At 41.7% G+C, this 72,089-nt stretch overlaps 3 protein-coding genes across 6 annotated transcripts in view; 1 reads left to right on the top strand and 2 right to left on the bottom strand.

The window, feature by feature from the left end:
- The first annotated feature begins 1,703 nt into the window (after positions 1-1,703).
- hapln1a (hyaluronan and proteoglycan link protein 1a) lies at positions 1,704-10,053 on the top strand. Its single transcript, XM_079161708.1, has 4 exons — positions 1,704-1,977; positions 6,564-6,899; positions 7,834-8,133; positions 8,286-10,053. The coding sequence occupies exons 1-4, from the start codon at positions 1,869-1,871 to the stop codon at positions 8,570-8,572; spliced, it is 1,032 nt and encodes a 343-aa protein (XP_079017834.1). The 5' UTR covers positions 1,704-1,868; the 3' UTR covers positions 8,573-10,053.
- A 3,079-nt stretch (positions 10,054-13,132) lies between these two features.
- Positions 13,133-59,981, bottom strand: vcana (versican a). Of its 2 annotated transcripts, XM_079161057.1 has the most exons (13): positions 59,881-59,981; positions 58,369-58,432; positions 56,519-56,902; positions 55,223-55,397; positions 54,949-55,076; positions 52,215-52,508; positions 20,211-20,324; positions 19,962-20,075; positions 18,322-18,480; positions 17,633-17,715; positions 15,459-15,603; positions 15,162-15,344; positions 13,133-15,060 (listed from the first exon to the last, which is right to left on the bottom strand). In XM_079161057.1, exons 2-13 carry the CDS (start codon positions 58,430-58,432, stop codon positions 14,903-14,905), a joined length of 2,001 nt encoding a protein of 666 aa, XP_079017183.1. In that variant the 5' UTR covers positions 59,881-59,981; the 3' UTR covers positions 13,133-14,902. The 2 variants fall into 2 exon arrangements, with proteins under 2 accessions (XP_079017183.1, XP_079017182.1); XM_079161056.1 differs by lacking the exons at positions 52,215-52,508; positions 54,949-55,076; positions 55,223-55,397; ... (1 more) ...; positions 58,369-58,432; positions 59,881-59,981 and adding an exon at positions 20,430-26,047.
- Positions 59,982-67,584: 7,603 nt separating this feature from the next.
- Positions 67,585-72,089, bottom strand: part of LOC306697215 (DNA repair protein XRCC4-like) — a 22,142-nt gene continuing 17,637 nt past the window's right edge. The window contains exons 7-8 of one of the 3 annotated variants that reach the window (XM_079160993.1): positions 70,396-70,528; positions 67,585-68,316 (exon numbers count right to left, since the gene is read on the bottom strand). In XM_079160993.1, coding sequence (XP_079017119.1) covers positions 70,404-70,528 — 125 coding nt within the window. In that variant the 3' untranslated portion in view covers positions 67,585-68,316; positions 70,396-70,403. Of the gene's footprint in view, positions 68,317-69,042; positions 69,246-70,395; positions 70,529-72,089 lie in introns of those variants that run through there. The other 2 variants (XM_079160994.1, XM_079160995.1) reach the window with 2 other exon arrangements.

Here is a 72,089-nt window from a genome sequence, read left to right as displayed (position 1 = left end):
GGAAAAGCAATGACTGATCGTTCCATCTATCTATCTTGTCCACCCAAATATTTACAGTTTCATTATATGGCTTTGATATCTGTTGATTGATTGGCGTCACAAGTTAAGCCAAATAACACTTTTTGTTGATTGTACTGCTTTCTTTTACACCTCCATCATGAATGCACACTGTACCCTGCAGCAATCTTGCTGTTAACACTAACATTGCTATAATTGCGGAACTACATTGGCTTTGATACTTTCAACGTATCTCACAGATGCTGCCATAGGTGGTTGCAGCACTTACAGTAAACTCATAGTGTGTGTCAGGAGTCTCTTTGCCCTCACACTGGGGCCATATATGTTTATATATGTTTATTTCACTCTGTGCACGTCTTACGTAACAGTTCCTTAGACCTCCAGAGGATTGGAGGCAGGGGCAGAGAGGATGTGCCATGGGTAAGCTGGAACTTTAGAATATACAATGGAGGCCCACCATGTACTCTGTTGACTTCTCTGCAGGGTTTGAAAGATCGGCAGACGGGGCAGAGGAGAGACAGAGAGAAAGAAAACAGCTTGAGTTGTCCCAGCTGTAATAACGCCAGTGATGAAGAGGTCCAGAACAGCATCTGCACCATATCGCTACACTCCCAGCCTTGCCATCTTTCAAAGTTCGTCCGGACGGCTGAAAAAACGTTTAAGAGAGACCACACATTCTGCCTCTGCTCATGGCTGGTCACAAATGTATGTCCCTGCTCCCCTGAGCTGAGAGCTATACTCTGGTGTCTCTGCTCTGCTTCAGCATCGGAAGTGATGAGAGAAACATGCTCACACAATTTGTAGCATCTGCAGAAGTGTGTAATCGTGGGGAGGGTGAACATCAGCTGACTTGGTCGCTTACCTTCTTAGTTACAGATGTTTTTAACACCACGTTAAACACTGTCAAATATAAAATAATTATAATAACTGTGTCTACAGAATAAATAGTATAGGGAAAAGAAAGAAAGCAAAGAGGAGAGTAATAAATAAAAGAAGTGAAGGGGGAGAATGCAAAGAAATGTTATGACCCTTTTACATTTAATGGTCTTGCATCAAATGTACATATAAGAAGACAACGGTGTGTGTGTGTGTGTGTGTGAGGGAAGAGTTCAGGCCATTAAAGAGCTCACGGTTATGCTTGACAACATTTTTTAACTTATGAACGTAAACTTTGATTTGTGTAATCAAAGCCTGATAAAGAGACAATAAAACAGCCGTAATTAAATGAGGTGTAAGCCAGAATAATTCAGAGTTAATAGAGTGAAAACAAACCTATAGGCTGCAAGTCATTGGACAATGGATGTGATGAAAAATAATTTTTATATTTTAAGATTGTGTTTTATTCACTGTCTCTAATGAGAACAAATGCACATCTGATCTTTTTCAAGTGTTTTACCTCAGTAGTTTTATCTTTACTGTCTTGCATTCCTCATAGGAATCACTTTAGTTCTCCATCTATCTAAAACACGTTAATCTGGATAATCATCTGCAGGTTAATTGTCTGGAGTTTTGCTGTATACCTCATCCTCCCAAGGGAGCAGAGGGAGTTTTTCATAAACAATGTGGCTAACGGGAGCCAGTATAGAGCTGTGCATGGTGATGGGCTGAGGGGAGGGGGAGTGGTCTTAACCATGTAAGGCTACAATAAAAGGCACTTGTCTGGACCTCTGAGGAGCCCAAACTTTCCAGTAGCACCACAGGCGGCTGCTGCACAAAGACAGACAGGAAGAAGAACAGCCAGATGAATAAAAATTAAAATAGAAGAAAAGTTGTTCAAGCTACCTTTTGATTCGACTAAAATATTGAAAGCTTAGATAACTTCTGCAGTTTAAATTTTGTAACTACAATTTATGTGGAAAAAAGAGAAAATGACGAGTCTGCTGTGCATCACACTATTCTCCCTGACCCTGGCTGGCAGTGCATACAGTCAGTCGATGAGCTATCCCCCACCACCAACAGGTAAGATACAAATTCATGACAACAATTTTGATATTCAGGTGTGTAGGTGATTGTCTTTTCCTGTTACCATTTTTTTGTGAATGCATGTGTGTTGATGTGCAAGAATGTTACTGTGCATGAAGAAAGGATGAGCGGTGTAAGGGACCTGAGCAAAGAGGTACCACAGCTCAGGCTTGTGTAACAACGGGGTCTTTGTAGCAGTAGGTAACAGACGCGTCTCTGGGGTAACACACACACACACACACACAGTGTGACTCACCATTGACTCACTGACTTCCTGCATACAGACCACCACAGTATGAACTGGGTGTGAAAACTGTAAATCACCCTACCATTCACAAAGGCTCACCACCCATGCTACTGAATGAAAACCGCACCACTAATACTATTGGTTGTACTCTTAAATTGGGTCATAGGTGCCTCAGTGGCTGAAACTGGGCTAGTAGTGCTTGTCCCTTTATGGATGTAATTCTTAATAGAGTGCAAAAATAGTCAGGAATTTCCCACGGTAGAGTTTACACCTTTAGTCATTTTTCTGCCATGTTATCAGTTGTTTGTCTTCTTCTTTCTGTGGCAGACAGAAAACGAAAACCTACAGAAAGGCATTTTATCAGAGAGCCCTGCACACCATCATGATGCAGTTAAAATTCAAATTCACACCTGCCAACAGGATGACACACTGAAATGGTTGCTGCAACTGCAAGCTATGAAAAACCAGAATAGATCTACTGCTGAAAAAAAAAAAAAAAAGCTACAGCAGAAGGCTCTCATGTTAAATGAGTGATATTTAATATGCTTTCAGTAGCCCTGCTAGCTGACTCAGTAGATGTCAAATTATGGGTGGGTCAGCTCTCTCGCTCTTCCAAGACGCGAGGAAATGGCTTGTCTCTGGGGAGAATAGTTGCACTCTGCTGATGCTGTTTAAGTCAAACATTGGAATTGCTCCCACTAGCCAGTGACGTCACTGGTGTGTGTCTGCGTATGTGTCTGTACATTACATGTAAATGTTTATACATGACCTCACTGTCTGCATTACGCAAAAGCATTGGCCAGACTCAGGCTAGCTTAATCATCGAATCATACTTTTATTGGCCATATGAGGAAAGTATTCTGTCTGTTCACTGGGCGTTGTCCGTCCTTACACCTACTGACTCACTCTGGCACTGGGAGCTTTTGGAAATCCGCCACGGTAACAGGCAGCGTGACAGAAGAAAAGTTAAGATTAATGACTCGCAGCTAAACGTATAGAGCCCCATGCTGAACAGCAGCCAAATGACTCTCTCTTTCCCTGTGAGGTAATAGTCTGTTAAGCCTAATGCTCACTGTAGTTGTTGGTTACTGAGGCTTGGCCCCGTTGCTAGGGCTGGGTGGGAAAAAGAGCTCGAGTGGAAAATGGGGCTGGGGGCCGAGTCTAAAATGTGTTTAGGCTAGGAGGTGAGATGTTGATGGAGCCATGTTTTGTGCTTTTGCATTTGTGTTAATTCACAAATGACTCTGATGACAGTCTACTATACATGTGTGCTGAGGATGTGCGTTTACCCATGTGGGCGATTCACACCCACACACTGTCTTTGTGCGTGCATGACGGAGAGCAGCAAAAAACGTTATTGAAACTACTTTGTAGGAGTTGGCCTTCTGTGTTTGTCCCAGCTGTGCTTGTTAATTATTTCTCCATACTGACACTAGCAGGCCAGCAGCAGAGGAGGACAAGGTGTGGGGTACTGCAAAGCATCTCATATCTAGCTGCTCTGTCAGAGGGTGTGGCACATTGTGCCCCACTGAAATGAACATGCAGTGACTGCTCACTGATGATGTCCATCCCTTCGTAGAGGAGGGATTTGAACCCATTAAACATTTTGTTCATTCAATAATTTAAAGCGCAAATTGTGCTAAGGGCTTTAACAGCATAATTACACTGTTGTAGTTTCTGAATATATAAGTCACTGAGTAGCGTTGGACCGCTGTTGTTAATTTACAGTTTGCTGTTACGACAAAGCAGATGGTTCCAATCGCTTGCTATTACAACTTTTAACAGAGAGAGAGAGAAAGAGCGAGACATAGAGAGAGAGAGAGAGAACTGCTCGATCATAAACTGGCACTGTGTCTTGGCTGCAGCTGCGGGGCTTTTTTATTGTCATGCACATGTATTCATTTACTTCTTTGCTGTTTTATAATTCCCAGCTGTACTCCACAAAGATTTCAGATAGAAACAGTAACTGAATTATTTGTCAACCCATTTTATATTAAATGTGACAATTTGGCTCAATCTTTGACCTCAGAGAGACTTATATAAATAGGTTGTGGGTGAGCTGCACCAAAGAACAGAAAGGCTTCCCTCTTCTCCTGAAAGTCTATGTAAACACAACAGGCTGTTGCTTTATGAGTGTAGTGTACCCCACATGGTCGGGGCCACATTCTCCCGTGGGACATGTCTGCTGGTAACTGCAGGAGCAGGAAAGAGTGTGGGGTTACTTTGAACATGCCTGTCTCTCTGTCGGCTACTACTGTCTTGCAGCAACCCTCAGGGTTGCTCCAGTAAGAGTTATTTATTAATATTATTGTATTAGGTTAGTATGTATTCAATAATCCATACCAAGCTTTTCTGAGCATAATGTTGAACACTGGGACGTTCAATCAATCCCCTCCTTCCATCTCACATTCCAGGATTACAAACCACATCCAGTGGTTGGTTTTTGTTAAGACAGTCAAATGAAACCCTTTATTCCATCGACACTAATTTCCAAAGTAATATGAAGAAATTATGAATTTTTTAAAGCATAAACTTAAAAAAATGGACCTCACCTTGGCCAGGGCTTTTGATGATCAGTTTAGTCATTCTGCATCCCGCAAGTTTAAATCGCACTTCATGCAACCCATGCAGTGAATTTATGAGGCATGGTGATGCTGTGAGTCATTCCTCACTGACAGAACTGGCACACAGACTCTTGTCCAAACTGCTATAAACTCAGCTTTCAAAGATATTAGTAAGTATTAGCATTAGCATATAGGGTGTTTCCTAGGTAAAAAACCTGGCATCTTGTTAACCAGCAAGAGGCGAGTGAGGCTACTGGGTGTGGTGATTGGGTAATAGAATAAGTCTCTGGCACATGAAAAGGTTTGCATCCAAATTAATAAAATGAAAAAAAAATTGGAAGGGAGAGTGGCACGAGGTTGGACTGAAGGGTGGATTCGGTCTGTCACCGGTGCTTCTGCTAATTAAATCCTTCTGCAGGAGAGCTCAATACTAATGATCTGAGCACCACTGAACAAAGTCCAGACACGCGTCTACTGTGTGGATAGAATGGAGGATTGGGGTAGTTTAGGCATGGGGTGGATTAGAAGTCATTTCAGTGGCTTGATCAATGCCACTGGCTTCTATTGTTTCCTGTATTGCCCATGTGGGAAACATTTTCCCCTATTGAGGAGCCAGTGATACAGTGTTCCAGTCAGGGCTCTAGTGTTGCTGCTCAAAATGAGGCGCCTCAACACAGATGCTGGCATCCTCAGTAAGAAAGGAGAGACAGACTGGTTTAGACACAGTTCATTCAGATTGAGTAAGTGGGAAGAAAATAAATCAGAAACAGAGCGTGGATTTTTTTATGTTTTTTACGTTCAGCACTGAACCAGGACTCTGTCAAAAAGAGCATAGTTAGATTAATAGTTATGCCTGCAGAATACTTAAAGCCAAAATGCCAGTTGATTTACTCAGTTAGGTAATTACCATATTATCTTACAAGTCCCATGCGTTGCAGAGTTTGACTCCATTTACAAGGTTGATTGTTCAAGGCTTTACCGGTGGTGGTGGGAGTCAGAGCAGGGGTTGTGTACATCCATCCATCTGGTGCTTATTATTGCCTGGCACAGGCGGCCCCTTGCTGGTTGGGGTCCTCTTAACTAAGCAAGCACTGTGAGGTCTGGACATGGAGGTCAGGGAGATTGTGGGAACCCATGGTGAGACACAAATGATCCGCCATTGTGAGTTAAAGGGTCGCCTAGTTTGGACAGGAGTGCAGAGAGGAAAAAAAAATAATGATGGCAGCTAGATTCTATGTCTAGATACCTTTAACTATGTTCTCTGCTGACCTTTCTTGTTAGTCACATGGTACCTGACATACTATAAACAACACATACGTATACAGATGGAGCGGATGAAAGATTGCTACAGATTAAGATTATATTTTGATGGTTAATGCTGAATGCTAAGTGTTAGGACTAACAAGAGCAGTAAGGAGACTGATTGGCTCCAGAGGCTGAAGATTGGCTGGTGTCCAATACTGTATCTAATAAACCAAACAGGATACACCCAAACGCTTTGATAATTTTGTGTGAGAGAGCTTACACGTGCCAGAAAATGCTGTGAAAAGGGGAATTATCCACTTTTTTTGTGTTTTCTCATACTGACTGTATCACTTTCATGCCAAGCAAGTCAAGGCAAACATTCCTGAATGCAATCTTTGGAATCACTGTGTAAAATATAGCTCTAACTTAAAATAAACATTACATAACAAATTCCAGTGTAAATGCAAGTATCATAAGATTAATCACCAAACCCTAATAAGGTTCTATCATTTTTTCTTCTTTTCCAGTTATGGTTTTGGCAGACCTAGGTACCAACGTCACCCTGCCCTGCCGGCTCCTTGCCAAAGATGCATTGGAAAATGGCATGCGAGTCAAATGGACCAAAGTGGCAGAAGATGAGTCACTGAATGAAGATGTGCTACTTTCAATGGGATTCCACAAGAAGACCTTCGGAAGCTTCGCAGACCGTGTATTTTTGACGGAGGCCGACAGTGAAGATGCCTCCATAACAATCACAGATGTCTCCACAGATGACTCCGGAAAATACCGCTGTGAGATCATCAACGGCATGGTAGACGTCATGGAAGAGGTTACCTTGGATGTGCAAGGTGGTCTCACTGATGGTAAATCCTGTTTTTTCTATTTAGACCCTTTAGCCTAGGGTTGGAACTTTAAAACAAAGTTAGTATACCAGCTGTTTATATTAGGAGCTCTATCACCAGTCATTTTGCATGTGTCTTTTTATTGTTAAAAATACATGTAGTTCAAGATTAATCATCTTTCTCAACATTGTTTCTTTCTAGTTATTGAAAACGTCCACATTTCCTTTTATTGTGGAAAAAGAAAAGATCAGACAGCTTGATCTGATTCATCCGAACTGCTGTAATGATTCAGCCATGATCACATCTGAATACTGTTCAACATCAGTAAACAGAAACACATTTTGCTTTTTTTCTCCAGTCCATATCCTATTACATTGACTGACTTTTCAGATTTTATAAATCACAAAATCATCTTCCTTTGAAAATATGTCACACAAAGAGTCTTCAAACTGCTTTTCATGCATGTTTGGGTTATTAATATATTCAAACATAGATCCCTGGAACCTTGCACGGTGACACACTAAATCACTGCAGTGGGTTAAAACTCCTCTGCAGAAAAGGGCGGCTCCCACCCATCTTTTGTTGCTAGTTTAACACGTGTGAAGAATCACAAAAACATTAACAATGTGATACAGCTGCTAGAATTTGCCCAATATTTTGGTAATCATGAAATACAAAAAACTTGGTATAAGGAAGGCACCATGATGCCAGAGAATTTCTCTTGATTTGGATTCACTTTTGAGTAATTATTTTACTACTTTTTGTTGGATCCATGGAGTTAGAGCAGTTTAGAGTAGTCTGCTTTAATGTTTAGTGCAGCAGATCAGCTTGCAAAAGATGATTGTTTCTTCCATGCAGAGAGGTAAACAAGCACAACATTAATGAGTTAGCAATGTCTGGCAGACTGATTGTTGACATATTGTCATACTCATTTTATCTCTTCTACCTCGCTCAGGTGTTGTCTTCCCATACTCCCCCAGCATTGGCCGCTACAACCTGAACTTCGCCAATGCTACACAGGCTTGTCTGGAACAGAATAGTTCCGTCGCCACCTTAGATCAACTCCATCAGGCCTGGAAGGGTGGCCTGGACTGGTGCAATGCTGGCTGGCTGAGTGATGGCACAGTGTATTATCCCGTCACCAGAGCCAGAGGGCCTTGTGGTGGCAACAAAGGGCCTGGCCTCATAAGCTATGGAAATCAAAACAAACAGAAGGGCCGCTTTGACGTTTTCTGCTTTGCTTCTGCACTCAAGGGTGGGTTACTTTTATTTGTATATCCATTTCCTTGATGCACTATTATTTTCATTTATTATTCTTGCAACAGAAAACACATGGCAATTCATGGTTTTGGTAGACCAACCTGTACAATTTTTCCTGACCATCTGTTTTGTGCTCTCTGCTGTCAGGACGTTTCTATTGGCTGGTCCAGCCCGACAGGCTGACCTTTGACGAGGCTGTGCAGGCATGCCTAGATGATGGGGCAGAGATTGCCAAGGTGGGCCACATGTACTCCGCCTGGAAGCTCGAGGGATTCGATCGCTGCGATGCTGGCTGGTTGGCTGACGGAAGTGTCCGCTACCCCATCTCCAGGCCCCGCAAGAACTGCAGCCCCACAGATTCTGCAGTGCGCTTTGCTGGATTCCCAGACAAGATGCAAAAGTCTTACGGCGTCTACTGCTTCCAAGATGAGTAGTGAGGCGGTAGGTAGGAGTAGGGAAGCCATAACTACCAAAGAGAAGCAACAACCACAACCAATAAAATCAACAATAAAGCAGACAAGCTTTGGATCTTAATTAGCATGAGCTCAATACCTTTCTGAAACTGTGATAACACTATTTTAACTGCTAAAGAAACAAATACTGTACATCTTACTTCCATATGCAATGAATGAAAAAATATTTTGTAGCCAATAAATTTTCTTTTTTTCTAACTTTAATTGTAGACAGACTGTCGGATAAAAGGCAATAGTGCTAATGTATGAGTGATGTGATAGACACAAGAACTTGATGGTTGTGAAACATGATCTAAGTTAGGTTTGTCCTCCACACAACGATTAGATGTGTGAAGATTAAGAGCATTCAACCTCATGTTCAGATAATATTTGCAACTTTAGGACCAGAGGGATGTGAAATGTTACCCATTTACCAAGTATCCCATCAGTGAAAGATCTTAGATTGATAAGAGTCATGAACATGACTACCATTGTTGAGCTGTGGCTATATACGTACATGTTATATTATGTATTCAACGGGTTCGCTCTCTAATCAGAGTTAAAGCTCTTTTTCAACCTGAGGAGTTGTGATCAAAATTACTGAATGTAAATGTCTCGATAGACTGTGACCGATTCTGCATTGATAGCTCCTGTTAGATCAACACTCAATTACACTTTCATATACAGTCTTAATGTATGTGGTATGTTTGTTTTAACAAAATGTTTATATTTTTTTAAAGACAAAAACTTTCTTTGTGAAGTGTAGTTTTTAGAAAATACAAAACGGCAAGATTTCCGCCAGACAATGCAGAATACGTATACATCTTCCCCTTTTGCCCTTAACACAACTTTTTAACAAAATATTCCCTGATTGTCTAAGAGTGGTAGCAATTCCCCATAGTAGCTACAATTACAACTAACAAATGCTGAAATCCACCTTGACTGAGAAGACACTTTCACAAATTCTCACTGAGGTTATGAGCTATTAAAAAGGCACATTTCCACTCAGACTCTACTGTTTTAAAGACCTGAGTAATACTGAAGATCACTCCTAAAGAACGGTTCATTGATATTCATGCTCTAGGAATTAGATCTGAATAAATGTTTGAGAATAAAGAATCAAAACCAACAAAACAAAAAAATGATAAAAGTGTCCAACAGACCACAGAGAGCATGTTTTGGACATCAGAGCTGGTAAACTGGTTTGCCAGATGATAGCACCCTTTTTAGGTTCTTGATATTTTATGTTTTACTTTTTCTGAACCTGGGCACTGACATATGGTACTTACTGTAGGTAACATGTGGTCATATGGTGATACATTGTTTGTAAAAGCAAAACTTAAAAATATCTCACACTTGCGCATATGTATACACACAAAGAGGTGACGGTATTTTTGTATCTTATCGGCATGTACCTTTTTCAACAAAGCAGTTTGAAATAAAGAATACGACTTTTAAATCAATTTGTGTAGCCATCCCTTTTTTCGACAATGAACATTTGTTTTCCACATGAACCCAATCAACATGCATTATGTGAAGATACAGAGGTTTGAGCAGAGATTTAAACAGTATTGTTAAAGCTGCCAAATTAGGGGCCATGTATCTGGCATGAACCCTTGTCGGGGCGAGGATTTAAGATTAGACTCTCCTCACATTTATTTATTCTTTGGCATTTTTGTATTCAGTGCCGGGCTGCCAGCACACAACTAAGTTAAACAAAAGGGAAGAGTTTCACAGTTCTTGTGCGAATGCATGGGAATGGGGTCAGATTTAAGTTGATACAGCAGTGAAATGTAAATGTGTGTGATAAAAAGTCCATTGAAGCAAGCTTTTTGTTCTGTGGATGCTGAGGCAGATTGTAACAGAAGAAACAGAGAGATTGTGCAGAATTGTTCACACTTTTTCAGCATAAAAAAAAGTCTAGTAATTATGTTTAGTTCTCAATTAAAATCTAAGGAGTAAACTATACTATTACACACTTGAGGTAAATGCACAAAGCATTTGTTTCTGCACATTCGTGGCACAAAGTGAGCTTTTATTTGTTTGTTTATGTTGGAAGCAAACAGTTCAATGTATGAGCAATTGTGAATTGTGGCTCTTGTGGACAACCACTGCCTGACTGCTGACTGATTTTGCAGGAGTAATGCTGGACATTTCATTTGGTTGCTAGTATGGTTTCAACCAATCAAATGTTGTGCTGACTTTCAGCAGATCTGATAATGCTACATCCCAAACACTTGACGCTCACAGTCATCCAGATTAAGTAATAGGGAAATAGCAGAGTAATGGATATAGTCTGCATCGGACAGATCTATAAGGAGTCTGAAACGCCTGTCTAACCCAGGAAAATCAGGAGGAGCCAGGGTGGGTTTCCTTACCAAAACAAACCAAGAGAGCCTGTTAAATCCCAGAGAGAACTGGAACGAGAGGGCCAGGTTTTTCCGCTGATCACCCATGAGACATCTGCAATTCATGTGGCAATAATATATGTTTTACTCTTGCTGGGGCACCTAGGAGCTGCCTTTAATCACTAGTCGAGTCTACTCTAATGTCGGAGTGGGCAGTCACAGTGGAAACCACAGTAACCCAAATTTATACAAACATTACATCGACTAAATCAATGTTATTACCTTGGTAACGATGCTTTTTGCTATTAGGCAGTGTCAATGACCACTTCAAGTCACTGCTGCGTTAAGAGGCACTCTGGGAATAGTGGTGCATTGTAATGTACTCCGAAAGTTTGTATTTACACCAAGGGAATTCATCTGCCTCCTTTATGCATCGTCATGTAGGCATAACAAGTATTTGACATTCAAGACGAGCCAACTACAGTCATGCTTTTGATAAAAAAAAAACTGTAGTTTGATATACTTTTGCAGGTCCACAGTTCAGCCATTTCAGTATAAATGCTCACTTTTCGCATAATGTTTTACTATAATTCACATTCACTCCTGAATGTCTCGTCTGTCCACCAAGAAGCTTGTAGAGCATGGCTGCTGGGTTTATCATCAGTGTTTGATATATAGGCAAGACACTGCATTACTTTGAAAATGGGACATTGGTAGGATGATGTTCTACAGAGCATGATTGTGGTTCACAGAATTCAGAGTAAATCCCTTACATTATGTTTCGATGAGTTGTGTTGGTGCTTTATAGAAGGAAATTAAATATCTTCCCTTTTCTATGGTATTGTGCTGACAAAAACTCAGGTTTATGGCTTAGTCTGATAGCACAACCTGCTGGTGAAACCACTGCACTGCTTGCTCTATAAAAACAATTACCTCAGTGTGATACTGTGTATTTCCAACTTTTTGTCATAATGAAAAAGAAAAACTATTTTATTACAATAAAATGCCTCTTCAATGATAAACAAATTCCTCTTTGATAAGGAAATGTGTATAATAAGGGCTTCAATGAAAATAAACCAATACAAAAAATAAAGCCTGCAGTCATTAGGCAAGCACAAACTCTTGCACAAATAGCAGTCGTGTCTGCCTTAATGCAGGTAACCTAGAGGAAAAGAGTTCTTTGATAGTCACTCCAACTAGGTTTAAAAATGCCGAGAATCAAGCTAAATCCAAAGACAGCAAAGGAATCTCAAAAGACCAGCTTTTCAGGCAGAATATGCAACAAAAAAAATGATGTCTGCATTAATTAGTCAAGGAAGGATCAAAATGCCCTGAGTGTGCAGTTCCCGACCTCTCTTAAGCCCTAAAGAAAGGGCGTTGCCAAATCCTGATTGGCCAAGAGGGGAAATGCACCAAGCTGCTCTCAATATTTAAATAGGAGCCAATCATCACACCCTGCAACAAGTGATCTGAATAACTCTCCAATTAACTCAGGGGAATGGAGACATTCAGCTAAAATAAATTGGAAAAAGGGTAATGACAGTACCAAAGAACGAGTCACTGCTACAGCGTGACTGGGGTGTAATGTTTCTAAGTGTCTTTTTAATTTGTTAGGTCTCATAATATCAGCTGCCAGAGTTTTCAGACATAAAATATGCCCTGGTCTCTCCTCATCTCCCAACGCATTCACTGTGAATCCAAGAGCAAGATAGGCTTCGTCATATGTTCTTCTTGACTTGTTGTTTGGTTGATTACTGTCACTTAAGCACATTGTCTTGTTTTTTATTCATTCCATCCCTACTGACTCTCTGAATGAACACCATTGCTATTGTGAAAACACAATCTGTTAACTGTTCCACCGTAAAAAAAAGATTCAGACGTCAAAAAATGTGTTCTGAGTCACATTTCTCCCGCTCTCGTGCACCTGTCTTGCCTCTGATCACAAACTTTGAGAACTAGTTATGTAAGAGTACCCTCCAATTTCATTCATTCAACCTCTTTATCTCTCTATTCCAACACTGCATCCAGATACTGTTAAAAGGTTACTGTTCCAAAAACACACTACAAAACAGACGATTGGAAGCGATAAGAGGCAACCATAACTTCTGGAATAAAGCTACAAAAACAGGTGGAGAACATACACAGCACTCAACACATAAAAAACGTACTTAAAAAAGTCAAAATTAAATTAAAGTTTTTATAATATCCATATATTTATTTTATTTCGTTGGTGATTTACAGAAAAAAAAACAAGTTTGATCTCTTTAAAAAAATTCACAAGCATCCCAGACATTCACATTGTAAAATAAAAAGTTATAAATATAAAATTATATTATATGCACACTAAAGCGCACACATAGACATTCACAGGCAGAAAAAACAAACACATTTTTCCATAAAAAAAAATGCTGGAGAAACACATAACCATACACAAAGATTTAGTTAATGTTACAGAACATTATTGCAGCCGATGGGGCCCTCCATATTCTTTGGTCAACTTCTGGCATTAAAGATGTCAAACGGCAAATAAATCCATTGTATTGTTAGGCAACTTTTCGTCTTCAATGCATTCCATTTGGACAGTCTGTGATTGTGGCTGCTTTCCTGTTGAACATAAAATACAAATACATGTGGAGCACTCCAGGGACAGATGGCAGCATCATATTTCACCTGCAAGTGTAGAACAAGTAAGGAGACAAGAGCAGCTTGAAAATAAATTATATGCATCTGTTATGTTGAAGTCTTTTTGAGGGTTTCACAAAATACATTCTCTCAAAGGCTGATTTCAGTTGACCACAATAACAGAAAAGTTAAGTGTCCAGAATAAAAAGCTTTACCTAGAAAACCATCACAGACTACAGCACAACAGCAACAGATGATAGCAGGACTCTTGTGGTGTGTAATTATGAACAGCATTACAGTTATTGTAAACATGCTGTAGCAATTAATTGTAAGTTATGCACTTAACACACATAATAAAATTCATGGCTAATTGAGCCACATCTCTCTGCTTTCATTTGAAAATAGTAATGGAAATTGATTTCCATCAGTGGATTAAGGCTTTGTTGGTAAGTACTTAGAGAGCAAACTCTCATATGAAATTGCAAAAAACAAAAAATCACACAAAAGAAATCTATCCATAGAAATGTTTCTTGACAAGACATCAATGACATCCATTGACAGCTGGAGCTAATGGCAGGTGGTGATTTGGTAAAATGTGGTATAGTTTCCTCAGACAAAGCTAAGAAACCATAATGATTCGGTGTGAAGACTGGAGAAAGATTATTCACAAAGGTTTACAGTTCTGTAAGTATGTGATATATCTACTAATGTACACTATGAGTCCTTTGTATGAGCATTCATTGTCACTGATGCCTCCATTTGTGTTCTGATAACTTGGATGTCTTGCCATAGAATAAACCTGGTTAAATTTGAGGACTTCATATATATGCATATGCATGCACGCTCATTAAAATGAAGTCCAGCTTAAAACAGCACGACAACATAATGGATTCCTTTACATAACGTAAGCGCTATATTTTCACAATAGCTTTTTTTTATGACTAAGGAACACTTATGGTGGTTTTAAATAGCACAGTCGGTGTACAGAGGTATTAGACAGTCATGGGTGTATTATTATTATTATATGCTAAGCACAAAGAAAAAACATTCGCAGTTTAAAAAAGAATGATGAGTGTACTTTTTGCTTTTCCAGTAGCCAGCTGAAAGTATTTTATCCACATCGGTATTGTGCCCCTTGATAAGAAAAGTCATGAATCAACATCTTTTTAAAAGGCACTTCATTCCATCCTCATCCAAATTGTAAGAAAACTACAGGTTGTTCTCTTGGTTTCTTTGACGAGTTTCCTCTTGTGCTTTTTCTTGGGGAATCCTTTTCCTCTTTCCACACAAGCATCAGCTATGTGTTCTCGTCTCGGGTAAGCTGTGCCATGTTACATGGCAATTACTGTCTCTTCAGCTCATTCTCAGTCCTGTCTCTTCTTGCCCGGTAGAGCGGCAGGTGAAAGCGGAAGGCCTCGTCTGGCCATCTCTTGAAGTTGTTGATGCTGTAGAGACTTTTGTGTTGATGTCTTCTAATAAAGGTCCTCTGATAGCTCGATGCTGTTAGAGAAAAGTCATGTATTAGCTCTAAAACTATTTAAGTGTTTGTTAAAATGTTAAATACAGTGACATAAACCCAGAGCAATACTTGTTGTACTCACGGTTCATGCAGGAGATTTTAGGGCTGTCCCATCGCCCATCTCCACGACAACGAATAGTTGGGACGTGCCTCTGAATAAAGCCTGTCTGGCACTGGTATCTCACCAGGGTGTTGATCTCATACCGCTCATGCTTCTTACCAAAGGTACGAGCATTCTCCACCAGAGGGGGTTGGTTGCAGGCCACTGGGAAGCAGAGGTGACGATAACATTAAAGTGAGGAATTTTACAGTAGACAGAGGACTTGCATTTTCTCCTTCCTAAACCCATGTATTCAAAGTAAGAGGGTGTATGTCTTACCTGTGCCCTTTTTGCAAGTGTAAGTTAGGTGGTAGTTGCAAGGAACATCGTTCCACTGGCCGTCCTCATGCCATATCATCACGACACAATCCTCACCAGAGGAGAAGAAGCTGTCAGGCTGGTTGGGCCTCCAGTTTTCATATTGCTGAATAATAAGAGGAGAGCATAAAGTGTAAGCCATTATGATGGCTTTGTGTCCTTTAGAGAACCAAAACAATACTAATTCTAACCCTAATATAGATATAGATGCTATGATTTTTGTATTCTATTAATCATTATAACCTATTTAGGAGCAGCAGTTATCTATAATGTATATTTAGTCTGCTTGATAAAATGCATGACATTGTACTAAAGACACCAGTGGGGTAAAGGTTACCAAATCACCACATGTTTTCTTACTACCACCTATCTCCTTCCATAGAAGTCATCCCAAAAAGAGAGATCCTGTGCTGTTTAAGCAGCAGTTTGCCATCACTGTGATTTTAATCAATGGCCACAAGAGAGAGCAACCTGGGATACAACTTAAACTGAGCAACCTAGTGACTGCATCATAGTTCAGCTCTGAGGGACACTTGCAGGGTCTATTTAACTAACACAAGGCACAGAAACCAACACATTTACAAATAGGCGTGTAAACTACAGAATCGGCAGCCATATAGCCATATAGCCAATAGTATTCTTTAACAGGTTCCTAACAGACACAAGATTATTAAGGGGCAACAACACACTAACATGTCACTTCCTATCCGAGATATGATCTGAATCCAGTAGACCCTACAGGTACTTGACTAGAGGTCTTCATCATAATGGTAACCTAGAAGTGTTATGTTATTACATCACACAGGCTGCATGCCTCGCATTACAAGTGTAATTCTGCAGGCACAAAAATCCATACAAACACAGATGTTCATCTACACATTAATACAGTATACACACAGCTGTAGAGCTGTGGGGCATCGAACCGGGAGTTGATGCTACCTGCAGTCTTTCAGCACATTTTAGATTCAAACAGCCTCTTCAAAGCTGTGACCCCCCCCCCCCCCCCCCCCCCCCCCCCAACTCAACCAATCATGCCCTGAGGCTCTGCTACTCTGTCATTATGGTTAAAAAACACATTGACTTCCTGCTCAGCTCACTTCAAGTTAACAAATGGGTGACCCATCAACTGAACAGCAGGCCTGCATCCTTCTCAAAATAATCAAACAAACTTTGATCACCCCCACACACAGACAACCAAAGATACACCAGCTTGGGTGTTTCAGTGCCCTGATACATTTTCTTGAAATGTTTCCAAATATAAATATATCATTCATCATTCAGTTATTCATATGTAGTCTTATATACTATACTTATATCCGCAGGAGGTGACCACCCACCCAGACCCCCTGGGCTGCTTCTATCCAGTGTTTCTCTCTTTCTGCAGCCGAGCACAGGTGCTGTCCATCTGTGTGTCTGCCTGCCTGGTGGCCCTTGCCCCGGGTGGCTGTTTGAGGGTCGGGCCTTCTGATGCGTGTGGGGGTTGAAGGGGGACCATACCTGTCTACGCCTGCCAAACTCCCCTCTACACAGTGTCACCAACACCCTCATCACCCCTCAATCTCTCAGCTGAGCAAGGGTCTCTATAGGCGGCCTGTGCTTATCTTTTTACCCTCAGGCCCTTATCTATGGTCCTGGGGGATTATCTTTGAAGTGAGTGAATGATCTATCTGTACGACACGGATGCACACAGTAATTTGCAACATTCCTGTCTAGTGAACGGGATCTTACGCAGCTACAATCACTACACCAAACACGCTCCCACTTGTGTGCGATTTTTTACAAACATTACATTTAAGAACAGTGTGCATTTCCCTCCCTTGCCTACTCTTTTACATTGGTTTGTCAACTGCTTGCATTGTTGCAGCTGTCGGTTTTCTTTCACTGCACTCACACTGCCTAAAAGGTGGTGCCTTACAGTATGTGCTACATCAAATTTATTACCAGAGCAGTCACCCACCAGGGTGTAGCGGTATGAGGCAGAGGAGAGTACGTCATGAGAAAGTCACCACAGCCCCTAAAAAGAATGACTCTCCCTAGATGACTGTATGTGTCATCGACATCGTTTCCAAATATTGATATTGTCTCTGAGCCACGTTCGTTGAGACAAAGATATGTGAGAAAGCAACCGATCTTACCACAGGGCTGCTATCAGTCCAGCGGAAGTCACTGTCAAACATCTTATCATTCAGGCCAATCCACTGGTAGTCCTGTCCAAGACCTGCCATACAGGGTAGAATGAAACACAGCAGATTATGTTTCTCTGTTGCCATATCTCCTTTTTAGGACTCTTTGGTTACAGTAAGTTCAAAAGGGAAGGCATAGATTAACAGAGACTCTGTGCCAGAGTCATCCCCAAAACATTTCCTTCTGGTCACTCCCCTGCACATCCCTGTTTCTTTATTTAAACACTCAACACTTTTAACATTTCACTTATATTCACTTGTCTTACAGTCCTGTATCTGTTTTGTTGCGCACTTTATTTTATATTTTATTGTAAATTTCAAAAAATTGCACTGTGTTGACTGTTGTTGATTGTTTAATGTTTCTGTTTATTGTTAAATGTTACGCACCACCCGCCACGACAAATTCCTTGTTGGTGCAAACTTCCTTGGCAATAAACGGTTCTGATTCTGATAGATAACGAATGCTTTTATTATGCTTGAATCATTTTCCTGCATTTACTGTACAGCTACATTAGTGTGGTGGATGTGGGTTTGAAGGAGATTTTGTATTGCTTCAATCTTACAGTATCATGTAGGTTTCATAAAGTAGGACTTTGAATAGGTTTCAGTACTTTTGACTGCAACTGTGAGCTTCAACTTACGGTTGACAAACTGTTGCTCCTCGTGGGAGAGGAGGCTGCTGAGATGAGCACCCTGTATGCGACACTCTCTCTCGGCTGTGTCCCAGTTTCTTCTGTGGGGGAAGTACTTGTAGCAGTGACCCTGGAACTTATGCCAGCCATAGTCACATGTTTCTGTATCTGGTGGAAGAGAAAGAAAGAGTGAATACTGCATACATAGTACTCTTAACAACTGAGTATACTGACCCTATAGGTCTGCTGTTTAGGTCTGCTGACCACTGTTTCTAATCAAGATGGAAGAGGAACAACATGAATGATTAGTTCTTACAACCCCCAACAGGGGCACTATAAGGACGTGGAGGCAAAACCACAATTAGCTGCCAATTACTACCAAAAGGTGTGATAACAGTGGTAAAGCAGATGTTTCTACTTCAAAAGTATTCATAAATGGAAAAAAAAGCTGTGGATTAAGATTCCAAATTATAGTCGGGTAAAATAATGGAGCATGGGCAATGCAGTCGCAAACAGGTCACATTTATGTCAAACCCAGAAACTCCAGGTGATGAGATTTAAAATGGATTTGGAATAAGGTGAGGAGTTAAAATGGATATAGAGTTCCATATTATTTCACCAAAGATTGGAGATATTTTCTCCATCACACCTTAATACCATCCTCATCTTGAACCTACCGATGATTTGTGTCCCAACATATGCTGCAGCAACTCAGTTTACTGTCTGTGCCTCTCTCCCCTCCTCAATCCAACTTCCAAACAGACAGGGTTGTTCCTCTTCAAGCTGCTTTTTCTCTCTTTCTCCTGCCAAAACTTTCTAAGACAGCGGCTCTGTCTGAGTACAGTGAATGGGTGTGATTCACTGATGAGTGATCCCCAAAACAAATAAGGATGTAGACTCTGGTCAAGAGAGATCAGCCAAGACAGATGATGCCCTGGGTTCAACACACTTGGGATGAAAATAGGCACACTAATGTAAAAGTATGTGATAGGGGAACTTCAGAATAAATTAGGCATTACATAAGACTCAGTCTTGTGTGGATAAACGTGGTTTCCCAGGGTGTACCCAGGAACGTCATGTCTAGTCTAATCGTATGCCCTAGATGGAAATATCAAGAAGTGACTTGATGTCTAGCACACCTGTGTTGTAGTGTACACCTCATCTGACCTGGCACAGATAAATCAATGTCTGAAAAAGTTATGAAAATGAGTCAACTGTCTCTGTGTCTGTGGAAACTCAAGCTTGAGGGTGGTCGAAGTATTATCAGACTTCACAGACCTTGAGGCAATGCTAAAAACAGACTGTAAATTGAGATGATGACATAAATATGCTGTTTATGACCGATAACGCCCTGGAGAAACCTAAGGCAATTCTCTCTAATTGTATTTCTGTGGTGTGGCAAAAATTTGAATGACTCATACTCTATTTTTTCATGTGTATTTCCCAGAGACTCAGGTGAATGATTCAATTAATTGTCTAAACATGTTACCAAATGCAAGATCTGCTTATGATGTTACAATTGTTACAATTGAATCTAGGCAGTTTAGATGGATGGTTGGAACCATTTGAAACACTAATGAAAAACCTTTTGTTAATCTGAAACAGAATACTCTTAGAAAGAGAAGACATCAAATTAACCACAAACTTACCTTCCTCACAATAGAGCCCAGAGTAGCTTGGGAGGCACACACATGTAAAGGAAGCCAGCCTATCAACACATGTGCCTCCATTGCGGCAAGGATTTGACTGGCACTCGTCAAAATCTACAAAGAAACAAAAGGAAAAAAAAAATTATAATCGCCATGACATTAAAACCACTTTTAAGATTATTTTGTTGCATCCTCTGTAAAAGTTAAGGCAGTAAGATATCGTGAGAGGAATTATTGATAGTATCCTACCTGTTTCACACCGATTACCACTGTAACCTGGAGCACAGCTACATGTATAGATGCTGCCACTCTTGTAGCAAGATCCTCCATTGAGACAAATATTTTCTGTACACGAGTGAACTCCTGTTAAGACATAAAAAAAGCAAGATAAAAGTTGTGTTTAAAGGAAATTTGTTCTGACTTTACATATTTTGTTGTATTCCACTGAAACAATTTGAAAACGCATACCTGGAATTTCAACAGTCTCGCCAATGACGATGTGCTCCAAATCGACTTCCGTGTCAGTTTCCTCCCCTCTTATCGGTGGTTCTCCTCCAATGTGTGGTTTGTCACTGTCCGGTTTGTCATCCTCTTCAGAAAAAGATGACGGATTGGTGGCTATGGATGCAACTAAAACTGGCCAGCTTTGTGTTTGAGCTGGTGTCATTGTTGTGAACTCTGTATGGGTCCTTGTGGGAATTTCAGTGTGAGGAGTGACAACTCCCTCAATTGTGCCCACAACATCCTCTTTCTCAGATGTTCTATCAACACTAGTTGACTCCATCTTTGAAGCTGGGGTAGCATCAACCTTGAATACAGTCTGGATTTCATCTGGGGGCAGAGACTGTTCCTCCATACTGTTGATATTTGATTTCTTAGTAGTCGTCATCTCACCAGACACACTCTCAGAACTGACGGATCCACTTTCAGCCCCAGTGCTAATGATGGAGGGGGACTTAGTTGAGGCAGACAGAAGCTCAGAGGTAATGTTCTCAACTTCACCACTAACAGTGCTTACTGTGACCATGCTTTCTTCTGAGCTGTCGGTGCTTCCTGAACCACTCTCAGAACTAGACAAGGATACTACACTAACAGGAGCTGAGGTAGAAGGCAAGAAGGTGACAGCTGCTGCTACTACAGGTGATTTGGTTGCATTTTCTTCTGAGCTACTTTCAGTACTGCTCAGTGAGTCAACAGGCCGACTCTCAGGTGTTTGAGAAACAGGTGGTGTAGTAATGAGAACTGTTTCTGGAACTGCTTCAATTTGGTCTGGTGTGTAATAATCTGGGGTCGAATCTATATTGTCATATATATTCTCTGCAGAATTTGTATCTGGAGATGGTTCTATCGTTGCACCACTTGAATCCCAGTCAACAGCTGTTTCAACTGTCCTGCTGGCTTCAGCAACTGTAGAAGATGCTGTGGGCACAGTTGTTGATCCTGTAATCGGTCCTGAGGTTTGTTCATATGTAGATGATTCTGGCTTATCTGTTTGGGTGTTTGTCATCTCAGGTGATAAAGTGCTGGTGATGATACCCAACTCACCAATACTGGACAGGGTTGAAAAAGCTGGAGTGACAGAGTCTGAATTGATGATAGTTGTCGTATTGTCACCTGAACCTTCTTCTTCTGTTAAAAAGCCAATACTTCTTTCTGTTGATACAGGGATCTTCTCACTCTCTGATGATGTTGTTTCATAACTTGAAGCCTTTTTATCTGTTGAAGTGGCTGTCTCAAGTGACACTGCAGTTGATTTCTCAGTGGCAGAGGTGGAAGTGGTAGTCCATTTACTCTCTGCTGTGACCATTTTGGGTGATGCTGTTGAGGCCACTTGATCAGTAACATCTGAAATGGAAGTCATCAAAGGAGTCTCAGTGCTGAACAGTGACGATGCAGTTGAAAATGGAATATTTTTTGTTTGCATTAAAAGTGAAGAAGCTGTTGCCTCTAGAGTTTGTTCCACTGAGCTTGAGTCTGTAGAAGATGCTGTCGCAACAGCAGTTTCTTCTTCAGGTTTTGCAGATCTGTCAGTTGCAAGTTTTGTATTTTCAACCCCAGCAGGCATTGTCCCTTTAGAACTGACTGTTTCATCTGTAGGACGTGAAGTTATTGCAGCATCAGTGGATGTTTCCTGGATTTCACTATCTTGTGCGCTAATTTCAGCATGAGTTGAAACTTCTTTAGTTGTAGGTGCTCGGCTAGGGTCTTGAGCTGTCTTATCTTCCAGTGACGTAGCTGTAACTGCAGTATGGGGAGTCACACCACTAGGTTCAAAGTGCTTGCTTGACTCCCCACTGGGCAACATCGGTCTGGTTGTGGCATATACGGTTTTCTCAGAGGATATGTCAATGTGGGGATGATTAGTGAACGTAATCTCCGACCTTGCCTGTTGGAAGGACACCTCAAATGGTGTAGTATCTGGTTCTGGTACGAAAGTGGTGACAAACTGAATTATTACAACAGGCTTTGAAGTGCTTTGTAGAGAAGACACTGTCGATGTAGAAAGGGATTCTTTTGTAGATATGGAGGTCATGTGGTCCTCTGTGCTCTCTTCATGTGCTGGTGTTGACATCAAACTATTGGTAGGGGGTGAAACGGTGTCTGACAATGATGCTTTCTCTACCTCTGTGGTTTTCTCACTTGTTTTAGTTTTATCCACTGGGGTCACTGTGGTGGGTTTTTCTGTGCTCCTGAACTGAGGGGAAAGTGGAGTGGCTACAGAATTTTCCCTCTCAGATGTCACTGTCTTAGGTGATGCAGTTATAGTATCTAAGATCTTATCCCCAGAGCCCTCCTCACCTGCAATATCTGTGTTACTTGCCACTGAAAATGTATTTCTGCTGTAGGGAGGAGATGATGTTAGCATTTGGTCCATTTTCATTGTACTGTGCAGAAGAGCTGCTGTCCGTGTCACATGCTCTGTCAAATGAGTGTGATCATTTGATCTATCCTTCCCAGTAACTTGAGGAGATGGTGTGACAGTTGGCTTCTCTGTGCTATAAAGACTGGAAGCAGCCTTTGATACTGCAATTTCAGTTCTGCCGGTGGCAGGTTCAGGTGAGGTAACTGAAAATGTTGGGGTGGACTGTGGTGCAGATGTAACTGTCTCTTCACCAGATGTCAGAATACTTGACACACCTTCTACGGTTGATGGTTTTGAAGTAGGCGGTAAATATTCAGAAGATGTTGAGGCTAATGGCAAATCATTGGTTGAGGTTGCATGTACATTTACTGGTTTATGAGTAAAGAAGGTGGCCCTATCAGTCCCTGAACCCTCTGATTCTTCTGTTACCTCCAACCTTTGTGTCATTGTAAATGGTGTGACACCTCCAGCTTCTTCTGTCTGGATGGTTGGGTAAAATGAAGAAGAGGGAACTATGGAGATAGTATCTGCATCAATGATTTTATCATCTTTGGTGATACGCTCAGGATTGATGCTGCCTTCCTTCATACTGTCTGTTACTGTAGAGAACAACTCATCTTCATCTTTTGCATCCTCTCTGAATATGATGGTTGTGCTGGTTGATGGTTTTGACACATGCAAAACCATGGTAGGTGTTTGTTCAGTTAGGTCAGTCTTGGAGTGGCTGCTGCTGGGAGTAATGATCACGACCTGTTGGTCTGTAATGCTATGATATATAATAGAGGGAATAGGGGAGGACATTGATGTGAATCCATCTGGCTTGTGTTCACTGCTAGAGCTTACTGTGGTGAAGTCAACTGTGGAGTGATCACTAACTGAAGCTCCAATTGTATGGGGAGACATAGTTGTATAGGAGGATTGTGTTATGTGCTCAGCTACAGTAATTGTATCTTTCCCAATGCTAGAAACAGGAGGCTCTGTAGCTTCAGAAGTGATGGAGCTGTGTGTATCTGGAGTAATTTCACCCTCCTGTGAGGAAACCTGCTCATCAGAGGTTGGTGTGACTGACACAAAGGTTTCGGTTTCACCTGTTGCTTCTCCAAATGTGACGCTGTCCATCAATGATGGCTTTGAGGTGAACATCTCAGTGGTTTGGTCACCAGAACTCTCTCCTTCAGTCAAAGTAAAGGCTGAACTTGGTGGTGATTCATCAGTTGCAGATACAGACAAGTTAACCGACTGGGCAGATGTGACAGCATATACTGTTGTTATGTTTAGCTTCTCTGTGCTGTAGAGAGAGGAAGCTGGAGTTACAGCAGATTTTGGAATATCAGATGGTCCACTTTCATGTAATACTGTTGTTGTTTTAGGTTTCTTTGTACTGAACAGGGAAGAGGCTGTACTCTTTATCTCTTTATCTTCAATATCCGATAAAGCTGAAGATGCAACCAAAGTGACAGCAGGAGACTCTGTGTTGTAAACAGTTGAAGATGAGGTCTGAGAAAACATATCAGCTGAGCTTTCCTGAACTATTGTAGTGTCCATTTCAGGGGACATTGCTGTTGGATTATCAGTGCTGTGAAGAGAAGAAGCGGCAGTAGGTTTTTGTGTTATAACATTTTCAATGGACAGATCTGTTGTTTGGTCACGTGATCCCTCCTCAGTGATAGCAACATCACTAGATGACGACATCATTTCTGTTGTAGCTGCTACAGCAGTGGGCATCGCAGGAGAACTTGTGAGTGGTTTAAATGTAGTTGATCCGACGAAAAGTTCAGCACCTGAACTTTCACCCTCTACTACAGAGTCATCTGGGAAGCCACTGCCCTGCTCAGTATTGTAAATCTCAGTGCTTGTCATGTGTGGTGATTGGGTTGATGACATGAATTCCTTAGTAAGCTGTGTACTGGAGTGAGTCGAGGATGCAGCACTTAACATGTCAGATGTTCTCTCAGTGTCATCAATTTCGGTTTCATCTGTGGCCACAGTAACTTCTTCCTGGGGTTTTGATGTAGTCTCAATGGATACCTCTTCACCAGATCCATCTGAACTTGACTCCTCATCAGTTGAGGCCCCAGAGTACTCCATGTCAATAAAAGTAGAGGTTTCCTTTGAGGTATACACAGTGACACTGGGGATTGCCAAGGGTTGAGAGGTTTCAAAGGTATAAGGGCTTGTTGTGACTGTCGTAAATTTTCTGTCACTTGAACTTTTCTCGTCAATAAATGTGGTTGTAACTAATGGTCTAAATGTGGTTATTGCTAAGGTTGTTTGTTCCACAGAGGATTGATCAGACGCGGTTGGTGTTTCTAAGGGAGTTTCATCTGTGGATGCAGATGTGTCATCTCCTGAGCCCTCTACATCAGTAAAAGTATCACTTCCTGACTCAGATACTGATGCTGTCACTGCCTCAATTGTGGAAGAAAACTGGGGAGCATCTGTAGACTCATCTGTCATGAACTGTGGGATGGTTTGGGTTGATGATTCAACACCAGTCTGTGACGTGCGCTGACTCTCAGCTATCTGAATTCCATCTGTTGCTGTAGAGAATGGGAATTTGTTTTGAGATTCGCTGGAGGCAGTTGGTGGCATAGGTGTTGGTCTCTCTGTGCTGAAGAGAGAAGAAGCTAAGGTTACTTGAGATTTTAAAACTTCAGATGTTTCAGTGTCCGGTGATGCTGTTGTCAATAACTGCCTCTCTGTGTTTATCGTTAAAGACATTGTGGTGGCTACGCTTGCTGTTGCTTTTGTGAGAACCTCTGGAGGAGTAACTGAAGATTCTTCGGTTGCAGTGCTTTTTGATGTTTCTGCAAACACTGCCGCCGGTATCTCTGTACTGAACATGGAAGAAGTAGAAGCAGTGGCAACATCAGTTGAGCCCTCTTCATCGGTGAACAATGACCTTGAGTCAGTGGTAAAAGCAGTGCTGGCAGGCTTAACAGTTCTCACAAAGGTAGGTAAGGATTCAGTTAATGTGAAGTCTGTGCTGGTGCTGTAGTCCACTTCCTCATATGGCTGTACTGAGGGTTTGACACTTGGTGAAGGTGTGCTTCTTCCAGTTGCAAGTGATGCTGTTGTTAATGCTGGTTTCTCTGTGCTGAACATTGAAGAGAAGGTGGTTGATGTTTTACCAGCAACTTTGGTGGTTTGATCAATAAACTCAGTGTCATCAATGATAGGGATGGAAGGCCTTGTGGAAATTGGAGATGCAGTTGCCGTTTGCTGTGAGCTGCCAATCACTATACCTGAGAGGCTGCTTGGATATACTGTTTGGTCGATAATTGGCAAAAACAAGGCAGATGAATCCTCTGTTAGAATTTCAGTTGTTTGTCGAGTTGAGCTGTTGTCCTCAGTCGAGTTGATTGCAGAACTTGTCTCAAATTCATCAATGATCTGGATGGCGGATGCTTTTTCTGTACTTTCTGGCTTTTGAGGTTGTATAACGTCTGATGTTGATGACAGAGGTGTGGTAACTGTGGTTCCCAGTGTTGTGGACAGGAGGCGATGAGTGCTGGAAAGTGCTGGTCCAGTTGAGTCAATTATTCCAACTGTTGTAATGTGTGTCACCTCATCTCCAGAGCGTTCAATAGTTGGGAAAGTAGAACTTGTCTCTGGTGTAGCTGACAATTTCCCAGTTTGACTTGTGGTTACAGGCTCTTGTGTTTCAGGTGACTCTGATGTTGGTCTGTCAGTACTGTAGAGTGATGAAGCTGCAGTAAAAGCTGATTTTAAAGTATCACTTGTTTCAGTTTGACTTGAGGCTGTTACTGACGGTGACTCTGTACTCCACAATGAAGAAACAGTAGTTGCTGAAATTAAAGAGTCTTGAGTCAAATCTGCAGTGCTGGCTCCAGAACCCTCTGATTCAGTGGTAATGGGGAATGATGCTGTTTCAGGTTTCATGGTTGATCCACTGATGGAAGGACTGGACTCCACCATTGTAGTTTCCCTGCTAATATCTTCATCCTCAGTGCCTGAAACAGCAGATGATGTAACAGCAGATGTTCCTGTTGGTGCCTCACTGCTGTAAAGAGATGATGTTGATGTGACAGATGAGGTCTCAGAGATGGTTCCTTTAGTTTGGTCACTTGAGCCATCTTCATCTGTAGTTGGCAAAGTAGAACTTGTCTCTGGTGTAGCTGACAATTTCCCAGTTTGACTTGTGGTTACAGGCTCTTGTGTTTCAGGTGACTCTGATGTTGGTTTCTCAGTACTGTAGAGTAATGAAGCTGCAGTAAAAGCTGATTTTAAAGTATCACTTGTTTCAGTTTGACGGGAGGCTGTTACTGCTGGTGACTCTGTACTCCACAATGAAGAAACAGTAGTTGCTGAAATTAAAGAGTCTTGAGTCAAATCTGCAGTGCTGGCTCCAGAACCCTCTGATTCAGTGGTAATGGGGAATGATGCTGTTTCAGGTTTCATGGTTGATCCACTGATGGAAGGACTGGACTCCACCATTGTAGTTTCCCTGCTAATATCTTCATCCTCAGTGCCTGAAACAGCAGATGATGTAACAGCAGATGTTCCTGTTGGTGCCTCACTGCTGTAAAGAGATGATGTTGATGTGACAGATGAGGTCTCAGAGATGGTTCCTTTAGTTTGGTCACTTGAGCCATCTTCATCTGTAGTTGGCAAAGTAGAACTTGTCTCTGGTGTAGCTGACAATTTCCCAGTTTGACTTGTGGTTACAGGCTCTTGTGTTTCAGGTGACTCTGATGTTGGTTTCTCAGTACTGTAGAGTGATGAAGCTGCAGTAAAAGCTGATTTTAAAGTATCACTTGTTTCAGTTTGACGGGAGGCTGTTACTGCTGGTGACTCTGTACTCCACAATGAAGAAACAGTAGTTGCTGAAATTAAAGAGTCTTGAGTCAAATCTGCAGTGCTGGCTCCAGAACCCTCTGATTCAGTGGTAATGGGGAATGATGCTGTTTCAGGTTTCATGGTTGATCCACTGATGGAAGGACTGGACTCCACCATTGTAGTTTCCCTGCTAATATCTTCATCCTCAGTGCCTGAAACAGCAGATGATGTAAAGGGAGATGTTCCTGTTGGTGCCTCACTGCTGTAAAGAGATGATGTTGATGTGACAGATGAGGTCTCAGAGATGGTTCCTTTAGTTTGGTCACTTGAGCCATCTTTATCTGTAGTTGGCAAAGTAGAACTTGTCTCTGGTGTAGCTGACAATTTCCCAGTTTGACTTGTGGTTACAGGCTCTTGTGTTTCAGGTGACTCTGATGTTGGTCTGTCAGTACTGTAGAGTGATGAAGCTGCAGTAAAAGCTGATTTTAAAGTATCACTTGTTTCAGTTTGACTTGAGGCTGTTACTGACGGTGACTCTGTACTCCACAATGAAGAAACAGTAGTTGCTGAAATTAAAGAGTCTTGAGTCAAATCTGCAGTGCTGGCTCCAGAACCCTCTGATTCAGTGGTAATGGGGAATGATGCTGTTTCAGGTTTCATGGTTGATCCACTGATGGAAGGACTGGACTCCACCATTGTAGTTTCACTGCTAATATCTTTATCCTCAGTGTCTGAAACAGCAGATGATGTAAAGGGAGATGTTCTTGTTGGTGTCTCAGTGCTGTAGAGAGACGATTTTGCTGTGACAGATGAGCTCTCAGTGAAGATTTCTTCAGTTTGGCCACCTGAGCCATCTTCATCTGTCGTTGGCAAAGTAGAACTTGTCTCTGGTGTAGCTGACAATTTCCCAGTTTGACTTGTGGTTACAGGCTCTTGTGTTTCAGGTGACTCTGATGTTGGTTTCTCAGTACTGTAGAGTAATGAAGCTGCAGTAAAAGCTGATTTTAAAGTATCACTTGTTTCAGTTTGACGGGAGGCTGTTACTGCTGGTGACTCTGTACTCCACAATGAAGAAACAGTAGTTGCTGAAATTAAAGAGTCTTGAGTCAAATCTGCAGTGCTGGCTCCAGAACCCTCTGATTCAGTGGTAATGGGGAATGATGCTGTTTCAGGTTTCATGGTTGATCCACTGATGGAAGGACTGGACTCCACCATTGTAGTTTCCCTGCTAATATCTTCATCCTCAGTGCCTGAAACAGCAGATGATGTAACAGCAGGTGTTCCTGTTGGTGCCTCACTGCTGTAAAGAGATGATGTTGATGTGACAGATGAGGTCTCAGAGATGGTTCCTTTAGTTTGGTCACTTGAGCCATCTTCATCTGTAGTTGGCAAAGTAGAACTTGTCTCTGGTGTAGCTGACAATTTCCCAGTTTGACTTGTGGTTACAGGCTCTTGTGTTTCAGGTGACTCTGATGTTGGTTTCTCAGTACTGTAGAGTGATGAAGCTGCAGTAAAAGCTGATTTTAAAGTATCACTTGTTTCAGTTTGACTTGAGGCTGTTACTGACGGTGACTCTGTACTCCACAATGAAGAAACAGTAGTTGCTGAAATTAAAGAGTCTTGAGTCAAATCTGCAGTGCTGGCTCCAGAACCCTCTGATTCAGTGGTAATGGGGAATGATGCTGTTTCAGGTTTCATGGTTGATCCACTGATGGAAGGACTGGACTCCACCATTGTAGTTTCCCTGCTAATATCTTTATCCTCAGTGCCTGAAACAGCAGATGATGTAAAGGGAGATGTTCTTGTTGGTGTCTCAGTGCTGTAGAGAGACGATTTTGCTGTGACAGATGAGCTCTCAGTGAAGATTTCTTCAGTTTGGCCACCTGAGCCATCTTCATCTGTCGTTGGCAAAGTAGAACTTGTCTCTGGTGTAGCTGACAATTTCCCAGTTTGACTTGTGGTTACAGGCTCTTGTGTTTCAGATGACTCTGATGTTGGTTTCTCAGTACTGTAGAGTAATGAAGCTGCAGTAAAAGCTGATTTTAAAGTATCACTTGTTTCAGTTTGACTTGAGGCTGTTACTGACGGTGACTCTGTACTCCACAATGAAGAAACAGTAGTTGCTGAAATTAAAGAGTCTTGAGTCAAATCTGCAGTGCTGGCTCTAGAACCCTCTGATTCAGTGGTAAGGGGGAATGATGCTGTTTCAGGTTTCATGGTTGATCCACTGATGGAAGGACTGGACTCCACCACTGTAGTTTCACTGCTAATATCTTTATCCTCAGTGTCTGAAACAGCAGATGATGTAAAGGGAGATGTTCTTGTTGGTGTCTCAGTGCTGTAGAGAGACGATTTTGCTGTGACAGATGAGCTCTCAGTGAAGATTTCTTCAGTTTGGCCACCTGAGCCATCTTCATCTGTCGTTGGCAAAGTAGAACTTGTCTCTGGTGTAGCTGACAATTTCCCAGTTTGACTTGTGGTTACAGGCTCTTGTGTTTCAGGTGACTCTGATGTTGGTTTCTCAGTACTGTAGAGTAATGAAGCTGCAGTAAAAGCTGATTTTAAAGTATCACTTGTTTCAGTTTGACGGGAGGCTGTTACTGACGGTGACTCTGTACTCCACAATGAAGAAACAGTAGTTGCTGAAATTAAAGAGTCTTGAGTCAAATCTGCAGTGCTGGCTCCAGAACCCTCTGATTCAGTGGTAATGGGGAATGATGCTGTTTCAGGTTTCATGGTTGATCCACTGATGGAAGGACTGGACTCCACCATTGTAGTTTCCCTGCTAATATCTTCATCCTCAGTGCCTGAAACAGCAGATGATGTAACAGCAGGTGTTCCTGTTGGTGCCTCACTGCTGTAAAGAGATGATGTTGATGTGACAGATGAGGTCTCAGAGATGGTTCCTTTAGTTTGGTCACTTGAGCCATCTTCATCTGTAGTTGGCAAAGTAGAACTTGTCTCTGGTGTAGCTGACAATTTCCCAGTTTGACTTGTGGTTACAGGCTCGTGTGTTTCAGGTGACTCTGATGTTGGTTTCTCAGTACTGTAGAGTAATGAAGCTGCAGTAAAAGCTGATTTTAAAGTATCACTTGTTTCAGTTTGACTTGAGGCTGTTACTGACGGTGACTCTGTACTCCACAATGAAGAAACAGTAGTTGCTGAAATTAAAGAGTCTTGAGTCAAATCTGCAGTGCTGGCTCCAGAACCCTCTGATTCAGTGGTAATGGGGAATGATGCTGTTTCAGGTTTCATGGTTGATCCACTGATGGAAGGACTGGACTCCACCATTGTAGTTTCACTGCTAATATCTTTATCCTCAGTGTCTGAAACAGCAGATGATGTAAAGGGAGATGTTCTTGTTGGTGTCTCAGTGCTGTAGAGAGACGATTTTGCTGTGACAGATGAGCTCTCAGTGAAGATTTCTTCAGTTTGGCCACCTGAGCCATCTTCATCTGTCGTTGGCAAAGTAGAACTTGTCTCTGGTGTAGCTGACAATTTCCCAGTTTGACTTGTGGTTACAGGCTCTTGTGTTTCAGGTGACTCTGATGTTGGTTTCTCAGTACTGTAGAGTAATGAAGCTGCAGTAAAAGCTGATTTTAAAGTATCACTTGTTTCAGTTTGACGGGAGGCTGTTACTGCTGGTGACTCTGTACTCCACAATGAAGAAACAGTAGTTGCTGAAATTAAAGAGTCTTGAGTCAAATCTGCAGTGCTGGCTCCAGAACCCTCTGATTCAGTGGTAATGGGGAATGATGCTGTTTCAGGTTTCATGGTTGATCCACTGATGGAAGGACTGGACTCCACCATTGTAGTTTCCCTGCTAATATCTTCATCCTCAGTGCCTGAAACAGCAGATGATGTAACAGCAGGTGTTCCTGTTGGTGCCTCACTGCTGTAAAGAGATGATGTTGATGTGACAGATGAGGTCTCAGAGATGGTTCCTTTAGTTTGGTCACTTGAGCCATCTTCATCTGTAGTTGGCAAAGTAGAACTTGTCTCTGGTGTAGCTGACAATTTCCCAGTTTGACTTGTGGTTACAGGCTCTTGTGTTTCAGGTGACTCTGATGTTGGTTTCTCAGTACTGTAGAGTAATGAAGCTGCAGTAAAAGCTGATTTTAAAGTATCACTTGTTTCAGTTTGACGGGAGGCTGTTACTGCTGGTGACTCTGTACTCCACAATGAAGAAACAGTAGTTGCTGAAATTAAAGAGTCTTGAGTCAAATCTGCAGTGCTGGCTCCAGAACCCTCTGATTCAGTGGTAATGGGGAATGATGCTGTTTCAGGTTTCATGGTTGATCCACTGATGGAAGGACTGGACTCCACCATTGTAGTTTCCCTGCTAATATCTTCATCCTCAGTGCCTGAAACAGCAGATGATGTAACAGCAGGTGTTCCTGTTGGTGCCTCACTGCTGTAAAGAGATGATGTTGATGTGACAGATGAGGTCTCAGAGATGGTTCCTTTAGTTTGGTCACTTGAGCCATCTTCATCTGTAGTTGGCAAAGTAGAACTTGTCTCTGGTGTAGCTGACAATTTCCCAGTTTGACTTGTGGTTACAGGCTCTTGTGTTTCAGGTGACTCTGATGTTGGTTTCTCAGTACTGTAGAGTGATGAAGCTGCAGTAAAAGCTGATTTTAAAGTATCACTTGTTTCAGTTTGACTTGAGGCTGTTACTGACGGTGACTCTGTACTCCACAATGAAGAAACAGTAGTTGCTGAAATTAAAGAGTCTTGAGTCAAATCTGCAGTGCTGGCTCCAGAACCCTCTGATTCAGTGGTAATGGGGAATGATGCTGTTTCAGGTTTCATGGTTGATCCACTGATGGAAGGACTGGACTCCACCATTGTAGTTTCCCTGCTAATATCTTTATCCTCAGTGCCTGAAACAGCAGATGATGTAAAGGGAGATGTTCTTGTTGGTGTCTCAGTGCTGTAGAGAGACGATTTTGCTGTGACAGATGAGCTCTCAGTGAAGATTTCTTCAGTTTGGCCACCTGAGCCATCTTCATCTGTCGTTGGCAAAGTAGAACTTGTCTCTGGTGTAGCTGACAATTTCCCAGTTTGACTTGTGGTTACAGGCTCTTGTGTTTCAGGTGACTCTGATGTTGGTTTCTCAGTACTGTAGAGTAATGAAGCTGCAGTAAAAGCTGATTTTAAAGTATCACTTGTTTCAGTTTGACGGGAGGCTGTTACTGACGGTGACTCTGTACTCCACAATGAAGAAACAGTAGTTGCTGAAATTAAAGAGTCTTGAGTCAAATCTGCAGTGCTGGCTCCAGAACCCTCTGATTCAGTGGTAATGGGGAATGATGCTGTTTCAGGTTTCATGGTTGATCCACTGATGGAAGGACTGGACTCCACCATTGTAGTTTCCCTGCTAAAATCTTCATCCTCAGTGCCTGAAACAGCAGATGATGTAACAGCAGGTGTTCCTGTTGGTGCCTCACTGCTGTAAAGAGATGATGTTGATGTGACAGATGAGGTCTCAGAGATGGTTCCTTTAGTTTGGTCACTTGAGCCATCTTCATCTGTAGTTGGCAAAGTAGAACTTGTCTCTGGTGTAGCTGACAATTTCCCAGTTTGACTTGTGGTTACAGGCTCTTGTGTTTCAGGTGACTCTGATGTTGGTTTCTCAGTACTGTAGAGTGATGAAGCTGCAGTAAAAGCTGATTTTAAAGTATCACTTGTTTCAGTTTGACTTGAGGCTGTTACTGACGGTGACTCTGTACTCCACAATGAAGAAACAGTAGTTGCTGAAATTAAAGAGTCTTGAGTCAAATCTGCAGTGCTGGCTCCAGAACCCTCTGATTCAGTGGTAATGGGGAATGATGCTGTTTCAGGTTTCATGGTTGATCCACTGATGGAAGGACTGGACTCCACCATTGTAGTTTCACTGCTAATATCTTTATCCTCAGTGCCTGAAACAGCAGATGATGTAAAGGGAGATGTTCTTGTTGGTGTCTCAGTGCTGTAGAGAGACGATTTTGCTGTGACAGATGAGCTCTCAGTGAAGATTTCTTCAGTTTGGCCACCTGAGCCATCTTCATCTGTCGTTGGCAAAGTAGAACTTGTCTCTGGTGTAGCTGACAATTTCCCAGTTTGACTTGTGGTTACAGGCTCGTGTGTTTCAGGTGACTCTGATGTTGGTCTGTCAGTACTGTAGAGTAATGAAGCTGCAGTAAAAGCTGATTTTAAAGTATCACTTGTTTCAGTTTGACGAGAGGCTGTTACTGACGGTGACTCTGTACTCCACAATGAAGAAACAGTAGTTGCTGAAATTAAAGAGTCTTGAGTCAAATCTGCAGTGCTGGCTCCAGAACCCTCTGATTCAGTGGTAATGGGGAATGATGCTGTTTCAGGTTTCATGGTTGATCCACTGATGGAAGGACTGGACTCCACCATTGTAGTTTCACTGCTAATATCTTTATCCTCAGTGCCTGAAACAGCAGATGATGTAAAGGGAGATGTTCTTGTTGGTGTCTCAGTGCTGTAGAGAGACGATTTTGCTGTGACAGATGAGCTCTCAGTGAAGATTTCTTCAGTTTGGCCACCTGAGCCATCTTCATCTGTCGTTGGCAAAGTAGAACTTGTCTCTGGTGTAGCTGACAATTTCCCAGTTTGACTTGTGGTTACAGGCTCTTGTGTTTCAGGTGACTCTGATGTTGGTTTCTCAGTACTGTAGAGTAATGAAGCTGCAGTAAAAGCTGATTTTAAAGTATCACTTGTTTCAGTTTGACGGGAGGCTGTTACTGACGGTGACTCTGTACTCCACAATGAAGAAACAGTAGTTGCTGAAATTAAAGAGTCTTGAGTCAAATCTGCAGTGCTGGCTCCAGAACCCTCTGATTCAGTGGTAATGGGGAATGATGCTGTTTCAGGTTTCATGGTTGATCCACTGATGGAAGGACTGGACTCCACCATTGTAGTTTCCCTGCTAATATCTTCATCCTCAGTGCCTGAAACAGCAGATGATGTAACAGCAGATGTTCCTGTTGGTGCCTCACTGCTGTAAAGAGATGATGTTGATGTGACAGATGAGGTCTCAGAGATGGTTCCTTTAGTTTGGTCACTTGAGCCATCTTCATCTGTAGTTGGCAAAGTAGAACTTGTCTCTGGTGTAGCTGACAATTTCCCAGTTTGACTTGTGGTTACAGGCTCGTGTGTTTCAGGTGACTCTGATGTTGGTTTCTCAGTACTGTAGAGTGATGAAGCTGCAGTAAACGCTGATTTTAAAGTATCACTTGTTTCAGTTTGACGGGAGGCTGTTACTGCTGGTGACTCTGTACTCCACAATGAAGAAACAGTAGTTGCTGAAATGAAAGAGTCTTGAGTCAAATCTGCAGTGCTGGCTCCAGAACCCTCTGATTCAGTGGTAATGGGGAATGATGCTGTTTCAGGTTTCATGGTTGATCCACTGATGGAAGGACTGGACTCCACCATTGTAGTTTCACTGCTAATATCTTTATCCTCAGTGCCTGAAACAGCAGATGATGTAAAGGGAGATGTTCTTGTTGGTGTCTCAGTGCTGTAGAGAGACGATTTTGCTGTGACAGATGAGCTCTCAGTGAAGATTTCTTCAGTTTGGCCACCTGAGCCATCTTCATCTGTCGTTGGCAAAGTAGAACTTGTCTCTGGTGTAGCTGACAATTTCCCAGTTTGACTTGTGGTTACAGGCTCTTGTGTTTCAGGTGACTCTGATGTTGGTTTCTCAGTACTGTAGAGTAATGAAGCTGCAGTAAAAGCTGATTTTAAAGTATCACTTGTTTCAGTTTGACGGGAGGCTGTTACTGCTGGTGACTCTGTACTCCACAATGAAGAAACAGTAGTTGCTGAAATTAAAGAGTCTTGAGTCAAATCTGCAGTGCTGGCTCCAGAACCCTCTGATTCAGTGGTAATGGGGAATGATGCTGTTTCAGGTTTCATGGTTGATCCACTGATGGAAGGACTGGACTCCACCATTGTAGTTTCCCTGCTAATATCTTTATCCTCAGTGCCTGAAACAGCAGATGATGTAACAGCAGATGTTCCTGTTGGTGCCTCACTGCTGTAAAGAGATGATGTTGATGTGACAGATGAGGTCTCAGAGATGGTTCCTTTTGTTTGGTCACTTGAGCCATCTTCATCTGTAGTTGGCAAAGTAGAACTTGTCTCTGGTGTAGCTGACAATTTCCCAGTTTGACTTGTGGTTACAGGCTCGTGTGTTTCAGGTGACTCTGATGTTGGTTTCTCAGTACTGTAGAGTGATGAAGCTGCAGTAAAAGCTGATTTTAAAGTATCACTTGTTGCAGTTTGACTTGAGGCTGTTACTGACGGTGACTCTGTACTCCACAATGAAGAAACAGTAGTTGCTGAAATTAAAGAGTCTTGAGTCAAATCTGCAGTGCTGGCTCCAGAACCCTCTGATTCAGTGGTAATGGGGAATGATGCTGTTTCAGGTTTCATGGTTGATCCACTGATGGAAGGACTGGACTCCACCATTGTAGTTTCCCTGCTAATATCTTTATCCTCAGTGCCTGAAACAGCAGATGATGTAAAGGGAGATGTTCTTGTTGGTGTCTCAGTGCTGTAGAGAGACGATTTTGCTGTGACAGATGAGCTCTCAGTGAAGATTTCTTCAGTTTGGCCACCTGAGCCATCTTCATCTGTCGTTGGCAAAGTAGAACTTGTCTCTGGTGTAGCTGACAATTTCCCAGTTTGACTTGTGGTTACAGGCTCTTGTGTTTCAGATGACTCTGATGTTGGTTTCTCAGTACTGTAGAGTAATGAAGCTGCAGTAAAAGCTGATTTTAAAGTATCACTTGTTTCAGTTTGACTTGAGGCTGTTACTGACGGTGACTCTGTACTCCACAATGAAGAAACAGTAGTTGCTGAAATTAAAGAGTCTTGAGTCAAATCTGCAGTGCTGGCTCCAGAACCCTCTGATTCAGTGGTAATGGGGAATGATGCTGTTTCAGGTTTCATGGTTGATCCACTGATGGAAGGACTGGACTCCACCACTGTAGTTTCACTGCTAATATCTTTATCCTCAGTGTCTGAAACAGCAGATGATGTAAAGGGAGATGTTCTTGTTGGTGTCTCAGTGCTGTAGAGAGACGATTTTGCTGTGACAGATGAGCTCTCAGTGAAGATTTCTTCAGTTTGGCCACCTGAGCCATCTTCATCTGTCGTTGGCAAAGTAGAACTTGTCTCTGGTGTAGCTGACAATTTCCCAGTTTGACTTGTGGTTACAGGCTCTTGTGTTTCAGGTGACTCTGATGTTGGTTTCTCAGTACTGTAGAGTAATGAAGCTGCAGTAAAAGCTGATTTTAAAGTATCACTTGTTTCAGTTTGACGGGAGGCTGTTACTGACGGTGACTCTGTACTCCACAATGAAGAAACAGTAGTTGCTGAAATTAAAGAGTCTTGAGTCAAATCTGCAGTGCTGGCTCCAGAACCCTCTGATTCAGTGGTAATGGGGAATGATGCTGTTTCAGGTTTCATGGTTGATCCACTGATGGAAGGACTGGACTCCACCATTGTAGTTTCACTGCTAATATCTTTATCCTCAGTGCCTGAAACAGCAGATGATGTAAAGGGAGATGTTCTTGTTGGTGTCTCAGTGCTGTAGAGAGACGATTTTGCTGTGACAGATGAGCTCTCAGTGAAGATTTCTTCAGTTTGGCCACCTGAGCCATCTTCATCTGTCGTTGGCAAAGTAGAACTTGTCTCTGGTGTAGCTGACAATTTCCCAGTTTGACTTGTGGTTACAGGCTCGTGTGTTTCAGGTGACTCTGATGTTGGTCTGTCAGTACTGTAGAGTAATGAAGCTGCAGTAAAAGCTGATTTTAAAGTATCACTTGTTTCAGTTTGACGAGAGGCTGTTACTGCTGGTGACTCTGTACTCCACAATGAAGAAACAGTAGTTGCTGAAATTAAAGAGTCTTGAGTCAAATCTGCAGTGCTGGCTCCAGAACCCTCTGATTCAGTGGTAATGGGGAATGATGCTGTTTCAGGTTTCATGGTTGATCCACTGATGGAAGGACTGGACTCCACCATTGTAGTTTCCCTGCTAATATCTTCATCCTCAGTGCCTGAAACAGCAGATGATGTAACAGCAGATGTTCCTGTTGGTGCCTCACTGCTGTAAAGAGATGATGTTGATGTGACACATGAGGTCTCAGAGATGGTTCCTTTAGTTTGGTCACTTGAGCCATCTTCATCTGTAGTTGGCAAAGTAGAACTTGTCTCTGGTGTAGCTGACAATTTCCCAGTTTGACTTGTGGTTACAGGCTCGTGTGTTTCAGGTGACTCTGATGTTGGTTTCTCAGTACTGTAGAGTGATGAAGCTGCAGTAAACGCTGATTTTAAAGTATCACTTGTTTCAGTTTGACGGGAGGCTGTTACTGCTGGTGACTCTGTACTCCACAATGAAGAAACAGTAGTTGCTGAAATGAAAGAGTCTTGAGTCAAATCTGCAGTGCTGGCTCCAGAACCCTCTGATTCAGTGGTAATGGGGAATGATGCTGTTTCAGGTTTCATGGTTGATCCACTGATGGAAGGACTGGACTCCACCATTGTAGTTTCACTGCTAATATCTTTATCCTCAGTGCCTGAAACAGCAGATGATGTAAAGGGAGATGTTCTTGTTGGTGTCTCAGTGCTGTAGAGAGACGATTTTGCTGTGACAGATGAGCTCTCAGTGAAGATTTCTTCAGTTTGGCCACCTGAGCCATCTTCATCTGTCGTTGGCAAAGTAGAACTTGTCTCTGGTGTAGCTGACAATTTCCCAGTTTGACTTGTGGTTACAGGCTCTTGTGTTTCAGGTGACTCTGATGTTGGTTTCTCAGTACTGTAGAGTAATGAAGCTGCAGTAAAAGCTGATTTTAAAGTATCACTTGTTTCAGTTTGACGGGAGGCTGTTACTGCTGGTGACTCTGTACTCCACAATGAAGAAACAGTAGTTGCTGAAATTAAAGAGTCTTGAGTCAAATCTGCAGTGCTGGCTCCAGAACCCTCTGATTCAGTGGTAATGGGGAATGATGCTGTTTCAGGTTTCATGGTTGATCCACTGATGGAAGGACTGGACTCCACCATTGTAGTTTCCCTGCTAATATCTTTATCCTCAGTGCCTGAAACAGCAGATGATGTAACAGCAGATGTTCCTGTTGGTGCCTCACTGCTGTAAAGAGATGATGTTGATGTGACAGATGAGGTCTCAGAGATGGTTCCTTTTGTTTGGTCACTTGAGCCATCTTCATCTGTAGTTGGCAAAGTAGAACTTGTCTCTGGTGTAGCTGACAATTTCCCAGTTTGACTTGTGGTTACAGGCTCGTGTGTTTCAGGTGACTCTGATGTTGGTTTCTCAGTACTGTAGAGTGATGAAGCTGCAGTAAAAGCTGATTTTAAAGTATCACTTGTTTCAGTTTGACTTGAGGCTGTTACTGACGGTGACTCTGTACTCCACAATGAAGAAACAGTAGTTGCTGAAATTAAAGAGTCTTGAGTCAAATCTGCAGTGCTGGCTCCAGAACCCTCTGATTCAGTGGTAATGGGGAATGATGCTGTTTCAGGTTTCATGGTTAATCCACTGATGGAAGGACTGGACTCCACCATTGTAGTTTCACTGCTAATATCTTTATCCTCAGTGCCTGAAACAGCAGATGATGTAAAGGGAGATGTTCTTGTTGGTGTCTCAGTGCTGTAGAGAGACGATTTTGCTGTGACAGATGAGCTCTCAGTGAAGATTTCTTCAGTTTGACCACCTGAGCCATCTTCATCTGTCGTTGGCAAAGTAGAACTTGTCTCTGGTGTAGCTGACAATTTCCCAGTTTGACTTGTGGTTACAGGCTCTTGTGTTTCAGGTGACTCTGATGTTGGTTTCTCAGTACTGTAGAGTGATGAAGCTGCAGTAAAAGCTGATTTTAAAGTATCACTTGTTTCAGTTTGACTTGAGGCTGTTACTGACGGTGACTCTGTACTCCACAATGAAGAAACAGTAGTTGCTGAAATTAAAGAGTCTTGAGTCAAATCTGCAGTGCTGGCTCCAGAACCCTCTGATTCAGTGGTAATGGGGAATGATGCTGTTTCAGGTTTCATGGTTGATCCACTGATGGAAGGACTGGACTCCACCATTGTAGTTTCCCTGCTAATATCTTCATCCTCAGTGCCTGAAACAGCAGATGATGTAACAGCAGATGTTCCTGTTGGTGCCTCACTGCTGTAAAGAGATGATGTTGATGTGACAGATGAGGTCTCAGAGATGGTTCCTTTAGTTTGGTCACTTGAGCCATCTTCATCTGTAGTTGGCAAAGTAGAACTTGTCTCTGGTGTAGCTGACAATTTCCCAGTTTGACTTGTGGTTACAGGCTCGTGTGTTTCAGGTGACTCTGATGTTGGTTTCTCAGTACTGTAGAGTGATGAAGCTGCAGTAAAAGCTGATTTTAAAGTATCACTTGTTTCAGTTTGACGGGAGGCTGTTACTGCTGGTGACTCTGTACTCCACAATGAAGAAACAGTAGTTGCTGAAATTAAAGAGTCTTGAGTCAAATCTGCAGTGCTGGCTCCAGAACCCTCTGATTCAGTGGTAATGGGGAATGATGCTGTTTCAGGTTTCATGGTTAATCCACTGATGGAAGGACTGGACTCCACCATTGTAGTTTCACTGCTAATATCTTTATCCTCAGTGCCTGAAACAGCAGATGATGTAAAGGGAGATGTTCTTGTTGGTGTCTCAGTGCTGTAGAGAGACGATTTTGCTGTGACAGATGAGCTCTCAGTGAAGATTTCTTCAGTTTGGCCACCTGAGCCATCTTCATCTGTCGTTGGCAAAGTAGAACTTGTCTCTAGTGTAGCTGACAATTTCCCAGTTTGACTTGTGGTTACAGGCTCTTGTGTTTCAGGTGACTCTGATGTTGGTTTCTCAGTACTGTAGAGTAATGAAGCTGCAGTAAAAGCTGATTTTAAAGTATCACTTGTTTCAGTTTGACGGGAGGCTGTTACTGCTGGTGACTCTGTACTCCACAATGAAGAAACAGTAGTTGCTGAAATTAAAGAGTCTTGAGTCAAATCTGCAGTGCTGGCTCCAGAACCCTCTGATTCAGTGGTAATGGAGAATGATGCTGTTTCAGGTTTCATGGTTGATCCACTAATGGAAGGACTGGACTCCACCATTGTAGTTTCCCTGCTAATATCTTCATCCTCAGTGCCTGAAACAGCAGATGATGTAACAGCAGATGTTCCTGTTGGTGCCTCACTGCTGTAAAGAGATGATGTTGATGTGACAGATGAGGTCTCAGAGATGGTTCCTTTAGTTTGGTCACTTGAGCCATCTTCATCTGTAGTTGGCAAAGTAGAACTTGTCTCTGGTGTAGCTGACAATTTCCCAGTTTGACTTGTGGTTACAGGCTCGTGTGTTTCAGGTGACTCTGATGTTGGTTTCTCAGTACTGTAGAGTGATGAAGCTGCAGTAAAAGCTGATTTTAAAGTATCACTTGTTTCAGTTTGACTTGAGGCTGTTACTGACGGTGACTCTGTACTCCACAATGAAGAAACAGTAGTTGCTGAAATTAAAGAGTCTTGAGTCAAATCTGCAGTGCTGGCTCTAGAACCCTCTGATTCAGTGGTAATGGGGAATGATGCTGTTTCAGGTTTCATGGTTGATCCACTGATGGAAGGACTGGACTCCACCATTGTAGTTTCCCTGCTAATATCTTTATCCTCAGTGCCTGAAACAGCAGATGATGTAAAGGGAGATGTTCTTGTTGGTGTCTCAGTGCTGTAGAGAGACGATTTTGCTGTGACAGATGAGCTCTCAGTGAAGATTTCTTCAGTTTGGCCACCTGAGCCATCTTCATCTGTCGTTGGCAAAGTAGAACTTGTCTCTGGTGTAGCTGACAATTTCCCAGTTTGACTTGTGGTTACAGGCTCTTGTGTTTCAGGTGACTCTGATGTTGGTTTCTCAGTACTGTAGAGTAATGAAGCTGCAGTAAAAGCTGATTTTAAAGTATCACTTGTTTCAGTTTGACGGGAGGCTGTTACTGACGGTGACTCTGTACTCCACAATGAAGAAACAGTAGTTGCTGAAATGAAAGAGTCTTGAGTCAAATCTGCAGTGCTGGCTCCAGAACCCTCTGATTCAGTGGTAATGGGGAATGATGCTGTTTCAGGTTTCATGGTTGATCCACTGATGGAAGGACTGGACTCCACCACTGTAGTTTCACTGCTAATATCTTTATCCTCAGTGTCTGAAACAGCAGATGATGTAAAGGGAGATGTTCTTGTTGGTGTCTCAGTGCTGTAGGGAGACGATTTTGCTGTGACAGATGAGCTCCCACTGAAGATTTCTTCAGTTTGGCCACCTGAGCCATCTTCATCTGTCGTTGGCAAAGTAGAACTTGTCTCTGGTGTGACTGATACTTTCCAAGTTTGACTTCTGGTTACACTCTCTTGTGTTTTAGAGGACATTTCTGTTTTTGTCATCCCAGTGCTGTACAGAGAAGATGTTTCTGAAACAACACTAGCTCCTGTTGATGTCGTACCAGAAGTTTGGTCATCTATAATTTGTAGAGTAGTGCTAGGACTCAATGATCCTGTCTTTGTAACTCCACTTACATTTGAGATTTCTACTGTTGAGGCCGCAGTTGAAATAGACTCATCGGGTTTGACTGGAGAAGTATAGGACGAGGAAGTTTGATCCACTGAAGTCTGCTCATCTGTGACACCAGTGGTTTCCTCAGGTAACTCAGTCATTAGTGATGTGCTTTGTGTAGAGTACTGACTGAAATATTCAGTGAATGAGGCCATTGTTGTCTTGATAAGTTCAATAGCACTGTATAAGGGGGAAGCAGTTGTTGCAATGGATTCATAAAAGGGAGGAGTGTTTGTCTCATCTTGTTTCCTCTGCTCATTCATAGTGGTGGGTGATGACGTTTTTTCCAACTCACCATTGGCATAAATGGATGTTTTATCTCTGCCTGTTGTTGGTGACGTTACTTCACTCTCCCATGTAGCTTGATCTGTAGTATTTGTGGAACTTAAACTTGAATATGACGTTGCAGTCTCAGCAGAGGCATGTGAAGGTGGGCCGGTTGTAAACATGTTTATTGCTTCAACCCTTGAAGCCTCCTCCTCTGGTGTAGACATTGCATCAGTCGCAACTTTCTCAGTAGTTGAGGAAGGGATCTTGCTGATTGAACTCCCGCCCTGACTTGTGACTGTACCCGGTGAAATTTCAGCTAGGATAGGTGCTACAGATGCTGATGATTCAGTGCTGCCTAAATCTATAGCTGGTGTTATCTCAGTCTTGGCTGTCTGTTCAAGAGAGGCTGAACCACTAGATACTGAAGGAGCTGTTGTGCTGAAGGCAAATTCTTTTGGGGCTTGGGTCTCTTTTTCTTCCTCCACATCTTGAGTGGAGCTCTGTGAGTCACTAGTTGTTGATGTTGGTGTTTTCCCTTCAGGGTCACCAGAGGAGGGAGTGTACACAGGCTGTAACGCAGTTACTGTGCTGTCTTCAGCAGCTGGAATGGCAGATGTGCTCTTCATGTACTCTGTGGTCTCTGCTTTATCTCTGGCTGTGTAAAGTTTAGTTGAAGAAGTAACAGGGGATTGGTCCTTAGCCTTTTCTGTCTGAGTCACTTCTGAGTCATTTTTTACATAGGTGGGAGTCCTCCCTGTCTCGCCTGTCTCTTGTTGTACAGATGTGGTGATGACAGAGGTTGTTTCCTTTTCAGCCTTCGGGGTTTGGGTTTCTTTAGTTGCTTTGGTGATTTGTGGTTCAGTTGGTGTTACCGTAGGAACAAAGTCAGCAGAGGTAGATGTGACATCTCTCATCCCCTCTGTGGCGTCTGTGGGAGCTGGGCCCGCTACTGTTTTTTGTGTACTTTTTGATACCGTGTCCTCCACTGTTGAGGCTGGAACAGAGGTTGTGTCTGTCTGTGTCGGGTCCTTTATGATCAGCTCATGTTCTTCAGGGAGTATGTCAGGAGGTGTAGATCCAACTTCTGTGATGATATCATGGTCAAACTCATCAACATCAACATCTGGGATCTCTGTAGAGGCCAGTATTTTGGTCGGCTCCTCTGTAGATTCAGTTGAGCTATCAACAGGGAGATCGGTCCAACTATCATCAAACACTGTGGGTATTTCATCGCTTGCTCCCAGACTTGTCACATTTGTTGAAATCTGGGTACCTTTGGCCTCTTTTTCTTCTGCGCTCTGTGGCTCTAGCGTGATCTCATGTTTACCATTTATAAATCTAACAGTTGGAGTAATAGTTACAGATGTGTGGGAGGAAAGGTCTGGTTCGCCACTCTGGATGGGTTCACCATCGGCTATGGAGGGGGTGGGATGGTCAGGCACAACTGGTATAGTGGGAGACTGAGAATCTTGTGGTTGTAGAGCCTGGTCAACTGGAAAGAAAATAAATGAAAATACCAGTTTGATTGCAAAGCAAATAAAGGCACAGTTTATGGATTAAAAAAAGAACAGAGAAACATCTACCAACAAATCACATTTTATCCTGTTTCCTGGGAGAGGAAGGTAAGACATTGTATATAGAAAGTCACACTATCACACACATAGGAGGTGCTGTTTCTATCACATTCAATTTAGTTTACCACACATGGGGATTACTCCATGACTTTTGTGGTTCTAGACTGTCACCCTGGAAGCAGCTTTGTCAAGTTTAAGAAACTAACCCTAGTGATGTCACCAGGCAAAGTCAGAGTTACAAACATTAAAATCCATGGACGTTTACCTTGCAGAGAGGGTCTAACAAAAAAATATTAACTGATTAAGAAGTTCTGTGCCCAAATACTTGCTAAACAAACTGTATGAACTATCTCTTCTTATGCTGCATCTGCTGGTTAAGTTGTGATTTACGATGAAAAAGTTCAAAGTTCGTATGAGCATTCTCACAGAATCATTCTTTTAAAAACCTTTTGAAATAAACAAACATTGTAAAACACTGCAAATAAATCACTCTCCAACATATTTGAAACACAAGAAAAGTACAAGAAAATATTAATTCATACAGAAAAAATAAACTTCCAGTTTTGTTTGCCAATTCCCTAAATAAATGAAAGCCTTGAGAGTAAGTAAGCCATAGCGTCAAGTTTTTGACATATTCGATAATATGCATAGATAAGATGGCAAAATGAACAGAGCCATACTTAATCCTAAAATTATTCACACATGTCAACACAAAATCCTTTAGTATACCTCTCTCTCTCTCTCTCTCTCTCTCTCTCTCTCTCTCTCTCTCTCTCTCTCTCTCTCTCTCTCTCTCTCTCTCTCTCTAAGATTATTGGTTGCAAAAAAGAACACCTGCAGCAGCTCAGGTCTGCAGAAAGACACCCGTTTTAAACCCAGGCCAGGCAATGGGAACTCTGACTGACCTGCACACACACACACACACACACACACACACACACGCCATTCCCAGCTTGTGCTGAAGCTCCCAAAGCCACATTAAACATGAACGTCCAAATCAAAGTAGCCCACGGTAGCATTGGACACCCTATTCTTCATAGTGGTGTCAGGCACAAAAACAGCTGTATAGGACAAATAAAACCGGAGGTAACTGCTTGCCTGGCTCCTACCAATGGCTACAACAAACAAACAACAATTCACAGGGTTGACAGATTACAGTATTTCTTGGGTGAGACTAGTTGCCAGGCAACCGGAGAAGACTCCAGGATGTTATTGCTCCCAAAACCAAAAATAAGTTTGCGTCTGAAATTCCACGCTAAAACAATATGTGAGACCTTTTAGTATTTCCAAAACCTTAGTATGAATCCAATAGTACGGGAAATGCATTCTATTTCCAGTGAATTATAAACACGAGACACTACGCCGGCATAAATATCCCACAATGAAATACAGCTGTAACAACAACGTTCATAACAGAGAATGGCGGACAGCTCTGTAACGTCAACAATGCTTCAATCTAAGTGTAAGTCCACTTCTCACAAATCATTACTTGGTCACATGAGGTTGGCACCAGTTACCACGGTTAGGCATCTCCAACTGACAAGGAGCTTCTCAGGAAGTGACGTGTTAATTACAGTTCAGTGCGTCCAAAAGGATACATAGTACAGTTTATTCACAAAAAAGTATATTGAATGATTGTACACATATTAAGTATGTGGTGCATAAATACGACTATTTCAGACGCAGCGCATTGGTACATCCTAAAATGTCGCACTGTTCCTTTAGAGATTCATTTAGCAAGCCTAAGTGAATTGAATGATAAACAGATGTTTTTATTACAGTAAGAAAGTACTGTTGGTGGTTCTGTGCATTGTTTTGTGACATTTGTGGTTGGAACCCCTCAGAGGATCATCACATAAACACAATTTAATTGTCTTCAATTAATCAAAAACACATGGCATGAGAATAACACTGACAAATATGGGCAACACTAAATATTCATTCATTGATATTATTGTGCACTTTGTTGCCATGCAGCCAGACAACAAAGTTCTCTCTGTGTCACAATACTTTCCACAAGCTTTTCAGACACAGACTGGGAGGGCAGAAAGAATCCTCGAGTGCCTCAGCCGACCCACATAGTCTATAATAAAACTATTTATATATAATAATAATAAAAATAATAATAATAAAAAGCTATAATCACTCGCTTTGGTCCGGCAGCCTTCAGCTGTCCTCATAGAGAGGAGGCATGACATCACCTCTTGAAGTGGTGTCCAGTCTGTGCCAAAGACAGGCATCTGTGCTTACTCAGGTAGACTGCCAAGACATCTCTGTTATTGCCAGGCTGGCTGTCAGTAAGATGGTGCATGCACACAGAAGGAGAGAAATACTGCAAATGCATAGTGATTTGCAGTGCAAATACACACAAGGCATACGGACACACAGGAAGATTTTGTATCTCTTTCACGTACAATACTGTACATGCACATACAAGTTATGTAACCTGTGCTCTTGGCAACTAAACTGACCACACTACATATACAGAGTGTTGATCACCACACAGCGTGTATAACCTGGCGTAGATTGACTCCAGGTTACTGCTCTCTCATGCACCTACGTATACCCAGAGCCAGACCAAATTCCAAAAACTGCCAAATGACCAATGCTTTCACTTATTTCCGTTCCAATTCAACAGATATCTCTTCTCCAACAAGAGCTGCTCTTCAGGGGCGAGGAATGAGTCACCATAGCAATGTTTGCAGCTCAGATGGAGAGCAAATTCAAGGAGTAGAAAATGATGCAGCTGCTGTTTGCATGCGAGATCATGCACTGTTGATCTGAAAGTCATGGCCTAAATATGTATTTCAAAATTCTCAATTTTCTGTCCCTAAATATCTTGAAGTCATGTCTACAATAATATTATTAACATAGCTGAAACAGGAACATATGTAGGGTGCTCCATTGACAGCAATGGGAGACAATATGAATAAGTATGTTTTCTTTAATGTATAATGACCTGAAAATAAGAATCGTTGTGATTTAGTTTTCTTAGAATGAGCCTTTAGAACTTCATACGGAGCGGTCATTTTCTTTGGCCACTGTAGTTTTCTTAAATGCTTGGCATGCAGAGAAGTTTCAATCGGATGAAATCTATAAGCTCAACGCTAGATGCCTCCAAATCCTTTAACTTTTTGTCTTTTAAATATTGTACTCATGATATGGATTCCACTTTCTCTCTACAGCTGTCTCCTTCCTTTTTTTCTTATTCTCTGCCTGTCTCTTTCCCATCTTCTTTATATTTCACAGTGATTATCATCTGCACAGCTGGACTGGAAAAGGAGGTCCTAAGGCTAAGCAGTCTTTCAGCAGCAGTCCAGGCTGAGAACACACACAAACATGAGCCCGAGGGAACCGGAAAACAAAACACTTCAACTTGGTTAATTGTGGAAGAACTTACATGAAACGATTTGAATCACCATGCGAACATGTACCAGTACACTGTAACTGCCTGTGTAGATTACAATTACCACTAAGTTGTATATTCATTTGGAGAGCAAGTTACTGAACCTTAACTAAATCTTGTTGTCTAACAGTTTATTATTTTCTAGGAATAAAAGCACAGGGAGTCGTACAGTAAAAAAGGACAATAGCAGTATTTGAGCTTGCTCGGTACGTTGCCTGTGCTATGTTTACATTCCATGCTGTGGCCAACCACGATACATTTTCCTGGCAGTAAAATTTTTACTTTCTTAATTTAAACTTCAGCACCCTGGACAGCATGGTCTCCCCCAACACCCAGCTACTGTACAATCCAACTTCATGATAAAGACTGCAACATTCATGAGAAATATAAACTTTTCAACAAACAATGTGCAACAACTTGGAACAAATAGTAAAGGAAAATAAAGCGAGAAATACAACACGTTCTTATTCAGAATCCCTCAAACATAAAAGGACACACAGTATTGGGGATAGACCAAATTGCAGAACTCGTTGAACTTCAGTAAATCGAAAGCCAGTCTAAAACAATGATGAGGAAGGTTTTATCTATCTCTAAAAGGATTTGTTTTTGTTGTTGTTGCCACGCACTCCTTACATTTTTTACCATTTCATTATTGTGGTAAATAAAGATCAAATGACGCCATTTCCTATTTGCACAACCAAATCTAAACTACAATTGAAATAGAACCATTTGCACTGAATACAAAGTCGCCAAATAAAATTGTTGGTATGTCTCACCTGATACATTCTGCATGATGACCGTCACTTGGGTGGATTGTTCATCAGTGACCACTGCACCAGGAGTAGTCTTCTTGTCAGTCACTGCTGAAGCAATGGGAGTGGATGTAAAGAAGTCTGTGCCCATCTCTGTTCCTGTGCCGTCCTCTGTCAAAGAGTCCCCGCTGTGCTCTGGCACCTGACTGGTAAACTCATCAAAGACATGTACACTTGTTGGCGATGTCATATCCTCAGCTGAGGTACCGTCGTCAATCGGGGCAGAGCTGGCTGTTGCAGCTCCAGGTGTGGTCTCTTCCTTGTACACGATAGCAGGTGTCTCTACATCCTGTGTTTGAGGTGTGCTTTGTGTGGCAGTGCTGGTAATCTTTGGTGGTTCTGTGGTGGTGATCTCCACCTCACTGCCGGGTTGGGTGTTACCCATAAAGGCGGTGTAACTGGTAATGGCTGAGGGGGTTGATGTTCCATCAATAATACTAGAGCTGTCTAATGGGCCAGATGTGAGGTCTCGTTGGGGTGGCGGAGTAGGCGGCAGTGCCTCTAACGCAAACACTGTCTCAATGTCATAATCGTCTGGGAATGGTGTTGTTGAATGAAGCCAAGTAGTTGAGGGTGATTCGGGGGAGCTGAACACCTCGTCGCTGGTCAGTTCATTCGATTCTGTCAGAGTGTCGGTTAGGTCAGAGGTCATTGCTGTGGTGATCACTCCATCCAGAATAGTTTCCTCAGTCTGCCCCTTTGCAGACATGGGCTCTGTGCTGAGAGAGCCATCTGGTATGGGGACATCAGGTTGAATTGTACTGATCTCAATTATTGACTGATCGTCAGGCTCCTCGAAGGGTGTGGCCACTGACTCTGTGGTGGCAGTGCTCTCTGTCGTGTGTTGGGGCTTTAAGAATGTGTCACCACGGTGGGGAGCAGATTCCACATGGGTTACATTTTCACTTACAAAGTCATAAACATTAAAGTCTGGAGCCACTGTTAAGTCATCATTGTCTTCGTGTTCCTCTTTGATGGTGGGTGAAACTGTGGTGATTAACTCTTCTTCTTTGCCTGTTGGACTGAGGCGAGTTGGAGTCATACTGGTGGAGAACATAGATGGAGGATTTGAAGGAACTGCAGAGTCTGGAGACTCTTCTGCCTCTGACACACTTTCAGATGTTGGGGTTAGCGTAGTGGCGCTACTCTCTAGTAAAGGGATGGAGGTGGTGGAGCTGATGGTGGTGGTGGTGATGATTTCTAACACGGACATTTCCACAAACGACGTCTGGTTGATCACCTTAGTCCTTCCTAAGAAATAAAAAATCAAAATAAAAAAGCAAAAATCATCAAAATCATCATCCAAAAAGTATTACACCTTTAAATATACAGGAGAATACAGAATACAGACAGCATGCTGAGAACTTGAATTAAATGTTACACATACATGACGAGTAAAACAGATACAATTATTTTAAATCATACATTTTATATACCTTGTAAGTTTGTAGGACAAGCCTTACAGTACGAGTCAAATAGCAGTCAAATATGTCACACCTGCAAAAACTGTGTGACACTTTACACTAAAGTACCAAGAGTTAAAAGTTTCATAGAAGCTTTAGCGTAAATGACTTCCTCTTTTAATGCTTAATTTAGTTTCTAGCACTTTAATGATAACAATAACAACGGAAAAAAAGTTTTTTTTCTGCACCACAATCTCATTTATCTTGCTGATTATCGTGCTGATTTTACTTTGAATAGTCTACCTCTTGTTTCCTAATTAAATTGGATAGTTTGTCATCATCCCATGGCAGATGAGGTCATTTTCAAAGTGTTCTACTTTCTGTGAAAAACTAAGTGCACTTTGAATGTTTCTCTAAACATTTCTGGCTCTGCCTGAAAGGATTCACATGACTGTAACAGAGGAATTAAACAGGGTATAAACTTAAAGGAATCTAGAGTTGTGGTTTTGTTAGAGTTGCCCTGACTGTGCTTGTCCTCTCTCTTACTCTGGGCACTGACTCTCCTCCAACAGTTCACTGGTCAAGTGTTTACATTTATTTTGTCCTGTCATCAAGCAGCAGTCCCTGATTCCAACTTTGCATATGTCAGTGATGGTATTTAAATGCTTATTAATGAATTGTCTACTTTTTCTTAAGGTTTTATTTGTAAGTTAATCCCTTTTGACTCCTTTATGTTTGCCCTCGCCCCGCTGTCCTCCCGTGCTCTCTCATTTACACACACCCATAAACAGAAACTTAGAAAGCTTTCCTCGCTGGCGCAGACAGACTGTGTAAAGCCAGCTGTTGACCATTACGTACTAGCCCTCTTTCTTCATAAAACTATCTCTGATGTAAGGTGTGAGACATGTTTTTCCTTCACAGGAAAAATGGGGCCTCCTCTAAAAGACTGCATTATCTCACTGACGCTGTTACTGAGGCCTTTGTTTTCTTCGTGCCATCGCAGAGACCGATCAGAGACCAATTATCCCCCTTTCTCTCTCTATTTCTGTGTAGTCTAACTGACGTAGGTTTAAATATTTTTTTGTGAGCAGGAAATGATGGAGTGAGTCCAGCCAAACAAGGGTACTTGAAAAGCACTTAGACGGGGGCGTAAATACAACGGGACTGAGAGAGCTGACATGGAATACACAGAGCAGGAGGTGAGGGTGGCCTGTTTGTGTGCCCTCTGAACTCCATAGGGACTTATCACTGCGAGAGCTAGCATAGCTCAGGGGCAGTAAATGGCCAGGCAGGGGGTGGCTTATCTGTCCAACCTCTCATTTGTAAAGATGGAAAGGCCAGGTCAGGGGTCACCGAGGATGACTGGATTTAGAAGTCCAGCAGTAGCTTTGTCCATTATCCAAACGTCTGCTCTGATAAGTACAAGTGAGAATGACAGAGGGCAAACTCTGACAGCGGAAACGAGATGAGAAAGGCGAAAAGAGAGTTAGATAGTGAGACTAAAAAGGCTGACAGGTGAGGTATTAGTTACTTTTGCTCTCTAGATGGTAACTCTCATCTGTCATTGTTTTCCCCCTGGGGATACTGATTAGTTAAGACCCCTCTTTGAGGAGGGATTAGAATAATTCTGCTACCATTCGTTGAACCATGAAGTGTCACTATTTATAAAGATCCATAGCTATATTCTCCTGTCTTCCCATGGTCAGCAAGTCGTTTCCATGCATTTCTAAATGTGACCTACAAGCAAGTCTACAGACAATGAAAAGAGTGTACTGAATGCATAATTGATGAACTTCCGCATCCCAAACTCATATATATTTTGACTTGTGATAATATTATGTAAAATAAATATTTGAATATCATTAACAGCGTAAACACTCTTAGTTAATTGTCAACAGTGAGGTTGTATACAGATGAAGTTTAAGGAGCCCTGATGAGCCCAACTGGAAGTAATAGAGATATAAAAACACAGATACTGTTCACAAACTCTCAAAAAAACTATTGCTAACTTACCCCCTCATTAGAATAAGAACTGTGTTGCCCATTTAAAGTTAACAGAGTTTTACCACTATGATTTTACTCTCCTCTTGGCAAATTTTGTGAGACAGTTCAACTGTACACTGCAATCTTCAAGACTAGACCGTCATGCAACGTGCAATGCGCAAAAGAAAAGCATTCCTCCAGAACAATGGACAAAATATGAGACAGGTTGTAAACATTTCAAAATGCTCGTCTGGCTCAGATGTGGAAAAGTGTACAACGGTGTAAAAGAAGGATTAAATCAAAGGGTGGGGTGGCGGAGGCGAATAGGAGATGAGGTCATAGCACCTCACAGTCCAGGCCTGGTTTTGACAGTGAATGGTCTGTGACTTCAATCACTGTCCAAACCAAAATATGTATAACACATTCAACCCACCACTTGCAGGTAACACTTTGTTCCATGACACACTGCAAATATAGCAAATACTAACAACAAGACCACGTGAGTGAGTTTACCTTTAAAACAGTAAGCTCCAAGTTTCATAGTTGGTTCTGGGAAGCCGGTCTGGTTTCTGTAGCGGTACATGGTCCTGACGCCGAGCAGGCCTCCCCCACACTGCATTCTGGGTACTGCAACAGGGTGTCGTACACTGCCATCGGAGAGCCAGCCATAGTCACATCTGTCCAGACCATGTCGCCAGGCAGCGTGGAGCTGGCCAGGGGATGCCAGGACAGCATTCCTCATTTTACATTCTGCACTTGCCTCCTCAAAAGTCATCTTACGGGTCACAGGAGCATAGAACACTTCACCTGAAATAAAGATGGCAAAGAATGAATAGTTAAGAAAAAGCACTAACTCAAGGGCATCATGGCACAAAATCTGATTACTCTCAGATATCAACGGCAGAGGATTCACTGTTCAACAAACATTGAATCAGTACCGACAGAAGAACAGCCATTCTGTGTTTTATTTTAAATAACTTGAATTTAAAACAGAGCTAAAAGGCCTATCATCTGGAGTAATCTTAAAATACAGATCTTTAGATCATTTTGACCTTTCAGAAGAGACTTAGCCCAAAAACAGCTGACAAAAGTTACAGCTGTGCGGGGCACTCCCACCTATCATATTTAGGACAACAGTGCATTCATTATATTAATCTGAGGTGGGATAGCAATGCAGACAATGTGCCTAGCCTGTCAATGAATGTGTCTGTACTTTAGGACATTTTTTCCATCGGAATGAGTGAACAAGATTACACCTTCGATGTTTCCTTCCTTCCCTCATGTTGTTCGTGTCAGAGTCTTACCTTCAGAAAGGTCACTGCACTATGTCAATTATGAATATTTGTCTTTGCCTGCAGGATAATACAAATTAAAAGGCAAGATCTTAATTGAAACCAAACAACATTACAAGAAAGGATGACTGGCTGACTACATGTTTTCATGTTTTCAGTTAGTCTTGGGCGTATCCCATGTTGGTTTCATCCTGTTAATTTATAATGGCATTGAGTTTAGGAGATGCTTTCCACCCAGACATGTCATCCCTCTTAATGGCAGACAAGAGACATGAAATCATGCACAAACAGTCACTACTATTTTTACTGACTACAGTGATAATTTCAGTACACATTTTCTGCCCATTAAAATACATTAATCACTATCAGTACGTGTTATATTAGCTCATTTTTCATCTATATCTCCTCTCATGATTATAGACTAATTTAACTCAGCATGCACCTTAAAACCACTATAGATTTTTAGATATTTCAATTCTTATGCTTAACTTAAAGCTTTTGGCAATTTTATCCAACTTCAAAGCATGTCAAACCACATCAGCCAAACATGTCTGTTTTCCTACAACATATAAAAGGGCAGACAACTGAGCTGATATTAATACAGATTATTATGGTAACATATCCAGGTCATTGTGGTTTTGCCAGCAGTATACATACAGATGTAACCACAGACCTTTGTAGCGTGTCATCTCACCCTTTCTTTCTCCTCCCCATGTTTTGGAGAAAGTGTATTATGCAACATGATGTCACCAATTAATACACACAACAATGATTTAACTCAGTAAAGCAAAGCAAAAAACTCTCAAGCCGAGTGTTTTGATGTATGTGTGTAAAACACAGTTCAATAAGGAGACACCTACTTGTCACGTACAACTGGCCCAGAACGCAGTGGGGTCACAAACGCAAGTATAATTTCTTTTGAGAGAGATTTGAGTGCTAAGTAGAAGATGTATGTGCTTGACCCTGGTGGCTGTGTGGCGGGATGACGTTCCTTGGCTGACACCATCGTCTACATCTGTTCACTAACAATACAAATGTCACAATACTGACTGATGGCTTCATGTTCACAACTAATTGATCTTCAACTTGTGCCAAAATAATTAAAACTTATATATATTATGTACGGTAGCAGGGGTGGGCTGTACGGTATAAATCTCAGATAAGTGGAACAACTACAAATGACTGAATGGAGTTAAAGATGTGTCAAGTTAACGTCCCTCTTGACTGACGCTAACGCTAATAAAACGCTCTGAGTGGAGTTTAGTCCATCAGCAGTAACAGACAGGATAATGAACAGACAGGCAAAGACTGTTGGCTGAGAAATGAGGACTTCCTATAAGCTGTGCCAAAGACATTTAAAACCCCCATTATCACGTTTTGGCTGCCGACTTTGTCAAAGCCCACTATGGTGAAGAATGAATTTCGATTCCTGCTTTAGAGTCATCTTGTTGGGAGCTAACTCCTTTTACTACATTGTTTGAAAATGTTTGGTGCAGTAAAATATATAACAGATGACACATTGTCACCAATGCAGTATTAAACAAAACAATTAAGTGTGTTTCCATAGCTTAAGCTGTGAAAGTAATTTGCTTTGGCACTGTGATCATTTTGAGGTTTCGTCATTTCAGAGGGTGTGTCAGCCTCTAAAACATTATTTCCCAAACTCTTTTCCTGGGGACCCACTGTTTAAAAATGTCAAACCAACACGACCCAAATGACAATTGGCCTTTATCTATAAATCATGAGAAGAGAAAACGTGTGCGTAAATGAAGGTTCCTAAACATCTTTACATTCAACAATTATGAGAGCAATACGAACATTCAGGCTCTCTCATGTGGCCAAATAAAACCTCCTGCGAACCAGCGCTGGGTCCCAACTCAGTCTATGGGAATAACTGCCCTAAAGGACACCTCATTGGTTAAAAATAGAAAAACATAATTTTGTGATTGACTCACCGTCAAGTTTGTCTACGTAACAGTATACGTCATAAGTGTTCGTCGGTTTCCTGGTCCCATATGACCTAACACCAGGTTTAGTCAGTAGGTTGCCAAAGCAGCCCTTCCTTGGCTTTGTAATTGGGTATCTAAGCAGATAGAAAAACAATGAGGTATTATAACACATAGGCCACATCATCTTACCTTTCAGCAAAAGCATTCAAATATACATCATTGAATTGCAGTGTTGTTTGAAACAAATTGCTTTATGCCATACAATTAAAATGCAGCTCACCTCACTGTCTGGTCAGCAATCCAGCCGGCATCACATTGATCGAAGCCATCCTCATAAGCTGCTTTCAGTTGGTCATATGTAGCAATAGTTGCTCCAACATTGTGGCAAGTTTGGACAGCCTTCTCGTAATCCAAAGTGTATCTGCTGGTGCTTGCCCGGTAGTGAAACACAACACCTGGCAACAAATTGAAGAAGAAAATGTCCATCGAAAAGCTTAATTTTGTATAGAAGCATGAACATAGTGATCTGGAATTCATCAGCATAGTTTCAGTGCTGTAAATAATGTTAAATGTCTCGTGAAGTACACACTATGGGTTAAATAATTGAGTCTCTCAGCTTCTTTGGAAAGAGGGAACTTAGCAATAAACCAAGAAGGGAAGCAAAATACTCTCCGTTACACCACAAATGTAAGAGATAACTGCAGATGATGCCATGGCCCTGAAATCCCCATATTTGTGGACAGTAAACAGACGCAGAAGATATGATTGATGGGCCTAATTAACATTGCAGATAGTTGGAAAAGAGGTTGTGCAGATTGTAAACCAGAAAAAACCATAACTATCCCAGTGTCCCACCACCCCACCCATGTTTTCTACGTCCCCAAAACATGAGTTATATCTCCCGGAATACTTATCAAGTGACATATAGAGTGCACATAATGACACTAGGTAAGGACTGGTAATTCCCACTCCCTCAAGGAGATGACTGATTGCTGAACTATTGTTGCATCATCATATACATAATTTAACATTTGTGTAAATATTGTGAGTAGGGGTTTACTCATATTATTTTATTACTCAGTAAAAGCAAAGTAAAAAGGCTTTGTAACACCAACTCAGTGCCCTACCAAGAGAAAAATCTCCACTGATAAAGTGACACCCAAGATGGCAGGAACGGATGAGGTTATAGCGTAGATTTTGTCCTGCCAACGTGTGTAATACCATCCATATTTGGGCTGTAATGGCTTATTGGGTTAGATGGCTGAACTCTGGAACTAAAACATTGCTGTGCTTGCTATGGACAGGGACCCAGAGTCTCATCTCTTCTTAAGAGTGCATCGCCTCTAAAATAAGAAGTGAAAACTGTTGTTACTCTGTGTAACTACTGGGTAGCTGCTGCTATCAAAGTAAGCAGAAGGGCGCCCATAGCTCTCTCACATCGTTTACATTTCTATCACCACTTGTATTGCATTTCACTATTATTAAACCCTTGCAGCAACCCCCCTCTACGTTCAGAGAGTATCTCTGGGAAGCAATTTTAGAGTCTCTTGTCTGGGAGGGATCATGAATATCTTACCGTTGACATCAAGGTTAACTGTATCCTGGGTGTCCTCAATGCCGTACATGACCTCACATCGATAAGTGCCCGCATCACTGGCACGCAGCTTGACCATTGTCAATGAGGCGTCACCCACATCCTCGGGGTGACTGGGCACTGAGACACGGTTCCTGTAGCTTGAACCTATTTTGATTACGCCATTTTGTGCCACCAGCACTGTGGATTCCACTTCTCCATCTATTTTGGTCCATTTGATCCGTAAGTAATCTGTGCTGTAAATGGCCGTTCCATTGGAACTGATCAATGGTGCTGAGGTTGGGATGATGGAGAAGAAGCAGGGAAGATTTACCTTCCCTGAGAGGGACCCGGTGACCGGTCTGATTATCGATAACACGTTGGAGGCTGAAAGGCAAAAAGCAAAAGGGTTAAATGAAATCATATAAATGTATTCACTACTGTAATATTTGTTTCTTTGTTTTTGTTGCTCTTTGTTTTTTCTTCCATACAAACAAATGTCTCTTCTGTTGACTCTCATTATAACAGATGCAAGTAGACGCTATTAACTGCCCGACTCATTGACGTTGACGGGCGGTGACAACTACACCCAGCCTCATCAAAAAAACAAAACATGCATCATGGTCTGAAAATGGTACTTGGAAAGTCAAACCTCATCCTCAAAATGCTGGGTGTGGGAACACATTCAACACTGACTGCAGTGTATGTACAGCATGTTTGTAGTTAAAGATAATTGGTTGAACAGGGGAGTCATGGTTGCATCAGTTCATCTTAGGCCACTGCTGAGTTACATGTTTTCCTTCATAAATAATCCCTCCTCAAGCTACATGATGATGACAGGTAGACCCACACAAAAAGAAGTGAAATATGTCATCAGCGTGCCACACACTGGACAATATCATGTATCTTCCTTCTCGTGACCTCCTACTCTATTCCCAGCTAACAGTATGATGCCTCACACCTTCAATGTAGTACTGGGTAAGGATATGTAATTTAACATTTGAACTGCAAACAGTAAAGACTTACACTACTGTTAAGACTGACAATGTTAAACTGGTGCTGAATCCCCCTCCCCCTTCAGGTCTGTACAGAGTTAAAGCTGTTGACTTTATCTTATAGTCTCACTCCACTTATATGTGATGAAGCAGAGCAAAGGGGATAACAGACAGGATACCAGACACAAACAAATGGCAACAGGCTGAATCACGCTTTGCCCTTTGGAGAGGAAGAAGATTCACCTTTTTTTTGGGTGGGTTGGGTGGGGGGTGGGGGGGTCACAGGGAACAATGTAGGGAATGCTCTGGAAACAGTGGTGGGACAGCCCCAGAGGCATGAGTGTGTGTGCTTTACCAGAGGGCCTTATTAGGATGAGGGGGTAAACCAGCTGTTATTTCCAGACTGGGAGCCAAGTCTAATTGAAAGGTGTCCATCCGTACCCAGAGACTGGGGGCCAGGAGAGCCAGGGGGGCCAGCGGGGCCCGAGATGCAAACCTCTGTGGTCAACACTGTCACCTTCACCATTGGGTAAAGTCTCGTATAAGTTTCACAGGAAGAAGACTGGAAGGGGCTTATCAAAGGCTGCTACTTTAAGAACACAGTGAAACTTTAATGCTGTGAGGTAACGCTGACACAGTCAGTTTGCTGCAGATAAGCTGGAGAGTACGGACGCCAGCTGAATGTGACCATGTCAAATGACTTTAAGTTAGCCGAAACTCACAGAGGTGGATAGAGGAAGAGAAAGAGAGAGGAAAAGAAAGAAAAGAAAGGGGGAGACTTGGGGATAAAGAGGGAACAGAAAGGAGTGACTGAGACAGAGAGGGAGAGGGAGAAGCATTTACTCATTCAAAACGTACCTGTTGCAGTGGCAGCTTCACAGAGACAATATAACCACAGGATATACTTTATATATGGTATCATCTGTTGAAAAAAAAAAAAATGGGCATTAGGAAAGAAACTCATACAAGGTCTTTACATTTATGTTGTTTCTTTTAACTTTTTAGTGCATCCACATGTTCCATGGGAGACATGTGTTTGTTGAGTTATATGTCTGCTTAAGATATGTTTTATCATGTATAGGCTTCAGAAGAATTAAATGAGATAACCACCTATTCCTCATCTAAAAATATGTAAAATATAAAATATACAGCCATTAATGCAGCCTTTTAAACAAATGAATACTCAACCTGGATTGACATGATCTAAACTTTAACCAATACAAATAAACTTCCATAAACATTATTCTAGATTATAACATATTGATCTCCCTCTTAAAAATAAGTGGACACTCTGAAAACCCGATTGGAAACAAGGGACATCGCATTTATATGCCATATCACATGAACTGGCAGAATATTAATATTAGTCAATTTTTCAATTAAAGCTTCTTGTGGGTCCGACCTGCAGAGTTTTTTGGAGAAAAGAGGACAGGAGTAGTGAGTCCCCTGTCCTCATTTCCACCCCACTGTATAAACACAAGTGGTGGATCGCAGTGGGAGCTGCACATTGTTAATAAGAGTGATAAAAACGAGACACTCACTATAAAATGGCAATGGCTATTAACTAAAATATTTCAGGGTGGGTTTGTGACTTGGTCCATCCAAAATCAACAGACACACCCTAATGGAAACTAAATGAAATGAGACTTTAGGTAGATAATAGGAGAAATAAACGTTATATCTGCCACTGCATTTGTTTCCAAATTAAAATATTAATAACAAAAACTGTAGAATGATGTGCGTAAATTACTGGTCTGTCGTAGAAAGGTTTCTAGGAAATCAGAAGGAGTAATTCAAAGAAAGATCAGCACTTAAGCATCACACGGGCGTATAAATTGTAGCAGATTTTTGAAGCATTATGTGAAGCTCAGAGATGCTCCTCGCTGTGAAACAAAAGATATCGGCTACTGGAGCTAAACTACTGATATTGTCCTCCAGAAAGGAGTTAATTAAAACGTTGACTTGGCGATTCTGTGACGTTTTTCTTCACAGAAACACCTGCTGCGTGTTCCGACAGATATATGAATAATGTGGTCAGTCTACTCATTATTCTAATCCCAATTTGTGGAGTAGCCTCCAACCATGTTTGAAATTCACTTGCCTCGCGCAGTAGCGGGACACACCAGTGTAGGTTATCTAAGGACAACGCGGCATCACTGGGTGCGTCCGTGTTAAATGCACTGTTTACACTGAGGAGTTAACTGAAATAGATTTATTCGTGCCATCGTGTCAAACACAATGATATCATATTAAAATGTTACATGTTGAGAAAACAATAAGCCAAATATTGCATGTATTGCCAGTTCCCTGGTTTAGAGCAATAGCCCTAATGCATGTTCATTTCATACAGAAACAAATAAGAATACTTACATTTAATGGTGTTTTATTCCATAAAATACACGAATAATGATATATGTCCCTAAATCCAGTTAGTCCCAGTGCGTAACATGGGTGCGTAAAAAGTGCCCGAATAGCTCCTGTCCAAATCGGCGCAAAAACTTATCTCCCCGGTGCGTCTTTCTCTTCTCCTTGAAGTGTCAGGGTTCCACGCCGGGATGATCCTGGTTGTGCACGAAGCCACGGGTACCGTGAAGTGCTGGCAAGCAATAAGTTCGATTTTGCCTAACGCACACTGTTATTTCGTCAGTGCTAGAGAGGAGGGACCGAGTGCCCATCTAAAAAAGTGAATGAGACACCTTGGGAAGAGGGGGGAGGGGGGACTTAATTTGGCCCTCTGTCTGAGAGGTGCACTCCCATCCAATCAGACCGTTCTGAAATCCCGTGCATCATTTGTGCCAGTGACACGTCTATAATTTTAGACTGAGTGCGTCTTCACTTTCACACAAGTTCCAAATCTGATGTTTTGATAACATTTAGCAATCACATGAGAAATGAATTATGCCAAACATAAACTTTTATCGTGGGCGTGTGAAAATGTATATCGCTTTCTAGATATAATCAACAAGCGTTGGTGATTACGTCTCAAGTCGATGCCCTCCCTGCAGAGCGCGCCAGTCATAGGGTGCGCAATGGAAACGGGGTGGTGCAGTCATGTCTCTGGTTGAACTTGAGTCACTGTTTCTTCCAAAAACACATTTCTGTCAATAGCATGAGGGAGTACCTCCCATGTAACCCATAGAGCCACTTTAGACCGTTTTTGGAGTCGCGGGTCTCCAACGATATCAGTAAAGTTCGCCATAAGAATAGTATTTTAATTTTAGACATTTTTGTGGTTGTGTGCTTAAATTGCGGAGTTTGTGTTGAAAAGAAAAATATACTTAATCTACACAATTAGATCATCTCACATGGAAATGAATTCTCTGATTAACAGGACTCGGGTAGTCGGGGACTGGGGAGTCAGCAAACAGTGGTTAACTGTTAACCTTTGTGCTTGGCTTTTCCACACGGGGGAGAGGCCGGACCACAGTTTATCAACTCTTGCCTAATAATCACCACGATTGGCTACTGCTAGATAGGTAGGAGGTCTTTACTTAGTGAGCTGAACTTGTGTGTGTGTGTGTGTGTGTGTGTGTGTGTGTTCGTGTGTGTGTGTGTGTGTGTGTTTGTGGTAACTAATCTTCCGTCTGGCAGTGATTATAACACCCAGCAGTGTGGGATAAGATGCGTCTCTTCCGGTTTGTCTAAAAAAAACAGAAATATAATTTGAATATGTCTGATATGGAGTTAGACTCAACATAAAGTCTATGTTCTTATGATCGTTTACCTGTGGTAAAACCAGAATAATAGTTCAATGCAAACATATGTATTATGTGCAGTATAATGGTTTTAATGTGCGCTGTGAATGACTGGCAACCAGTCTCATTGCCATTCCCTGATTATAGCTTGTTCCTGGATTATAAACTCTATCCCATAAAAATCCATTTTTTGGATTCAGTGTATGAGGAATCCTCTTTGAGCCAATGAAACTTTATTTACCTCAATAGAAAACTATTCAAAAGTTGACTTATCCATTTTGAGTATACTATTGAGAGCTCTTTGTAAGATGTTAAGTGTAAAGCTAGTTGTATGCAATTTTGCTGTAATTTTGCTTTACAATTACACAGTACAAAATGATTGTATATTAACATCGCATAGCAAAAGGCACTTGCAACTTATCAAGGTGAACATTATCAATTTGCTCAGTACATAAACTAATAAACATTTATGTCAGCTTAGTTATTTATCGGAGTGACATTTTTTTCAACCAACATGCTTGACATAGGAGCCTGTATTCATTTTAACAGTTTAACATCATGATTGACTTAAGCAGAAGGTTACACAATGGCACTATGTTTATAGTATGTGACACTGTGACAACCAGTGAAAGAGTTTTCTGAGTTTTCTGCATGTGAATTTAACTAATTGGTAGGTCTGGTTGCTTACTGGGGTGGACTAATTGTTCAAAATCATGGTGTTGACCTCTGAAGGCGCTCACACCAGCTGAGCAGAGGTGATTAGCCTCTAACGTGGAAGATTGCCCTTAAAGCCTGAGGGCCCCTGTAAGTCCCAGGTGCCTTTTCCAAACCTGCGTGCATTGTAATCATCTCAGGGCTACGCACCAGTTACCCACAGTGCATCTCTCCTCTGCAAGGCTGGACTGGTCTGGACAGCCGAATTCTGAGAAAGAGAGCAGACAAGAGAAGCACTGGGTGAGACAGAAAGGAAAGGCCGGAGTTAACACGTTGTCAATTTTGACTAATTTCCTAACACACCCTGCGGTAGTCTGGTGACCTGTCCAGGGTGCCCCCCTGTCTTCGCCCAATGTCAACTGGGATTGGCTACAGCCCCCCCCCCTACACACACACACACACACACACAACCCTGAACAGGATAAGCGGGTAAAGATGATGGATAGACATCTACAACCTGCCCCTTACTGTGGCAATAAGTCTCCATTAGATAATAAGATAATTACACTTCTTTCAACATTCGTGGTTTGAGACATGTTAGAACTCTGAGCAGAAGAGAACAAAGGTGCATGTACCGCAATCAATAACAGACTGACAAAGACGGATAGCATTCTGATGTCAAAGTTCCAGGAAACTGCTTTCATACTTTCACCAAACAACTTGACAAAGAACTAAAACTGACCTGACGCTCATCTGGAATTTGCCACCTGACAATCGGCATAATTAACGACTACTCAGTTGGAGTTACAGGAATCATTTAATCATTTTACTACTTACACCGTCTTTACTCAGAGTCATCGTTAAAAGTTTCAAGTCACTTACTGCTGTGTAAAGCGTCTCTACTGTATGTGTAACCATGGAACTCCTGTTGCCTTTCAGTGCCCATAAATCAATGAGTCAAAGAGCCAATCAAAGCGCGTTTGATCCTGGGGATCCGCTGTGCGGGCCCCAAGATGACGCACATATCACATGACCTATAAAGGTGGTCTACCTCCGGCACCATGCCACCTCAGACAGCATTAAAGGGCCGTCAAATTTCTCTGACCCCAAGGAATGTGTCTTACTGAAAATCACTATTTTGAATGCCAAAGCGGCTCTGATTTGAATGTGTTTTATGGATTACATGCCACACCGTTTTTCTTTGATTCTGTAAAAAGAAATCATCTGACATCTACAAGCACAAGTTGAATAGAATATTGATATACTGAATACTGATATGTTGACAGTATGTTTGCTCTTGTATAAATAAACACAAATTAATAAATAACAGTGAGACACAAGATGTACAATGTCAGTATCAAACTAAAGCCAAACCTGTGACACACCATAAAAACAGCTTGCTGTGATTTCCCAAGGTACAGGGAAACAAGCTTGTGTGTGTGTGCATGTGTTTTGTGAGTGAACCCCCTGTTTAGAGTGGAAAATATGGGAAAATGAATTTGCCTCCGGACAGACATGAACCTTGATCCTTTGGAGCCAAGTGTGGAAGCCCAGACCACCGAAGCTGATCCCTTCAGCTTTAGCGAGAGGCCAAGCGAGGTAAGCGACAGCACAGAAACTGATTTTAATCATGTTTCTTCAGACAAAAATCACTTATTGCCTGTTTTTTCAAAAAACATATTTTGCGATATTGTCTAAGGTATAAGTACCACGAAGGACGCTTGATGAAAAAGTAATTCTGCATACAGGCTGGAGTCTGGCGGATATGGGTTTTTTGAGGCCGACACTGACATAGAGTATCACAGATAATATATCATTCAATATTCAGTACTGTCAAAATTCCTGGCATTGAGCCCTCAAATTTCGTCATTAAAGAATTGTTACAGACTTACACACAGTTTAACAATAAACTCTAATAAACAGGACATTAGCTGTAGGACGAGTGTAAGTTTTTACCTGTAAACCAATAATCATATGCTAAATCACAATTTTAACGATTTTAAATATTGAACTTAAAGTAGGAGGAAAAGTCTAAAATATTTAAAATTGCACACTATAAAGATTTCATTTGCAATTTCTATATGTCAACATAGAGTCATTTTGGCATGTTAATATATCCTTCAGGATTTTATACAGGCTACTGTCCTGGTGGTTTATTTCTTTTTCATATTCCCAAGGAAAATGTTGAACACAAGTCTAACATGTTTTAGATGAAGATTTTAAACATGGCAATGTTACAGTAAACTTGGTTTAATAGAAACACACCCAGACAGCAGCTGCTGAATGCCACACACACTCGTTTCTATGACTTCCGAACAACATAAAAATAATTGAAAGGAAAAAGAAAGACAAGAAAGAAAAACCTGTACACTGCCATTGTAAGGACCACTGCACGAGTGACACAACTGTCTGGAGTCCTCTGTACCAGGTGTCAATCAACAGGCAGATGTCAGTCATGGAGGTGACAGCTGGTGGACTGTCAGTCGGTCTGACGGGTGTTACAGAGATTCAAAGGTTTGGCCCACTGTCCACTAATTGGTGCCTCTAGTGAGAGCCGTGGACCTGCTCTACCTTTTTATTTCTGGTTTCTCCTCCATACTTCTGTCTTTACAATTTTCCATCTCTCTACTCTTCAATCATGTGGTTTTGTCAAAGCCCAAATGCTACAAGACCAGATTAAGTCTCCATTTTATGAAATGAATGCGTTTCCTACTCCTGCCCTACTAAAGAGACGGTAGATTGGATCCCAGTGGGGATCAGCTTGCAGGTTGACAAATGACTCACTCTGCCTCTCCAAGGCTATTCAATAAGCACAAGTAAGCACGGATGAAATGTCACGTCACGTCAACTACATAAATCACCACCTAAAAAGTGAGAGGTAAAATCACAGCACAGGTGCTGTGGTGAGGTCTTAATGTAATGCACGTAAACATATATTCTGTGAAACTCTGGCTAATGTGTTGCCTATAAGATTTGATCAGATCAACCACCCGGCCCAAACCTCAGCCCTTGTAAAAGGATCAAGTTCTGATGGTGACCGAGGTCCAGCAAACTGAAACTTAATGAATCACAGAATCTGCTACCTTCCAACAAACCACTTTAATCGTAGAGGATGGCAACGGAACAAAGACAGAGGAAGTGAGTGTGAGAGAGGGGGGGGGGGTTGATAACCAGAACCAGACCATTCCCACGTCACACATCTTTGCCAATTGCAGTTAACATAATGCAGCATGGTGGAACCATTTAATTATCTAACCTCAGTCCTTCTGCTATAATCACCCGATACATGAACTCCGGATTATAATATTTCAAATTCACTTTGAGTCATATTTAACAACTTAGCACCAACGTATTTAAAAATGTGTGATCTATGACATTTGCATAAAAAATGTCCCAGGGGAGTTGTGCTTCTCACTGTTCTTCAACCACTCACACACCAAAAATATGTATGCGAGTGTCAGTTATTAAGCCAGGCAGCAATTAGGCCTACACGAGAGAAGGCAATGTGGACAGCCTGTCGATGCTTTGGTCTCTGGACAAGAGGAAGTCAAGATAATAACATAATGCATTCCCAGCCAAGAGACAATTTCAAGGAAATAGAAAGTAATTATGGTTTCTTTGGTTCAAATTACCATATTAAAGGATATTTTCGTAAAACTGCAATAAAAATCTGTTTTAGTGACCATTAAAATGCTCCGGCTGTATACTCAGACATTTAAAATTGCTTAGCAGTAACTATACATTACTGTACAAGCAGCACTCTCACATGCACAAACATTAAAAAAAATGATTCCAATCACTTTTCCAATTCATCCTAAAAAGCAAAAATGTGAATCAGATCGCAATCTTCTCGTACTTAATTATTTATCGTTAATGTTTGGTGGAATAGTTTTATCTACGCATGAGTTTATAAAGAAGACAAAACGTATATGTATTACAAACTGCTTCACAATGTGAAAAAAAGAGAAAGTCTCCCTCAAGCATATACTCTGCAGCGGGTTACCATTATGACACACTCGATGTTCAAGCATCCTCTTAAAACCGGCAGGACATTTGGTTAATTCAAGTAATGAGGCTAATCAGTTCACACCAGCATCTCAAAGAGAAACCAGTCGTAATTTGTAATGATCAAACGGCTGTTTTAGCAGCTGGGTTGAAACAAAGTAGTTACTCTTTGCCACTGGCAAAACTTGTAGACCAGTGCGGAAAAGACTCCACAACTGAAAGACAAGTCGGCACTAAATGTGGAGTTGAGATTTCTGTTTGTTTCAGCCACTGAGCAAAGTTCTACCTGTAACATAAGCACAGTATATGGCTGCAACATATGGGACTTTTAAGCAATGATATCTCGGCTGCACCACGCACTAATCATTTTCAACCTCATCGATGGATATTCAACATCTGGAACGTTTTTGCATACGTTGACTATCATGGTCTTTGTTACACTAGAAGATAAAGATCATGCTAGAAGTCAAACGTGTGTATAGAATAGCTATTTGGTCTCACACGTATAGTTTGCACAGAAGCTTACACATTTAACTCAAAGCGGACCAGCAGGAAGGCTCAATACTGGTTTGTATTGCCCTGAAATATATACCCTGAGTTTTAAACAGTCTGCCCACTGTCTGAAGGGTGAGTAAAAAAGCTACCACAGCATTGTTCGCTCTGGGAGTTGTCCATGTTTTGTCTGACAACTTTAATCCATTTTGATCGCCTTAAAACGTCATATTCAGCGTTCGGTTGTACTTAGTTCCACCCTCTTGTCAGGTCTGGTTTAAACAAAACAAGAAGGCAATGACCAAAAACCAAGATGGCGATAGCCAACATGCCAAACTCAAGGCTTCCACTTCCTACATGCAGTCTATGTGTAAGTCCAAACTGTTTCAGACATTACAGTGAGGCGGTGAGGAGCAGTGAGAAAACAGCGCAGCCTGACAACTAACAAAGACCGCTCTGTCTCACTGCAGCTCAATGGCAGGAAAGCAGGAAGACTCCTGTTATTTCCTTGGATGATGGGAATCCGACAGGTGCACGCAGTAAGTGAATGACGATGATAAGCAAGTGACTGAACGTTTAATTTCATCCTGGCACAGCCATCATCTCTCTCTCTCTCTCTCTCTCTCACAGAGTTAACCCTTTCAGCTGCATGGGCTGCTGTATAGACCGGTTTGTCTAGACTGCTCTTGCTAGAAAACCATGTGGTTGTAAATTCACAGCTTTATTCCAAAATGCTATCACATGTGAAGAAAATAGAATTCAACATTTACCGACTTTTAAAGAAATAGTTGCTGATTGTTTACAATTTAGTTGAAGCTAGTATGACTATTAAAGCTCAATTATTTTATGGGTCAACAAAACTGACACTTGTGCTGCTTAATAGCAGTCACTTTCCTCTTTAATATTAATAGTTACCTGTATGCATTAAAGAATATTAGATTTTTAATTATCACATTCTTATTATGATCAATATTATTCAGGCTGTAGTCAGTGTTCACAACAATATTACATTTCTACATTTCATGTTTTCACTGTACAGTACAAAACCTCTCATGACAGAAACGTATCACATGTTCGATCAAAGACACACCATGGTTTTCAGCTTAAACTATCTGTTAACTCTTATTAACAGCATTGATGCTCCTCATAGCTGCATGTTGTTCTTCTTTCAGACAATGACATGTGATTTAGAAAAAAATGAAAATACAAAAATATTGAAAAGGTACATTTTTTTATTCAAGTCAGGTTGGAATTAACGTGCTTTTCTTAATAGATATGAACCCAGAACACATTTGAAGAACATTGACAACATTTCACATTTTAAAATATTACCTTCATGTTCACTTCATGTATTTGTAATACATTAACAGGGAACATTTGTGATTTCCAAAATAAAATTAAATATTTGTTCTTGAACCAATTGATTGAAAGTGGAAACATTTAGAATATCTTTAAAATAAGAAAAAAGTATCATCAGGTCCAATCCAAAATAAGAAAACAACACAAATAGGCCTGTTTGAAAATATTCTGCATTCAATGCATGCTATCGTTATGTTCTGAATGAAACCACAAACTTAAGTATTCAGTACTTTCCCATCTTGTCCTTTGTCCCTTTCCCACACTTTGTCTCATCCTCCATGGCACGTTGTCATGCACTCATCCGTAGATGATCCATAGGAACTGATCTGGGCATTCCTATATAAAAGGCCTTATTTATGGGATGTATAGAGGAGCGAGTGTGACATTCTTGTGCGGATTACTACACCAGCAAGCACGTGTTGGGGGATTATCCAGGCGGCCACCCGTGGTCTTCAGCATTTAGGTATCATCAAAATCCTAAAAGACAGCAGGAAGGTCCAGAAGTCAAATGTAGAATGGTCGAAAAAAGACCCAGAGTTGGTTTCCATAGGTTCATTTCTGTCAGTGTGAAGACACACTGTGATGACCTCAGGACCTAAAGCTGGTAGCAGAGGTAAAGGAAGAGGTAAGGAGGTGAAGACAGAGAGACAACACAACCATATTAACCCTCTGCAAAACACCCTTCAGGTAGTTTGGGCCACAGAACATCTACCGAATAAAAGGGCAGATGAAAATCGAGAAACAAGGGGGAGTTAAAATGCTAGTTTAGAAAGTGGAAATGAAAGAGATGGCGTATAGTTTATTTTCATAATGAAAAGAGGGAGGAAAACATCAGCAAGACATGATGAAAAAGCAGCAACAAAGCAGCTTTGGTTCGTTGTTGGTGACACCCTATTTTCAGGGTGTAACCTGTTGTCTCTCACTAGTTGCTACTCTGGTCTCACACAGAGCCAAGGTTGAGGGGCTTGGCAGCCAAATTTGAGCTCAGGGCGAAGTCATACTCTTGAGAAATTGCTTCCATACTGCTGGTCCAGATCCTCTACCATGTTCTCCAAATCATTAGCAGCACGAGCAGTTCCCGAGGAAGCACTGGAGGGCGTCAAGTGTCTGTTATCACATGGCCGCTTACGCATCTGGTCAAAGTATTGACGGCAGCTCCGAATTGAGCGAGCAGTCTGACGTTTTTGGAGACAGATAGCGTCATTCATTGCTCGTCTATTGATTTATTGAAGTAGACAGACAAGCAGCAAGTCTCTCCCGCGAGCTGTGGCAGGTAATTGTCACAGTTAAAGCAAACCAGATGGCAGTGACATGCTCTGGCTTTCTGAGAGTTGCTTTCTCAATCTGGGACAAAATCTGGGGACACCTCCCACCACTGTTTCCCTGGTTGTCACTGTTTTGATTGCTAGTATTGAGGTGAGGTCGAAAGTAGCTTGCCACATAGCTGGAGAGGGATCGGGAAAACCTTTTCATCAGAAAAACCTTAGATTTAGGGCTTTAATCATATTCATGATGAGTCCCGGATGTTATCTTTGTTGAGGTGGAGGGTGGACACAAGAAAGCAAGAAAGAGAGGCAAAGAGAAGGGAAGAAAGAGTAGAGAAAGGGAAAAAGTTAGAGGTTGTGCATTACTTGCACTAATTATTGCACTAATAACAATTTGATCACATTTCAATATTTAATATTTCATCCCTCAATATGGAGATGTAATTCTGGAATTACAGTTCAATATATTGATGTAAGCTACAGCTGGATAATGTTACCATGCATTCTGCCCAAGAAGTTCATGAAAATAATATTTGCCATAAAATAAAATCTGACTGCAAAGAAGAGAGTGCAAATGAGAGAAGAAGTGCATGTTCTCACTGGAACTCAAAAGCTACTGTTGTCATTCCTTAGTTGAACCAAGCAACACTACACACTGCAGTCATTTTCAGTTTGTGTTTATTTGCCAGCCAACACCCAAAAGTAAGCGGTAGTAGGACGTTATGAGGTTTTCAGATTTGAAAGAAGGGTCATTACAAATAATGAGGTGTTGAACTAACTATCACATATTGACTGACAACATCATAACACCTGTAGGTTGATATGACCTATTAATGAGGCAATCAATACTACAAGGTGAAAGAGGAAGAAAACCAAATAATTATGCAAAAATGTGCAGAGGCCGAGAGCTGACACTGTTGGATGCTGGGAAGTGGGCATCTGTGGGCTTTTCTGTAACCTCAAATGATGATGACAAAAAGATGATTCAACCTTCTTTAAGTGGAGGAGTGGAAGGAAATGGGGGGGTAAATATTCATAAGGGCACCCCACATCAGTTACTGCGGTGGTTTCTCAGAAGTTTCTCAGAAAATGAAAAATAAGACATAACAAATTCGGGAAATGAGAAAAATGTTTGGTCATAAAACAAAGTTAACATAATTTCATTGTTGTTAAGCTCTGGTTTTTGGCCACATGGAACAGTTTATTCTTTAACTGAAAGAAGACTGGAGAGCGTGTGTGTCATGTTGACACTATCTTAACACGAGCTACTTGAAAATCTTGTTTTTCCATCTGTACTCTTTTAAGGATAAGTTTTGTACTGCTACTGTATGTGAACAGAGGCTCCACAACACAGCTATGAAGCAGTGGCTTACCAAATATGGTGATAGGTCGGTTGCATTGGTTATCTGACTAACCTGAGGTTTTATTCCTGCTCAGAAGGTTCTGGGCTCAGGCTGTGAAGCAACCTACGCTTCCGGCTCCGCTGTTCATCTTCCTCATCAGAAAAGGTTCGGTCCACAGAGATGCCATAGCACACCAGATCATGACCTGCATTCAATATAAACCGCATACACATACACACAGACACACACACACACACAGACACACACACACACACACACACACAAATGTTCAGAAAACCACCTTTGAGACCGTGGGTCTGAATACATCATTACTTTGCATCTACGCATCTTTGATGATATCATTAATATATGTAAACTATCAAAGCTGTGTGAAAAATCATGTTTATTGTAAATCAAACCTATGAGATGCATATTACATGTCTTCACAATGACATCTGATTACAAGTTCTCTCAACAAATACCTCTAAATGTCTGCACGCTGATGCCTTGTCTTGTTCCAGATTTTGGGGATTTTTGGTTTCATTACAAAAGCCCAAATTCATTCAGTCATTTGTGACACATTTGTGGCAGTCTCAGGGCATACTGCCTCAGTTAACCTCTGTTAACCCTGGACAACTCAACACCTAATGTCCTGCGACGTTTATCGGGAATAGAGATCTGGCATTCCACACAAGCCCGGTCATACGATTGTTTATATACTGACAAACACACAAACACACCTGTTTGCCCTTTAACACTGCTGCGAGCTCATTCAAAAAGTTTGACAGATTGAGCCGTTGTGTTAGATCAAAAGAAATACTTAGAAGACTGTATTAGCTGTCTGATTAGGAGATAGCACTTGTCATGTGGATGGTGACCTTAATGCTAGTGTTGATATTCTCTGTGAAATGAAGAGTAAATCAAGTCGGACATTACGGTCGACCTGACTGTTAAAAAGACCCAGTCGATCATGTTTTATCCATTTCTTTCTTCCTGCTCAGACACTCATCCCTCAAGACACACTGCCTCCCTCCTCTCCACTCATTCTCCTTCTTCTTCATCTCTAGCTTTTCTATCTTTAGTCACCAAATTGTGAGTGATATGCTTCCTATGTGTCCACTATCCGACACTTAACTGGTGTGAACAGGTCAAAGAGAGAGTTTCTTCATTTGTCTCCAATTCTGCTCTGTCATTACTCTCTTATCAGGTCTCGGTAATATGAAAACACTCCTCGAGGCACGAGGGTTGACAGGGGCCAAGCCAGTCAAAGGGGAATTGTGTGGCCCACTATGTCTGTAAAGTTTAAGTAGATTTCTTAATGCAAATACAACTAAATTTGCTTTTATGCACAAAGTGTCTGAACTGGGTCAAACGGACAAGCAAATTGGGTGGAGACTGAAATTCAACAAATAGAAATGAGGTTTCAAATCCACCAAGTTGACTTAATCTACTTACTGTATGCGTTCACTAGATTTGTAAACACTCAAGATTGTTGTGGCTCATACTGTATGTTACATGTCCACAGATCATTATGAAGGTGGCTGTGAATTGATTGGTTGCTGCAGTTACAAGGCAAAGGCTGCACAAGATAAACAAGAAAGAATAACAGTCCATTACGCCCTCATTAGCATATGTTAACACAACCATTGACATGAATTCATGGGGTGTTTCCGTCATGGCCAAGTGAAGGCCAAAAGAGAAACGCCCAGAGACGAATTTGTTGGACAGCTGATAGTAGTATAAAATAGTAAAAAATAGTTTTGGAA

This window comes from Pholis gunnellus (genome assembly GCF_910591455.1).
Source record: "Pholis gunnellus genome assembly, chromosome: 6".
Classification (NCBI taxonomy): Eukaryota; Metazoa; Chordata; class Actinopteri; order Perciformes; family Pholidae; genus Pholis; species Pholis gunnellus.
This window is presented reverse-complemented; position numbering and strand designations above follow the sequence as displayed.

Coding starts and splice junctions, on each gene's coding strand:
- hapln1a (XM_079161708.1), top strand. CDS start 1,869: ATGTGGAAAAAAGAGAAAATGACGAGTCTGCTGTGCATCACACTATTC. Junction 6,900..7,833: donor GCAAGGTGGTCTCACTGATG/GTAAATCCTGTT, acceptor TACCTCGCTCAG/GTGTTGTCTTCCCATACTCC. Junction 8,134..8,285: donor CTTTGCTTCTGCACTCAAGG/GTGGGTTACTTT, acceptor CTCTGCTGTCAG/GACGTTTCTATTGGCTGGTC.
- vcana (XM_079161056.1), bottom strand. CDS start 25,929: ATGTTCAGCACAGAGAAACCAGCATTAACAACAGCATCACTTGCAACT. Junction 17,716..18,321: donor GGAGCAACAGTTTGTCAACC/GTAAGTTGAAGC, acceptor CCTGTATGGCAG/GTCTTGGACAGGACTACCAG. Junction 15,345..15,458: donor CACTTGCAAAAAGGGCACAG/GTAAGACATACA, acceptor TCTGCTTCCCAG/TGGCCTGCAACCAACCCCCT.